At 36.7% G+C, this 72,089-nt stretch overlaps 2 protein-coding genes across 2 annotated transcripts; one reads left to right on the forward strand and one right to left on the reverse strand.

The window, feature by feature from the left end:
* The first annotated feature begins 10,548 nt into the window (after positions 1-10,548).
* Positions 10,549-11,625, forward strand: LOC129881687 (uncharacterized). The gene is made up of 2 exons (XM_055955808.1): positions 10,549-10,724; positions 11,218-11,625. Exons 1-2 carry the CDS (start codon positions 10,612-10,614, stop codon positions 11,432-11,434), a joined length of 330 nt encoding a protein of 109 aa, XP_055811783.1. The 5' UTR covers positions 10,549-10,611; the 3' UTR covers positions 11,435-11,625.
* Positions 11,626-12,592: 967 nt separating this feature from the next.
* Positions 12,593-32,562, reverse strand: LOC129882699 (WD repeat-containing protein WDS homolog). The gene is made up of 4 exons (XM_055957112.1): positions 31,659-32,562; positions 30,627-30,728; positions 24,348-24,983; positions 12,593-12,991 (listed from the first exon to the last, which is right to left on the reverse strand). Exons 1-4 carry the CDS (start codon positions 32,295-32,297, stop codon positions 12,827-12,829), a joined length of 1,542 nt encoding a protein of 513 aa, XP_055813087.1. The 5' UTR covers positions 32,298-32,562; the 3' UTR covers positions 12,593-12,826.
* Positions 32,563-72,089: the final 39,527 nt, after the last annotated feature.

Consider the following 72,089-nt stretch of genomic DNA (forward strand, 5'->3'; position numbering starts at 1 on the left):
GGAGAAAGATGGAGTAAAAACTTAAATTTTGTGTGCTAAAATGAGTAAAAGGTCTAGCTTATATTGAGCCTTCTTGATCCTTTTAAAAAATCTCCGGAACATCCTTTTTTTTGCTCCATTTTCATCCACTAATTGGTCAAGTAGGTGATGCATCTATTTGTTTATATCAAGCTACTCAAAAGGTCAAACTAGGTGATGCACCTACATGCTTTATCCTTAATTGGGCTTAACTACATTGGGCTTTGGCATATTTGGATGTTGGACGCCTTTTCTCATTTTCTTTTCTTGCACTTAGTGTGGGCCTCAAAAAAGTCCATTAACATAGGCCTAAATCTAATCCATTAGCCTTGGCCCCTTTTACGAGATCCATATAGCTCAAGTACGTGCTAGCTTAATTAAGGTGAGCAAGAAGCTCATCATTTTATTCCATTTTCTACATCTTAATCCCATTTTCTTTGCTCAACACTTCACTTTAAACTTAAGGCTCAAATACTACCTTAATATGTTGAGTTTAAATACTTCCGTCAAGGTTAACTTGGAAGTATACATGCTGAAACATGTGAGGTATTACAACACCTTCCATCTATTTTAAACCATCACTACTCCTATAAGAAACTTGGTCCCTCACCTATATGACATGGCTATGTCAAGTGCCATCCATATGAATAGGATAAGCATATGGAAAATACGGTTTGTTACACAACTTCTCACTTTTAGCTTTAGTTGTGATAATTGTTGCATGTATTGAATTTCATTTTTTCAAGCCCCGGAATTGTGTACCATTTTGAGACACAAGTTTGGAGAGATAATTAGGACCTTTTTATGGAGTCAATTATGGAATTTCTGGCGTGGGTCCCATATTTTTTTCTTTAGACTCTAAAATTGTTCGTATCCATTTTTAGTAATTTTAGCGTCTAAATAATTAAAGTAATGTTATGATTCTATTTTGATAGCGTGGTAGCATTTTGAGTCCGTACGGAAAAGGAAAAGCTCTGAGAGTTGATCTTGGAGCGCGCACGATCGGCCTAAAGGTAGGCTACGACTTTTCTCTCCTTAGATTGAACTTGATTATATGAAAACAGGATGATAAGTTGAAATTTGGGTTGGTTAGGTTTTTGATCTAGTCTAGTTGTGTGGAAATCCTAGTTTAGGCTATTTTCAGGTAATTTGAGAATTGCGAGCATGTTGAACTTGTTTAGTAATCACCCATATCTTATGGTCGTGTTTATTACTATTGTCTGATAATTGGAGCCTCTAGGCCTTGTCTTACTCTAACATCACTTCTGACGGCTTAACTTTCTCTAGAATGGTATAGAAGACTCGGGTCTGATAGCTTGCGCCTTAGATTAGGCGGTTCCTCACTTTGATAACCTTCTACCCCTTCTTCTCCTTCTTACGGCCCATACGTTGGCAATTTGAGATTTTGGGCTTCGCTTGGTGATTCAGGGACTGGGTATGGTTTGAGCTTTGAGTGCTTGAGTTATTATCTAAGAGTGGACATTTTTCCTCAGTGGTTTTACGATGACGAGTTGACATGATATCTTTTGGCAGCCACTATCATAAAAAATTCAAGGTCTGGTCATGCTTCTTTCTCAGCCTTTTCGAAGTTAATTCAGTTTGGCTACTAACTATTGCCATTTTGAGACTCATTCACGGTCGAGGTCCGGGCACAAGACTTCTTAGATAGGCTGCTTCTATTGGTTACTTAGAGACTACTATTTATTACTTCGATATTCATCCATGGTGTAAGCTCCTTTGCTAGTCGACACTCATTGGTTACTTGGAGGCTATCTACAGTTTGAGGTTTAGGCTACGTTTTCTAGCTCTGGACTCATCGCTACTTATTCCTAGTAGTTTTATCTATTCTGTGCACCTGTTAGGATTATAGGGGTCCTCTCGGGTTTATATTTAAACTTGTGCACGAGTGTACCTTCTTGTCTTATAAAGGCCTAGTTAGGTTTAGTTAGTTGTACTTAGTTTCTTGTAGTTCTTATACACTTGTGTGCATCTCCTTTACATTTTGATTGAACTCGATTATTTTCTAGATTCTATCATTTCATGTTTCTTTTATTTTTCAAGTTTAGTCAGCCTATGATACCTATAGGGTACCTGTTGTTTTGGTACTCATACTATAATCTGCATTTGTTTTCAAGATGCAGGTCTAAGCACTAGTTATCAGTGCTAATTTGATCCAGTAGCAGTCTAAATCAGAGGTGAAGGTAAGCACATGACGTTCTGGATTTACCTGTCTCTATCTGCATCTGGTTGACTAGATGTTTATTTTTGAGGTCCACTTTTGGGACTTGTATCTATTTTGTATTAGTTCTGTACTTATTAATTTTAGGTTCATAGAGGGATTATATATATATTGGGGTGCTTCCGCTCATTCTTTTGTAATTACTTTTATAGTTTGACTTGTAGTTTAGTTTCTACCCTTAATCCTATGTATGGGTCGGCTTACCTACTAATGGGTTATAGTAGGTGCCATCATGACTCGAGTAATTGGGTTGTGACTAGTTCATATTAGAGCTTCAGGTTCACCGATCTCACTTATATAGAACTAACGTCTAGTAGATTCCTACAGATCAGTACAGAGACATCCACAACTTATCTTTGGGAAGCTACAAGATGTCGTTAGGAAGCTTTCCTCTTTTGTATCGCATTTCTGCAGTGTGTATGTCATTGGTTTCATGAAATATCACTTGTTCCACTCCTTTACAATATGACTCGCACTCGTAGTACTACGTCGAGGGTGATGCAACTGAGCCATCAGATAGATCCCCAGCGATGGGTAGAGGCCAATTTTGAGGTAGCGCGAGGGCTACAGTACCAACCCATGATAGAGAGAGGACTCAGGATCCAGTGGTAGAGCCTTAGGTAGCTCCAGTTCATCCTCAGTCGGTGGGATCGGGACTAACCAAACCACCACCTGCATCAGTTATGGATCCCATGCTACAAGCAGCTATTACTCAGTTCTTGACATTGCTAGGGGATATACAGTAATCCCCAACTCCAGCTCTAGCTGTGCCAGTACCATAGGGTTAGCCAGCAGTAGAAGCTCCTGAGGTTCAGCCGCCATCAGTTTCACAGGCTAGAGATTGTCTCCATTGAGATTTTTCTGGAGTGATCGGGAAGGACACTCTTGAGTTTCTTATGACATGCCGAGAGTAGTTAGAGTCCTTGGGTCTTGTGGATTCAAAAGGAGACGACTTCAACTCTCATCAGTTTTATGGGCTAGCCAGGTAGTGGTGGCGCTCGTATTTATAGACAAGGCCAGCTCGGTCACCTCCGATATCTTGGGATGAGTTTTTAGAGTCTTTCATGTCCAGACGGAGTATCAGGGATAGGCTCTATAACCATTTCTTGAGGTTGGAACAAGGTTCTATGACTATCTATGAGTATGAGGTAAGGTTCCATGAGCTATCCTGCCATGACACCATGATATTGTCAACTGAGGAGGAGAAAGTGTGTTTTTTTATGCGTGGTTTGAGGTTCTAGTTGAGGATTGAGATAGATCCCATGGCTTTAGTAGTTCACTCATTTATAGAGGTAGTTGATCATCCCCGGACCATGGAACATATCCATCGCAAGGCCATGGGATAGAGACAATAGGGCTCGATATCAGGAAAGTTATAGCGGGCCCTGATCTAGGGGTAGGGACTCTTATGAAAGGCCCTGCTCACAGTTTCAGCAATATCAGTCTAGCCGGTCTGTTTAGGAGGCATTACATGCTTTAGAGAGTGACCAACAGCATCAGGGTATCCTAGCATAGGCAGATTTTGAGGGGAGCAGATTTAGGTTCCACAGGCCATGGTGGCGATTTCATGCGGGTCGTTCCTCTCAGGGTCTTTATGACTGCGGCGAATTAGACCAATAGTCTAGAGATTGCCCCCATTGTAAGATAGTCACTCCAGCTCCTACTGCATCCAACCTAGTATTAGTGGTACCCCCTCAGTTAGAGGCGGTTGTCAGGATTAAGATCGTTGGGAAGATAGACAAGATAATCGAGGTAGAGCATGGGAAGGCCAATTAGGTGGTAGGTCAGACGTGCATGTTATAAGAACCTATAGCCATTTCTATGCAGCTCGGTGAGGGTGGATGCTGAGGCATATGACGATATCATAACAAGTATGCTAATTTTATGCAATCAGCCCACCACAACTTTATTTGATCCAGGATCTATATTTTTATATGTATTTATTCATTATGTTTCCCGATTGGGTATGAGTTTGGAGTCTTTCACAGAGCTTGTACTTATTTCAAACTCGGTGGGTGAGTCTTTAGTAGTGGATCTGGTGTTTCAATCTTGCTTAGTGACTATATAGGGGTATTATACTCAGGCTGATCTTATCTGGCTAGACATGGTAAATATTGATGTGATTCTTGGCATGAACTGGTTATCCCCCTACTATGCGGTCTTAGATTGCTATGCTAAGACCGTTTCCTTAGCCTTGCCTAGCATTTCTGTTGTATTATGGAAGGGTGCTTCTAGTCGCACACCGATGAGGATTATCTCTTTTATTCAGACCCTGTGATCGATTGCTTCTGAGTGTTTAGATTACTTTGCCTATGTGTGAGATATTAGTAGGGATAACAGTTCAATTGATTCAGTTCTTGTGGTTTGAGAGTTTGCATATATATGTTCTACTAACCTACCAGGCCTACGCCTAGAGCGGGATATTTATTTTTTCATAAACTTGGAGTCAGGCACCCGCCCTACATCGATTCAAACTTATCGGATGGCTCCCACAGAGCTCAAGGAGCTCAGTTTTCATCTTGAGGATCTCTTGGGTAAAGGGTTCATTCGGTCAAGTGTTTCGCCTTAGGGTGCCGCAGTCTTGTTTTTGATAAGGAAGGATAGTTCTATACGAATGTGCATCCACTACATGCAACTGAAAAAGGTGACGGTGAAGAATCGTTACCCCATGCCTCATATTTATGGCCTATTTGATCAGCTTCATGGTGTCACAATATTTTCTAAGATTGACTTGAGATCCAATTACCATCAACTAAGGATTAGGGCAGCAGAAATCCCTATGACTATATTTAGAACTCGTTACGACCATTATGAGCTTGCACTAGATATCTCATATTCATGTTTATGCAGATATAATTTTAAAAAAATTCAGCATTATTTGATTCAATAACATATTAACATGAATGTAAGAATTGTCTGATTTGTGAATCATAAATTAACATGCCTTGCTATTTGTGGCATATCCTATGAAAACACAATCAACTATTTTTGTTCCTAGTTTAACCCTTTTAGGTTTAGGAACGTGCACTTGGATATCATTCCTTTTCATTTTTCATAAGGAATGGATTGTGTTCAATGAGAAACTCTATTGAGTATTTTATTAGCAGTAATAATGGCTTCCCCTCACAAGCTCTCGGATAAATCAAAACTGATCAATAAGGCATTTATCATTTTAAAGTTATATTTTTTCTTTTCACAACTCTATTAGATTATGGCGAGTAAGGGGCTGTAGTTTGATAAATAATGTCATATTTTAAATATATTTTTCAAAAGGAGATTCATATTCGCTACTCCTATCACTGCTTATCATTTTAATTGTTTTTGCTTAGCTGCATTTCAATTTCATTTTCATATTGCTTGAATGCATTAATTGCTTCATCTTTACTATCAAGTAAGTAAATATAACAATATCTAGTATTATCTTCAATAAAATTTATGACATATTTTTTTCATACCACGAGATGGTATCGACTTTATGTCACAAATATATGCGTGAATTAAGTCTTAAGAATTTGAATTCCTTTCAGCTGACTTATAAAAATGTTTAACACACTTTGCTTCCACACATATTTGACATTTTGATTCATTGCATTTGAACTTTGGCAATACTTTTAAAGTAATAATTTTTTGCAATGTTTTGAAGATGACGTGATCTAAACGGGAATGCCATAAAGAATTTGACTCAAGCTGATAAGAAGAAGCTTCAACTTTATTCAGATCAACAGATATTACATTGAGTTTGGAAAGACCATCATTCAGGTAACTTTTTTCTATATACATCTCATTTTTTTCTAATTATAATTATTTTTGGAGTAAAAAAAACACACTTAAATTCATTTTTAACGAGTAGTGCAACAGAAACTAAGTTCTTTTGAATTTCTGAAACATGGAGAACATTATTCAGAGTCATTATCTTTCTAGAAGTCGTCTTCAAACAAATCTTTTCAATTCCTTCAACTTTTTCAATAGAGGAGTTTTCCATAAAGAGAGTCTCAACCAAATCAGCCACAATATAGGAGGCAGATAACCGTTTGTTGGCACAAACATGACGAGTGGCTCCTGTATCAATTCACCGCTCCTTGGAGTTTCCAGCCAAGTTATATTCTTCAAGCATTGCACATTAGGTTCTCCACTTCCTCATTCTTTTTAATCATGTTTACTTGAGTCTTTTTCTTTTTCTTTTTGAAAAGCAATATCCACAACTTTATATTCAACCTTTCCACAATTCTGACAATTGTTTGAACTTCTTTTTAGGTGGATAGTTTTTTGGTCCAAGGGACTTCTTTTTCTTTTTTATGTTTGGCCCTTTTTCAAAAATATTTGCCCCTGATATTGTTAAATTTACTCAAGTCTTTTTTTTCGGCTTTGTTGTCTTCTTCTATCCTTAGACGAACAATCAAGTCTTTGAGAGTCATCTCTTTTCGCTTGTGTTTTAAATAATTTTTGAAGTCTCTCCATAAGGAAGGCAGTTTCTCAATAAATGTTTCTTCTTGAAATGCCTCATTTATGACCATGCCTACAATGAATAATTTAAGTCAATAACCCATTCAATAATTTTAATAATGAAACTACTGGATTTATCATATCTTCTGCCAGGAGATCATGAATAATGACTAGTAGTTCTTGGACTTGAAACATGACCCTCTTGTTGTCAATCATCTTAAAATTTCAGAAATTTTATATCCACTATCACGACCTTAGTCCATATCCTGCTCGAGACACGGTACTTGAAATCACAAGTTATCCCAAGTTAACCCATGATATAGCACACATAAGCATATCATATGAAAACTAAAGTGGAAGCTGAAGCTAAAGCATACACAAATGAATAGCTGGTTTAACATCAATCTAGATGGAGAAATAAAAAAAAATCATGAATTAAATACTAATGTCTAAAATAAGTTTCTAATGCTTAGAATGAAAGAAAATAAGTCTGGTGGGACATGGCCCCCAACTATCAATAACGAACAACTGAACTAGAACAATAATCCTAACTATCAACTAATCCACATGCCACGAATGATAAGGACTCATCAACTATTGGCACGGATTCTACAACCTGACTAATCACGAGTGTAAGAACGGACGTCTGAATCTGCATCATGAAATGATGCAATGCAAAGAAGTATACGGTTAGTACATGAAATGTACTAAGTATATAAGATGACACTAAACGTAATCATAATAGATGACAATATATGACAAGAATGAATGAGACTTCAGTAATCATAAACATAGTGAAATAATTGCAAGGACATTCTAAAATAAGTGCATAAATATAATTTGAAAATCGGCTTTCAAATACATAAATATGAGTCTATTTTGATAACCCTATATCAAACTTATGTAAATGGTTTCATGTCTGAAAATTTACAATGATAAGTAAGAGCATAGCACCAAAAAGTACTTCTACTGGGGAGTTTCCTACAACCGACAAACACCATATGAGCTTATCATATCCAACATATAATCTAGTTGGAAGGGCTATCCTATACCTTGCCAGGGTATAGAACTTATCTATCTATATAAATCCACTATCTGGATCTCAAAGGGCTAAAGGACTAGATCGATAAGACACCATACTCGTTATTTGTACGATGGCATGTAGTTAAGAGACTTAGATTTGCTAATCCCGCATCCTTTCGATGCTAAGTACTTCTCCCAAAATGATGTTCATATACTAATTTTCATAATTAGGTGAACTATCTATCTATGTATCTAAAATCAAGTATAAGACTAAGATCAAAATCATGTTCAAATCAGTGGGTACATAAGTTGGAGTTCATAACATACTAATGCCATACTTTAAACCATAAAAGTAAATGAAAGGCCATAGAAATCATGTTAAATTGATTTAATGAGATTCATAAATGGAAGGAAAATAGACAAGTGCATAATCTTATATGAGAAGTCATTGGTTTTCGGACAAAATTTGTAGGATCTTGAAAGTAAATATAATTTAGGTATGAGGGTGAAATGATAGACTCATTGAAACCTTACATACATGAGGAAATGATAGTTCAGAAGAGAAATTTGATTGAAAGCTTGGAATCCTAATTCTTAGCCCTTCTTGTGGTTGTTCTGAGTTCTCGGGGGGTGGGGGGGTTGAAAGCGTAGGAAAATATGAAACACTAAGTTCTGGGCATGATATCCCCCCTTTTTAGAATGTTGAGACGTCACGGCTTAGGCTTAGAAAGAGAGGAAAAGACCAAAAGAACCTTGACTTAAAAGTTGTTCGACAGCTTCTACGAGACCACCTACGTTCGTAGATTTGGTCCGTATAAAGCAGAAAAATTATAGTCTCTGAAGTTCATTCTATGAGGTCTTTCTATAATCCATCATCCAGTCTACGAGCTATAAAAATTAGGTTAACTATTGGGTTTCAGGACTTTATTTTGTAGGGGGGCATCTACGAACCGTATTTTGGTTTACGACCCGTAAATGGGCCCGTAAATCTCAGGCTTAAATTTCCAATTTCTAAAGTTTGGTTCACGGGAAATATCTAAGACCCGTAGTTCCTTTTACGGGCCATAAGTGACACTCGTAAAAACTCTTTCTACAAAAGTTAACTCCACACTTTCTGATTCGTATGATTTGATCTACAGTGCGGACTTTCGAGATGCTACAATCTCGAACTTCTAATCCTGCATCTTTAGTTTTGTACTTCTTCTCAAGAGCATACCATAATTCTCTAGAGGTTTTACAAACACTGATGACGTTATATAAGTCGTCTTCCAAGGCATTGAGTATGTAGTTCTCATAAAGAAAATCAGAGTGTTTCCTTGTCTCAGTCACAATAAACTTTTCATTTTCAGGAGTTTCTTCTTCTAACATAGGAACATCTTCATTGATGAAATGTTGTAGACTGAGGGTGGTCAAATCGAAGAACATCTTTTGCTGCCACCATTTGAAGTCAATACCGGTGAACTTTTCCTGGTTTTCTGCAGTAGCCATTATTGTAGCAATTGGTGTTCAACTAATTGACAAAGCAATTGGTGTTCGACTAATTGACGAAGCAATGTTTGTTGCAGCAGCGGCAACACTGTTCACAATAGAAATGTTTTGTTGTCTCACGAGTCATTTTTGTTTTCCTACTATAGAACAGAAACAACCTTTAGTAAACTGGTGAAGTTTTTATATTCTTCAAATCGAATGCAAATGGCTAAATTTATTTAGTGAAGTTTTTATGTTCTTCAAATCGAATACAAACAAATAGATTTTACTCGATGAAATTTTTTATATTCTTCAAATCGACTAGTAGATTGAGTAGAAAGCTTGAAACTTTAGTCTCAATAAGAAAGTAGTAAATCAAAAGATTTTAGTCTCCAATCCAACTTAGAACATATAAATAAAATAATAATTTAAATTTCTTAAGCTTGTTAGCTACTGTGGTATGCTCTTGAAGAAGCAATATTTTAGAATTATGTTGTATTACTTGTGTTAGAACACAGAAATAGAATTATAAATTCCTTAAGCTGGATAGCTTCTTTCTCGTATGTATCCAAACAAATGAATAATGATATATTCCTACTTATCGATATAAGAAAACCACACACACTAAATTTCTTTAACACAACAACAACAATAACTAGAAGAATCAATATTTTAGAATTATGTTGTGCAATCTGTCTTAAATCTGTCTATTCAATAATAATAACAATAACAACAACAATAATAATAATAATAATAAATCAAGATGAAAGAATGAAAACGAGCAAACTAAATTTACAATGTGTTCTTAAAAAAATTATTTCTCTGAAGTATCCAAAGTTATGAAATATATCCTTCTAGAATAGAAGGATTTACTTCACCATGATAGCGGTACATCAAATTCCGCCGAACTTCGAACTCACTCAACAATTGCAAATCACACTTGAGTTAGATGAATAAAAAACTTTAAAAATTCATTGTTGAAAAATGAGAGGAAACCCTCAATTTATAGTCAACAAAGGATAGTATGAACATGTGTTTCTTGTATCTTATAAAAAAAACAATCAATCAAAAAAATCACAAACCTTCAAAAAAATTACAACCGTTCAATGTAAAAAAATATTATTCAAATTGCATCTTTTCTTTTTGATGTCTTTTTGAAGAAAAAAAAAACTCTTTATTTTCCCAACACAACATTTTGTAGCTATGACTTTTTGGTTAGTGGCTAATAAGTGAAATGAAGTTATTTTACGAGAAAGCGTATATATTCGCCCGATAGTCTGAGATGGAATAAACCCAATAGCTTCCTCGTAAAAGATTCTTCCTTTACCTTACAAATAGCATTTTAAAACACTGAAGTGTCTCCTTAATTACTCTTCATATATTTTTCCTTTCTTCTATATATCTTGTTTTTCTTCTTCTTCATGGATGCTCAATCCAACTCAGACTTTTGTTCATCGTCAAATCTAAGAATTATTGTCCAGAAGAACCCTTCAGAATCTCAACTCTCTGAATTGGGCATAAAATCATGGCCAAAGTGAGTACAAATCGGTTATCACTTTCTTTGTTTCTGCTTCATCGCATTATTAATTTTGTTGTTGTTACCATTCATTTTTCCGTATGTTGTGTACTAGTTTTCATTTCACATTATTCTGTTGGTTGTTGTTATTGCTTTTATTTGGATTTGATGCACTTGAGCCGAAGATTTTTCGAAAATAGTCTCTCTATCTCCTCGAGGTAATGGTAAGGTTTGTGTACACTCTACCCTCCTTAAACACCACTTAGCGGGATTTCACTAGTATAATGTTGTTGTTGTTGCTGTTTTTATTTTTGTATTCCCTTTTTCAAATGCTTTTTAAGTCTAGGATATATCGAAACCTCTCCATCTTTATGAAATAGGGGGAAGGTCTGTATACACTCACCATCCCCATATCCCATTTGTGGGATTACAGTGGTATATTGTTGTTGTATATGTTTCATTAAAGAAAAGGCTGATCAATCATGATTTTTTTGTTTTGTTTTTTAAACAGATGGGGTTGTTCACCAGGAAAATACCAATTAAAATTTGATGCAGAAGAGACATGTTATCTGCTGAGAGGAAAAGTGAAAGTGCATCCAAAGAACACAAGAGAGATATGGTCAGTGGAGTTTGGAGCAGGGGATCTTGTCATTATTCCCAAAGGACTATGTTGCACTTGGGATGTTTCCCTTGCTGTTGATAAACACTACAAGTTTCATTCTTCCTAAACCCACCTTTGCTATTATTATAAACTCATAATGTAAATGCTAAGGTACTATACTTGTGTAACAAGTTGTCTGTCTTATTCAATAGTACTTATCATGAATAATTACTGGTAGTTATCTTTAAAATAATCTGGTAGTGATAAACAGTTTTGTACACTATTAATATTTACGTGATGTTAAACTCTATTATTTCTTGGTTGAAATAATTTAACTTATCACAAGAGATTCAATGCGCTTGACAAGATCTCCTTTTTAATAGTTGTATTATTATCAAGGATGAGAACTGATTCCTAAATTTTCATTCTCAAGATTCAAAATTATTTCTTCTTTTTACACTGTTGACGAATTCAACTATATCCGTAACTTGAATCTCGTTTAATTTATAAACACTTGCACTTCCATTTCCAAATGAGTCCACTCAACCAATCTCGACGTCCACTTGTGAATTGGTAAGTCGACTTTCTAATAGACTTGCTAATTCCACAGATTTGTTAGAAAAGTTCCATAATTTAATTTCCTTCGCCATCTTAGTTTTTCTATTTTCGATTTTTTATTTTCTATTTCAGAAAGTAGTAAATTTCCTTTACGTTTTGATCGTTTGGCAATTAATCTTAAATGGGTAGTCAAAGAGAGGAAATAGCTAGACATTAGTCAATTCATAATATTCCTTTCAAACTCAACCCCCATCTTTCTCTGTAATCCCAGAGGGGTGTGTGTGTGTATATATATATATATAAATGATAGTATCCTTTTCGTTTTTTTTTTCTTATTTAAAAAATAACAATAAAATTAAAACGTCTGTTTGACTGGTCAACTCCTTCATTTTTATATATATCATATCACGTATGCACATAGTCATTTGTCAGCAATGATGATTTTTTGCTTGAATTTAATATATATGATAGATAATTTTTGTTGTTTTAAATTGCTGCAAAAACACAACTCTCACCTAATCTCGACGTTTCGTGCTTGTTCTTTATCAACTTCAACCGAGAAAAAAAGAAACAAATTTATTGCATACAAACGCTGGATTATATCTAGACAATAGCCCATATAATCCTTCATAAATTTTTGTATTTTAAATCACCAGTGAGTGCAAATGCGGATTCAATATAAAAGTTGTTGAATCAAATGCACAGCAGACTTGTTGATAGTGAACACTTTAAAGAAAATGGGAAAGCAGTTTGCATTCTAGTAAAAGATTCTTACTTATTATCATCCAAAATGGCATTTTCAAATACGAGGAGCCAAAATTATTTTTCTAGCTACCCTATTGAAGGAAACGATGACAATTTACAGGGGGAATAGACATGCCAAAATTTGAAGATTTACATGGCAAATGGAAATCGCAATTGAGAAAAATCCATTTGAATACACACACCAGCTTACTCTTTACTATTTACTTTGAACATCAGGCCCCCATATGCGAATAGTTTGATCATCACTTGCTGAAGCTAGCATCTGAGGCCTTTTAGGATTCCAGCTCACACAGTTCACGGTCATTAAATGGCCACACAAGATCTCAATAGGCTTCGAACCTCGGTGATTCCATATGTACACCTGCAACAATGCAAAAGATCTCACATGATTTCCCTGGATCAATATACAAAACAAAATGAAGGAATTGACATTTGTGACTAGCGATTCGAATCACATACTTGGAAAAAATATTAGCAAGTCCATGTTTTAACAAAAATAAAAAAGCATATGCCCACTACTTGTGCAAACATGGGACAAATGAAACGAATCCAACATAATAATATATATCAGTTGTATCTCTTAATCTAGGGTAATGCTGTAATCACAATTGAGCACAGAAGAAAGTGAAAAAGGATGGCTTATGCTATTTCCCTTGTTTGGTTAGAAAATGACTCTGTGTGTGGTTACTACATAGTTTTTTCAACCTTCCCAAATAGAAAGGAAATGAAAAACTAAATCAGCAATCACCCTCTGTTCCCCTTGCTCTGATATTAACGAATCTCCATCAACAGAAAGAATTGGAGAATGATTTTAGGTGTCATACAGCTTTCCAACAGCAGCTTTCTTTCTTCCAGTTTCTCCTTTCTTTGTTAAAATGTATTAACGCCTGCAGCATGTGATCAGATTTCCCCACTATTCCCCTTCATATTTTGATAAAAACTAATAGAGCAGTTTGACAACATAAACATACTAGATAGAATAAAAGGTCATGAAGTTATTTGAGATACTACCACCATAGACACAACACCCCTTCTCTCTCTCTTTCTCTCTCTCTTTCTCCAACCAGGGTCAAAATAACTAAGTTCATGATATTAGATGCGTCATATCTTCAACTGCTCTTTAAAATCATTTGGTTTAAGGTATTAGAGCAAAATCTGGGTGTAAAACTTTGCGTTATAAATTGACGATTTGTTTCCTATTCTGGTTTCTGCATAAATCATACCAAAATATCTATGTATTATTTTGTACCAAAGTGACAAAATAAATGAGGATACACATATCAGCAATACATGTATTACATCACTCATTTTTCAAAGAAAGAAATAAATGTCTTAGATAACCTAAATGGCAATATCTTTAAACTATTAGTACTTGTTTAGTTAACCACCTCTTGTGTATCATCTCCCAGTTTCTTCTAATAATATTTGTACTTTGTAGTATGAACTTTGAAATGATAAGTTAGAAGAGGAGTCTAAAATTGTGTTTACTATATTAGTTTATCTAAGATTTTAGTATACCTCATATTAATTTTTCTCTAATAATGGTACACTATTTGAAGGCAGATAAAATTGATAATGCTCAATTATGGTATGTTCATTATATTTAATCATATAAGATAATAAACCAATATTATGTCAGATAAAGTGATCTAATAAGCTAAGCAAATCACTTGAAACAAATTGCCATCTAGAATAAAACAATGTTTTAGATTCACTTACATCCAAATTTAGATTAACCAACTAATCCAATGATTATTATCCACCATATTCCAATCCCAATATTTGTATTGGGGAAAACCACCTTGTACATGTGGCTGCTTACAAAGAAGACACCTGGCATCAAGATGAAGCCGGAAGATGATCTGGCATAGAGGATCGAGAAGAACAACTAGCAAGGATTCATCACTTGAGTACCCAATCAGTCACTGTCTGGCTAGCTTGATCTCATTTCACTGTCGGGGTCAACCAGATGGTCATTATCGGGGAAAAAGGTGAGAACTCGTGGGTATATCGAGACCATGCAAATTACATGAGAATATTAGCTGGCATGCGTAACGGTATTTTCAGGAGGAGCATTTCCAATTTCCATTAGACGTAGTTTTATGGTTCAAGTGGAGCTTTCCTATTGGCTGATGTATTACCTTTGTTGCCTATAAATAGAAGTTTTCACTTACCTGTAAAGGGTTGGATTTTTGACAATATGAAGCAATACACTGATATTCGTGTGCTCCAACCTTTCTATTATTTTACATTCTTTGCTAAGTCTTAGTTCTCAAGAAACATAAGCTTAAATGCCTCCGAATCCGGAATTGGTCACACTATGTTGTCTCCAGAACAAGAATGATACATCAAACATCTGAGCTGCATTGTGTCCTTTGCTTAGTTTACTAAATTATTGTTCTTATTAAGTTTATTTATTAACATTTTTATCTGCCAAAAACTAATTAACGAGTTGAATCAATTCGCGTATCCTTGACCTCATAACAAATTCAATTGTACTTTTCTCCCGATAAACAGTCTGGCGTCCACAGTGGGGGCAGGACAGTTGTGGTGTTGGCTTAACCCACTACTCTACTTACTAGCTTAAATCTGCTTGTGTTCTAGATATAACTTATGGCAATTGTGAACCAAAACGATGGTAATGTGGCTGAAGTTCAACTTCCTAATGCTGCCCAAGACCAGACAGGTCTTCAAGAAAAACGTTCCACAGCTTTTGATGCAGTAGAGGTCGATCTAGAAGATATAGATCTGAAAAACATGAATAAGCGAATAAGCGTGGGAGAAAGAACCATGAAGAAGTGAATCATCAAAGGAACGGACTGACATGGACGACCTGAAGGAGGCTCTACAGATTCTGACTGCTCAACACAGGTCCATAATGGACCACATGACCGCACAGGACAAAATGGTAATGGAGCTACAAATTCGAACACAATGGCTTCTCACAACGCCTGCATAAGAGGTCAAACGCCACCAGAGAAATTCAGGAATTGGTCTGGCAATTGGGGCCCATTTGGAAGAATGCAGGGCTGACAGATCGGGGGTCGGCTCCGACATTGCAATGCCGATAATGGGGTTAATCAGGCAAGAACTCATGCAGGGCCTAAAGGAGCTGCACAACCGAATGAACCATATTCCAAGAGCACCTCCGATCTTGAAGGGGGCCAGACTCTCAGAGTTACGCTCAATTGCCTTATAAGCCCAGCGCAGCATCGAAACTTATTTCGAATAGGTTCAGGTTGTCATATATCCCAAATATGATGGAACTACAGACCCACAAGAGCACATTCTGGCTTTCCTTATTGTCGTTAAGGTGAACGACTTTTCTAAAGCTAAGGTTGAATCAGTTTTGGTCAAGAAGTTTGGAGAAAATGCTATCCGGAGGAGTGCTTGTGTAGTACTCTTTATTAGCTGAAGATTCTATTGACTTATTTAATATGCTTGCAGATTGTTTTATCAAGCATATGCTGGAGCCATGAAGGATTGAAGGTGCAGCCCAGAAGAGTAGACATCTTCAAAATCAAGCAGGTTGACTCCAAGCTACTCTGGGACTTCATTACAAGATTCTAGAGAGAGGATCTTGCTGTCGATGGTTCCGGATGATTGGGATGCAGAGGCTTTTACAAAGGATTTGAACCTTGAGAGCTCGATCACCTCAGTGAAGGTAAAAGAAAATCTGACGGAGTTCGAGCCTATGAATTGGGCCGATGTTCATTGGTATGAGTCGAAGATCCGAGTTGAAGATGATTTTTGTGGATCTCACGACAAAATGCTTAAGGTACAGAAATCGGATTCAAAACCCGCAAAGAGTCGATTCTCTCCATACCCATCTGAAATGAGGCCAAGTTCGTGTTGAAACTTTCAGCCTGTGTATAGATTTTGGTTCGACAAGCAGAATGGGAGGGATCAAGGCCAAAGGGGACTGAAAAACAAACAGGTAGTTGGAGCCTCAAGCTCGATCCATACAGTAGGAGTATGGTTTTAATATCAGTCCAATTCAGTTGGTTGCGGCCATGAGAAACCTCAAAGAGGCTTGTTTCTCAAAACGTATCAGGTTTGACTGAGGATCTAGGGACCCGAACCTGGGATGTGAACTCCATGGAACACAGACATAAAACAGGGGATCATAGGCATCTCCAAGAGGAGGTCGCCCTCGGAGATGGCCATACTCCTCAGGAACGATATCTAAGAGAGTTTTTGAGCGGTCGAGCCAAGGTCAACTACAGGAAGGAGAAAGAAGGAAACAAACAACCCGGAAAGCTTTACCCACCTTGACATATGATAAACATGACAATCGGGGGAAGAGGTTTGCAGATAACAGTCTCGACGACGAAAAAGGCTAAGCTAGCGGTTAGCTTCAAGAAGAGACATCGGGAGATCCCAGATTCAGAAACAATTTCTTTTCGTGAACAGGATTTGGACAACTTGGAGTACCAGCACAAGAGTGCTTTGGTAGTTTCTTTAAGTATAGTTAATTTTATGGTTAAGCATGTGTTGATTGATCCAGGTAGTTCAGCAAATATTGTCCACATGAGGGTCTTAGAGCAAATGAAATTGGTAGACAAAGTGATCCCGTCTACAAAGCTCCTAGCTAAGATTTAACATGTCCAGCGAGATGACCCGAGCCGAGATAAGGCTACTAACGGATGCTCAAAAAATGATCAAGTAACTTAATTAGAAAAAAATAATGGAGAAATCTAATTTCCTTAGAACTAATGTCATTGATTTTTCAAAAAGGAGGGTATATTTGGGCATGAGATTAAGTCTCGAGCATAGAGATGAACTTATTAATTTCCTTGGAACTAATGTCGATTGTTTTGCTTGATTCCACCTTGAAATCACAGGTATATCCCCGTACATAGCAGTCGACAAGCTGGGGATGGACTCGAGCTTTCCCTCGGTAAGGCAAAAAAAAGGTGCTCTTTATCTGAAGAAAAGAATAGGTTCGTTGAAGAATATGTAAACCATCCAGGGAGTACAATACCCAGAGTGGTTGACTAACATGGTCGTTGTACCAAAGAAACAAAATAAATTTAGAATGTGTGTTGATTTCAAGGATTTGAACAAAGCTTGTCTAAAAGCTCGTTTCCAGTACCTAACATCGATTGACTGATTGATGCTACGACCGAGCATCAGATTATGAGTTTTCTTGATACAGATGGATCTAGAAGACCAAGAGAAAAGTTCTTTCATAACTAACTTGACACATATTGCTACAATGTGATGCCGCTTGGTTTAAAGAATGCAAGTGCAACCTATCAAAGACTTGTGAAGAAGATGTTCGAAAAGCAAAATTGGCAAGACCATGGAGGTTTACATTGATGATATGCTTATCAAGTCTTAGGATACGAGGGACCATTTGAGCCATCTCCAGGACATTTCGTAAGGGTATGTCGTCACCACGGATATGCTTATCAAATCAACCAAGATGGATGATTCCATTGATGGTTCGGTAGTGCACTTGCTACATTCAGCATGGATGCACCGGGTTATGAAGAAGTTAACTCAACAAGTCTGATTTGGGATTGGCACAGTGATTACATCAAATACTTGAGAGATGGAGAATTGCCAAAAGATTCCAAGGCTTCTCGATCTCTCAGGACAAAACCTGCAAAATATTGCCTAGTTGATAGAAGCCTTTATAGAAGATCTTATTCAGGACCATTAGCAATATGTATGGGACCAGGGAAGACTGACTATGCGATGAGAGAAGTGCACAAAGGTGTGTGGCAACCATTCCGGGGTTGATTCCCTAGTCCTTAAGATATACAGGCGGGATGGTTTTGGCCCCAAAGGGAGCAAAATTCGAAGGCATTCGTAAAGAAATGCAACAAATGCCAGAGACATGCTCAAATGGTTCATTAGTCAAGAGAACTCTTGCATCCGGCAATGCTCCGTGGCTATTCATGAAAGGAGGAATGGACATAGTCGGCCACTGCCTACTACTCCTGGACAGGTGAGGTTTTTGTTAATTATGCAGACTACTTTTCTAAGTGGGTTGAAGCAGGAGATTACAAAAAGATCCGAGAACAGAAAGTGATAAGACTTCATTTGGGACCATATAATATGTCGTTTCAAAGTACCGAAGGAAATTGCATGTGACAATGGTCCTCAGTTCATTGGATCAAAGGTTATCGGCTTTTTCGAGCGATTGCAAATTAAAAGGATCATGTCATCTCCATACCATCCGAATGCAAATGGACAAGCAGATTCCACCACCAAAACAATGATGATGAGCCTCAAAAAGAGGTTAGAATAGGTCAAAGGAAATTGGACGAAGGAGTTACCTAGGGTGCTATGGGCACATCGCAACATCGTGAAATCTAGCACCAGGGTAATGAGCACACCTTCAACTAGTCACCAGTGCCCAGATTTTCTATCTCTGCCAGCTCGTAACCTCGCTCCTGACTATTCATATTCACGGCTTATTCATAAACAAGGCTCTAACCTCCTAATCAAGGAGTGAAATTCTCTGCTCCCCTCAGAAAACTCCATTGCTTTGACCATCCTCAATGACCTGAGGATGCTTCTAGCCTTCAAAGAAGACCAATTGACCACTACTACTATAATGGAGAAAGGATAATCTACCTTCTAACCCGAGGTCCAAGTATTCCAGCCTAGAGAGAGAGTGTGCCAAAGCCCGATGAATAGACAGGGGATGGACAGCCCTTGGAGCCGTACCACCAAGAAGAATATCAAGGGAATCTCTACCATCAGGCTTCGAAGCTGAGGTTAACATCTAGCCTCTCTTTTCAGTGGAAGTTGAGCTTGTCGGATCTGCTTCCCGTGACATGAGTGATCCTTAACCCTACCCCTTCTTATTGCTATTTGTCATCAAGTGCTTAAGTGAGATCAGCAGTTTGGCAGGTCTTTGGACGCTGGCCCTTATAATCTAGTCTATTCAGACCTCTGCTAGGGCTAGAGCTAGCCGGGAAAAAAAAGACTTAGCCAAAAAGAAGTACATAATAAGAAAATGCTCCACGCTATATCTTCCGTCCTCCTTAAACTAGGCTTTCTTGCATAGTAGCCTACCTTTGGTCTCCTAGAGCTGACCCTGCCTGTGATCAAGAAGTCTGCAACAAATTTGAGTTTAGGGGTCGCCAAAGCATTGAGAGATGGAAGGAATGCTCTGTCTAACCGCAATGCTTGTCTGGCGTCTCTAGCCACATTGAGAAATTCATCCTTCGTTCTATCTTTTATTTTTGTTATGAAAGGCGGGTCTTCCTAGTGGGCTCGTCGCCACTAGGCAGTCAGTCATCTTTGATCCTGATTGGCCGACCTTTCCAATCCCGAAACAAAGAGAGTTCAGCTCTCTTTTTTCGCTCATTCAAATGAAGAAATTCCGTGAAGATGACAAGATATGCCGCTTGCTCTTTCCATTCCTTCTCTTTTGGAGTGGAGAACTCCTCTTTGTTTTGTTCCTTTCTAAGAAAAGCTTGGTACGTGTTCTGAGAGAGCCTTCATGCGAGGTGAACGGTACTTATGAAGTGGAATCCATTTGTCTTGGCTTCCAACTCATATGGGAGTTGCGTTCTAAAGGACTCAAAATATCCACAACTATTGTCAATTGGGCACAATGACTCATTGAGACTGTGGCCACACCTTGATGAAATAGTAATGATGTGGTCAACCCTGGATACATGGCTCTTCTATGGAGAAAGGACCACGCTGGTCGTCTGAGTATGTGGTGTGTAGTGGGTGCGTCTTAGTGTCTTCTTACTACGAAAAAGAAATGAGAAAATATATGATTCTCATTCTTGAAACTCCACTCGTTCTCTCATTTCTTTCGCCTAAACAATTTCATTGCCTCACTCTGCTTGCCTCCAAAAACTTATTTCGTTTGCCTACAAAACCACCTTTCTAGTCGAGCACACGAGAAGACCCTGTAGAAGTCCTCCATCCATATGTTACCAACCTAACCATCCATCCATCTATCATTGGAATCAAAAGAAACTAGTCCGTCCAACGCCTCTGACCTTGTTCCAAGAAGATCTCGAACATCGTAGAAAAAAGTCCTAACTAACCAGTCAAGTGAAAGGAGCCCGCTTACCCACTCCCCCCCCCCCCCCCCCCCCATTTCTATGAGCCTCGCCTTCTTGACTTGATATATCATGTCATGTCAAGAAGACTACCACCGATAGACATTACCTTTTGTTTTGCTTAAAAAAAGGCCTGCCTATCTCATATATATGACACAGGATGCAGACTCTTTTTAGCTATTTTTTTCCCCGGACCCTGCGCATAGCGGGAGCTTTAGTGCACCGGGCTGCCCTTTTTTTAATTTGTGGTACCCCTAAGAGACCTTTTTCCTTGTATTGTATTGTATTAAATTGAAATAAAAGCTAAAGCACTTTCTTTTAAGAATGTATCTGATTCCATCTTTCTTTCATTAGTTAAGCCACCTTTTTCAAAAAAGGATTGTAGTAATTTTGGTTTGACACTATTTGGAATGGCTCTCTAATATTGAGAAATTCTATCTAGTGGCATTCGATCACAGAATCCATTGATAGTTGCATAAATGACTAGAATTTGTTTTTCAATTGGCAGTGGTGCATATTGTGGTTGTTTTGGTACTTCTGTCAGTCTTGCAGCTCTATTGAGTAATGTCTGAGTTGCAGCATCAAGGTCTGAGCCAAATTGAGCAAGGGCGGCCACTTCGCGATATTGTGCCAACTCCAGTTTTAAACTACCGCAGACTTGTTTCATCGTTTTCAACTGAGCGGTAGGCCCAACGCGACTAAGATCATCATAGATTATTAATGTGTGCATTCCATTATCGCGACCCATTGCGCTAGAGATGAGCTTCCATGTCTGTCTTTGGACTTCGTGGAATCTTGAATTTTCTGAAGCCATACCTTAATTGAGATGTCGAGTGATGGCGACCAAGCGAGTGATGGAAAATAAAAAGTTCTTGTCAAAAATAGAATGGAATGCTAAAATTTGAGGCAAAGAAAGCCAGAATAAAGAAAGAGGGGACTTAAGAGTAAGATTGCATGATTCTGGGATTTTGATATCCGAAACTATGCCTCTGGTGGATACGAACATGTATCTTTCTATCCGGCCTCGATCAAAGTCTTCATCGAGCCTAGTGATAATAGTTTTTCCCCTTGGATGGAGAGATACACAATTTCGCCTCTAAAGACATGAGGGGAATAAAGGAGGATAAGTGATCCAAGGAGAAGGACCGGTCGATCTTAGCGGCCAAAACCTAGAGACAAATTACGACTTTCCACACAGCCAGAGCAACCTAGCGCAGACATATTTTGTAAGTAGGGAAAAACTGGACAATAATGTCATCGACTTTCAAATTCTCGAAGTCGAGTGAGAACGGGTACATATAAACATATGAATAACCCAGTCTTAAGGAATCAATCGTAAATGTTAGGGGAAAACACCTGGATTTTCTCCTTGGGCCTGTTACAATCGATTGGTAGATCTTTCTCAAGAATCAGGAAGACGTATGCATTGGTTGGCTTGTTTCATTCGCCAACTTGGTCGTATGAGGCCGGACGAGCCTTGCAATCATCTACAAACTTCCATTTATTCGGAAGTATGGTACCGACGGTAAGCTCTGAGGGGTCGGCATTTGCCCCTTTGTTTTTTGGACCGCCTTTGAAGATAGGGGATATCTAGGGGAAGTAGAGGTGAAGACATTGCAAGGATAAGAAGATTTGAACATAAGAAGGTTTGACGGTTTAAGGATTTGAAGGTAAGGAAATTCGAACTTCGAAGATATGTTAAAGATAGAAAAATTCGATGAAAAATAAGGAGAATTCCTAGAAGGCAATAAACTATAAATAGGCTATTGAGGAAAGGAGTCATGCTTGCTTCGATCGGCGCGCCATTACCGGACCGACGCTTGAACAACGCGTGGCAAATGCATTTAAAACGATGGGATGTGCATCTCTTTGAATGCTGGAAAGACATTACGTTTACTTTTCCCGCCAAATGGTTTTCAAAATGCTTTGCCTGTCGTTTACAATTTGGAACAATACCTGAAAAGCGGGGTGACTTTTTATATTGGGGAATATTACCTTGTACACGTAGTTGCTTACAAAAAAGACAATTGGCATCAAGATGAAGCCGGAAGATCTGGCATAGAGGATCAAGAAGAAGATTCATCACTTGAGTATCCAATGACTTATGGCTAGATTGATCTCATTTCATTGAAGGATCAATCGGATGGTCGTTAACGGGGAAATGGCGAGAACTCGTGGCCCAAATTCAGGAAGGAGGAATAAAGGGACTCATGTCCCAAAGACAAAAGGACGGATACATCATATATATCCATACGAGATCCTGCAAATTACATAGGAATATTAGCTAGCATGTGTAACGGTATTTTCAGGTGCAGCATTTCCAATTTCCATTAGATGTAGTTTTAGGGCTCGAGTGGAGCTTTCTTATTGCCTGATGTATTACCTTTGTTGCCTATAAATTAGTAGTTTTCAGTTATTTATAAAGGGTTGGATTTTTGACAATACGAAGTAATGATATTCTTGTGCTCCCTTCTTTCTATTATTTTACATTCTTTGCTAAGTCTTAGTTCTCAAGAAACATAAAGCTTAAACGTCTCCAATTCCGGAACCGGACACACTTTGCTACCTCCCAAACCACGCTGAAACATCAAGCATCTGAGCTTCATTTGCTTATTTTCCTACATTAATGTTTTTATTAAGCTCATCTATTAACATATCTATCTACCAAAAAACTAATCAACGAGTTAAATCGATCGGCGTATCCTTGACCTCATAACAAACTCAATTGTGTCGTTTTCCCAATAAAAACTATTATAATTTGTGTGTTAGTGGTCGGTGTATAACTTGACCCCTTTGTCTATGTGTATATTATGTTTTACTTAATACCATGCACTATCTGGAGAATCCACAGCAGTTAACAAGCAGAAAATTCAACTATTGACCTCAAGAAATTGAAACATTAAATCTAAACAAAGAAAGAAACTAAGACAACATATTTAAGAAATGACAGAATCAAGAGTAAGAGATTCGTGGCGACTGGCGAGGTAACATACAGAGATAAACTCTGCACATATCAACCTCTTTTTTGCTTTTCTATACAACCTACCCCCCCCCCACACACACACACACACAAAAAAAAAAAAAGCACCCCCACTGAAGAGGGGAAATACCCACTTTTTCCTCCTTAATGACTCGACCACGACCTCATGGTTACACTAGACCATCCCTCCTTGTCTCCTCGCACATACACATTCAAACAAATGAAAAGGTATGTATGCAGGGTCAAGCACAGATAAAAAGCAGAGAATCCTCATGACCTTTGAGAAGTAGAAAAGGAAATAAAGAAGGGGCGATAAAGAAACAGTTCACAAGATTTTGAGAATGACACTACAAAGCAAGGGAGACTGTGCAGTAACAAAATTCTGCAATATGAAAATTCACACGCATGAAAAAGTAATATGCTGATTATGCATAGACATAATGCAATTAGCTTGTGAACAATGTGTGCTTGTTGCTGCAAAAATTGCAGTGTAGTACAATAGACGTATTGTAGTCTTGCTTATAAATCTTCCAAGATCTATCTAAGCATAATAAAGTGAGAACTACTAAGCTAAAAAAGCAGTCTCCAACGAATCATTCACATTAAAGTTTGAACTTCTTGAATCTCATGCTTAATATGATTTTATTTCACTTTTTGGGGAGTGGGAGTTGGGGGCGGGCATTAATGAACGAGCATACCTTTGAATCTTCACTACCACTTGCGATAAAAGTGCTGTCCAATCCTCCAAAACAGGAGCGTATCACATACTTATGTTGTCTGTGGCCTTCAAACTTCATGGGGCTAAGCCACTCGCCTGCAATATCCCACATATGAATCTCTTGACTATTAAGGTTTACTATGAAGAATTTACCATCCCCTGATAGTGAAAGGGATGTTATTGGATGCTCCTCTGAAATCACACGTTCACCACCTGTCCCCACATTCCATATTCGGATATCTTTGTCAGAAAATATACTGATAAGTTGTTCTCCATCAGGTGTAATAGCAAGATCTAGAACCTTTGGCATTCGCGTCCCTTTCCATGACTTGATCTCATTACCTTCAGAGTCCCACATGTATATGCCTTTTTCAGGGTCCGAACTGCCACAGACGAATCGCTTAGAATCAGGAAACCACGCACATGAGCTGATAATGAAATCAGCATCGCCATATGTGTGCTTGCATGTACCTGTTTCCAAGTCCCAGAGCTTAAGCACTTCTATGTTCCCACAGGTTAGCAACATTGTATCATCAGGGCTCCAAGCTACAAATGAAACTGGCTTTTGATGGCTCCGCAGCACATGTCTCTGGGTCAGTTTCCCATCATCCAGTACCTGAAAGTAATTCACAAACCCACTCAGAAAATAGTGGTCAATCGGATCCTTGTGGCCTTTAATATAAAAGCTAATAGTTATGTTGTACACGATTGATTAATCCACATTCCCAGAAGCTTGTTGATGCCCTATATATCGAAGTGTAGAAATATAGAGAACTTATTAAGAAACCAAAAAACAAACAGGTTGCATATAATGCTAAAGGCATGATTGCTTGTAAGTTGTAAGTTTATAGGTTCTGCATATCAACATCTAAATAAATCCTTCATAAGTTGTGACAACATCTTGACCAAAATATGTGTACACAATCATCAAGGATATTTATTAACCAAATGCTTAGTTACTAACTGTCAGAAATATCAAAACCAAATGTCATGTCTCCCAAAACCTGTTGGAATGAATGTCACCACTATAACATACTATCCTAAACTAGGAATACATCTGACAAAAAGTATATGCAAAAGGTCAGGAAGTCCTCTTGGATTCGTCTTTTTTTCCCGATGAAGAAAGTCTTCATGGAATCATAAGCGCGGTTTTAACTAAGACTAGATTGATGTCTTTCCAATGTCTTTAGGGGCCATCTCTTGGGAAGAACATGGCGGTAAGCATTCTTTGACCCATTTGTATTAGCTGTTAAATTTGTCCCTGATAAACTCCATTAAAAACTAACCCGGTCGCCAATTTGTGGTAGACAGAAGAGAGAGAATAACCATTCAACACTATTCCTACCTCAGTGCCTAAATAGAGCGGCTATACGGCACAATAGGAATATAATCATGCAGTTATAAATCAAAGTTTAGCTTCAGAATGCTGGTAGCAGTTGACCACTTTAAGATTGATCCTAAGACATATCTCTGCCTTTCCAGTGGCCAAGCATGACTTCTGTCATTTCTTTCTTGAAAATTAGAAGACAATGGGACTTTCGCTCTAACACCTCCAAAAGTTCATGAAGTTGCTGGAGTAGTTGAAATTTATTGCTTGATAAAATGCTAATTCTGCAGCTTAGTTGTCACAAATCCACATATGCCACCGAGATGCAAGGTTCTAATCCTATCAAAAGTATCTCCTCCTATGTTTTTCACTTCTTCACTATTCACTCCCCTCACCTCCCCCCACCGGCCACCTCAACCCCCACCCCACCCCCATCCAAAAAAGAATTTTTATCAAAAGAAATAAGTTCTTTAGGAAGCATACAATTAAAATTATTGTCAAGCTTCGTCATTTGCATGCTCTCTAACAAAGTTCATATGGAGTATGAAAAGTAATTTGAAATCACACTCAAACATTTAGGTAGGTACCAAATTAAATTGTGGCGACTGCCTTTTACTTGGATGCTATTGAACCTACTAATCAGTATATTTGATCCTATATGAAGCATCCGACTCTGGATGGTGAACTTTCCCATCCCTCCACAAAACTCCAAGCTTTAGTTATAAGCATATGTGCACCCAAGGATGTGGCATAGCGGTTAACGATGTGGGATGAAAACAATAAGAGACCAAGGTTCAAATCCTAGCAGAGGCAAAAAAATGCTAAGTGATTTCTCCTCACCAACATAAAACATGGTGGGTATAGTACCTGGTGGTACCTGTGCTGGAAGGAGATAATATGTGCCAAGTGAAATACTCAAGTTATAAGCCTATATGTGCTGATATGCATTGCTTGGACTCTCCAAAATTGTTGCTACACCCGTGTCTGATCCTCCAAAATGCACTGCTTTTAGGATCCGACACGTACCCGGCTACATTTTTGAAGAGTCTAAGCATCATAGGTGCAGATAACTATCAACCTTGGAAGTTCATCCTACTAGATCGTTTTAAGGTTATACAAAAGATACTTCTCATTTTCGGGTGAAAAGTTGACGAGTAAATTAGTACGCAAATCTCTTTCTTCAGCTATACCTATTCAGTTACAATCTCTTCAGTTTTGTACTTAGCCATCATAAGAACATCATTCATTTTGAAGCGATAATTGATATAGATATGTAAGTCTCACCCCTTAATTATACCTATTTACTCTTCCAACTTCAATATCTTCAGTTTTGAATTTGTTAGAATAGGAATAGGTATACACAATCCTACTTAGAATAGGAATAGGTATACACAATCCTACTTAGAATAGGAATAGGAATAGGAATATAAATAGTAAATAGTATCCTACTCGGTAAAGAATTGTATTGTAGTGTCTTCAAATAGAGTCTCTATGTAATCGTGTAGATACACAATTCAATAATATTTTTCTCCTATATTTCTCACATGGTATCAGAGCCTCTACAATCTTGGTAGAGAATCAAAGAGCTTCCGCTTCTGGCGGCAGGCTATTATCCATATATGCGGCCCGTCTGGCCAATGGTTATGTTAAGAAAAGTAGGGCCAATGATATATGTATGAATCTCATATTCAAGGGAAGAAAAGTCAGCCACACAAGTCACTGTGCGTCAATTTTCAGTGACTTTCTAGGATAGTTTTGTGTCAACCCCATATCCGTCAGTGTTTGTGTAGCACCATGCCATCTCTTTGGTGACTACTTTCTTATATCTAATTAGCATAGCACTATGCATCTTTCCAGTATTTCATGATAAAATCAAGCACATTGAGATTGACTTGCATTATGCATTAAATTCAGTATTTCATGAGAAAACTGAGCATATTGAGATTGATTGTCAATTTTGTGAAGTCGAGTGATCAACTTGCAGATATATCACCAAGCCCCTCATCGGTCCCCGTATTAATTACATTTGCAACAAGCTAGGTACATAAGACTTGTATGCACTAGCTTGAGGGGGGTGTTAGAATAGGAGTAGATATGTACAATCCTACTTAGAATAGGAATAGGAATAGGAATAGTAATAGGAATAGAAATAGTAAATAATATCGTATTTGGTAAAGGATTGTGCAATAATGTAAATACACAATTCAATAATATTTTTCTCCTATATTTCTCACAGAACTTAGCCATCATAAATCATCATTCATTTTGAAGCAATAATTGATATAGATCCGCCATGAGGGATGTGGACTATGGAATAACCGAAACACCAAATTCACAGCCTTGGTCCATCAAGCTACTAAGAAATAAGGTCCTATTTTCTTAAAAACCATTAATAGCCGCAAGTTCTAAATGAGCACCATCTACCAAAAAGAAGTCCTAAATACGGCCATGTATATTCAAGATGCTGCAGTTTTGAATGCATTTTTCACCTTTAATCACCAGATTTTGGAGCGTAAACTTAGTAATTACTGATTGATCCCAAAATCCATTGAAGTTTTTCCACAGGTAGTCTTTTGATTAGATAATGAAGTTTCAATTGTCCAAACTAAAACAACAATGCATAGATGATGAAGTTCATGGTTTTATTAAGAAATGTTAATCACTACAGATGAGGATGCATAATTTTAATCGCTCATTACTACATTTGAAGACCATCAAGTTCATCAACTTTTTTAGACCACTAAGGAAATATAAGTTGGTACTGTCAACGGTAAAAAAAAATCCTCAAGCATGCAACTGTGCTAGTAAAGATCATCATTGCTGCCAGATACAAAGGGACCATTAAGTTTCAGGATTATGTTAAAATGGAACTGGAGTTCACGGGCTTCCTGAGATCATCTACCCACGCTTCATGTATCATTTCTTATTGATAATCTTTGGCCCCGAATATTTGTATTGATTGCAACATAGTTAACATCAGGTGATTTATGGTTGAAACTGTTTTGTAGCTTATAGGCATGGTCAGGATTGTACTTGTTAGGGTATTTTTCCTAGATTTTTGTCAGCGTAACTGGACATCCTGGACTCAAAGTGCCCTTCTAAGCTTCTCTTTCTTTCACTTTGTCTATATTTCTGTTAAATCAGTTTTTGGTAAATTTTTTAGCTTTCTGTTAGTTGACTTGTCTATATTTACAAGATGTTAATAATTTACAACATCTTCTTTATCTTATTTCTGCATGCTAATTTGATTACAGAATGGATTGTTTGTTTTTGTTCTTATGCAAATAATTGACTTTTAGATTGTTTCTGGTTTACTTGACTAGTCTTCTTTTATTTTGCATTCATTTTCTTTTGGGGCTTTTGGGCCCTTTTCATAATTCTTTTTTGGGTTTTTGAGATATTTGACTTTTGGGGTTGACTAATTCTTGGCATGTAGCCTCTAAATTTAGTTTGATATAGTTTGAAACTATGAATTTTTTTGTGCTGGGATGTTTCACTTTGTTTCGAAATAAGTAAAATATGCTCCCTCCGTTTCATTTTATATGATACTTTCTTCTTTTGGGTCGATTCAAAAAGATCGGCACCGAAAATATGCTCCCTCTGTTTCATTTTATATAATACTTTCTTCTTTTTGGTCGAATGTCGATCCAAAATGATCGCCACCTTTTTTACTGTGGAAACTACTCAATGATACTTCTATTATATTGGAAACTATTTAATTCTTACATTCTATTTTACACTTGATAACTCTCTCTTATACGGTTTCATTTGCTTTGTATCTTGCTATAATATTTTTCTTTCTTTGAAAACTTCTCTTTTGAGCCGAGGGTCTATTGGAAACAATCCTTGGTTTGAAAACTTCTCTTTTGAGCCAAGGGTCTATCCCAAAAAACATCTCTACCCCACCATAGGGGTAAGGTCTGCGTACATTTCACCTTCCCAAACCTCACTTGTGGGACTACACTAAGTATGTTGTTGTTGTATTAATCACTACAGACAAGAGTATATATGAAGTTTCATGTTTTATTAAAAATGAAAGGGAGCCTTGGAGTAACTGGTAAAGTTACTTCCATGTGACCCAGAGGTCACGGATTCAAGCCTTGGAAACAATCTCTGGCAAAAATGCAAGGTAAGGCTGCGTACAATAGACTCTTGTGTCGGGCCCTTCCCCAGACCCTGCGCATAGTGGGAGCTTAGTGCACCGGGCTGCCCCATGTTTTATTTAAAATGTCTAATCATTAGCTTAAGAATTGTAGCAAATGTGGGATGGAGCGTTCTAGGAACACGTCTTCAGACAACTGACCAACTTTACAGACAGATCCTACAAGAAAATTCTTCAGCCCAAGCATAAACCTAGAAACCACTTCCTTACTTTTTTCCCAAGAAAAAAATAATGCTGACTAGATCATTTCCTGGTAGTAACAGGCAAGCGAACAACCTAAAGAATTTACTCGAGTGCAATTTCTTGATAAAAAGATTCAATTGACCAAAGAAAGAAAAGTTTCTTATTCAAGCTTTTCAGAATGCATAAAGGACTCGCAATTACAACATGACTTTCTTGGTAACATTTATCAAGAAAGCAAAGCAGAATAAGTAATTTTTCTGTTTAATTTTGTTCGATTCAACAGAACCCTATTCCTCCATTTCTAATTCATCCTGCAAAAAGAAAAGAACAAATTTCTCCTGCTTATTCCATGAAAGTATTCACTCAGACAATGTAAACAGGTTAATTCAACCAAATTCCTAGCTTATGGAGTTCCAAAGCTTCAGGGCTATGATCCTTAACTAGTATCCACTCTCTCCTTGATTTAGCTTTATTTTTTGAACAGCACAACTCAGCAATTTATAGGAACAACCCAAATTAATTTAAGAGTAAACCCCTGGATTTCTCAGACTTCATAGTAATCTTAAGTGTGATCGCGTGAAACAAACCTTCCAAATGATGGCTGTGTTGTCACTTGATGATGAGGCCAGGTAGCTTCCATTGTTTGAGAACTGGACAAACCAGACTTCATTTACGTGGTTAGTCAGGATCTGCAACAGTGTTAAAAGACATTAAATACATATATCCTAGAGAGAAGCTAGGCGAATAATGATACCAAATTAGGAAGGGGGGAACTACTCATGATAACGGTGTGATAAGTCCAATCTTCATGATTTCCACTCATTAAAAGATTCTATAATAGAAAACCACTAATAGTATTTGGCAATTTCTTTGTGACTAGATCATCTGAAAGTCATTAAGTAACGTTTATAACCGAATGTAATTGCAAGGCTACTAATGTTCTATAAATTTGCCTAATCTCAGAAGCTTATTGAGACAATGATTCGTAAATCACATCAAAAGATAGTCAAATTAATGATATAATTAAATGACCTTCTCAGGATGCGCAGTTCTGCTGGGAATGTAGCTTCCTCGACTAACTTAGTCTTGGATCTTCCCACACTTATCTGAAGAACAAATAAGACCACTCGGAAAAAACCTTTGTGATGAGCTTATATGCATTCTTTCATACACTATCTTAGCCGTTTCAGGTCAAAAAAGAAAGGACCCCACAAAGAGGCAAACTAGTTCAACTCCTAGTGAACTTGGGAAATATCCCATATAATTGTCCTGCTTACCTTTTCAGTTTGGTCCAAAAGTGTGCACATCCCTGAAGGAAAGACATACTAAGTATTCAGCAACGTGAATTTTCTATAATTAGCATAAAGTAGCAGTGGAACCAGTTTTGAGCTATTGCAAGTCAACTTCCAGGGTATAACTGTAAAGCACAAATTAAGCTATTGAAGTATATGTCAATAAACATGATAATCTGACATCCTATTGAGCTAAAAAACAATGGATCAAAATGAAAGTAATCATTTAAGTAACATTAGACTTGTAAACCTTAAAAAATTAAGGCTTTACAAGGTCCTTTCAATGTTCAAGCTAGAAAGCTATAAATATCGTTAAAGATTATCAACCTGAATGGTTTTCGTAGGAAACTGACTGGCATCACAATGGTGATCTTCATAGAGCGTAACTGCATCAACTGAATTATGAAACACACATTTATCTATCTGTGACCATAGTGCCATTTCAACCAAGTACTCTAACCTTCGGTCTGGCAATGTAATGGGTGGTGGCAGTACTCTTTCAAGTTCCGTCAGCAAATTTATTCGGAAGCTATAGATGCTACCATCAGGATCTTCCTTATCCAACCCCAAGTCTTTCAAAGAGAGCAATCCAAAAGCAAGCCTATGAACCTTATCCTTCCCCACTTCTAAACCAGATATTTTTTTCTGTAAGATCTCCAAAGCTAAAGAGTCATCCCCAAGATTCAAATACTCTAAAAACCACTGTTTAAGAACAAGAAACAAAGCTGAAGCTCTTGTCTCATTTGTCAAGCCATTGAGTTTATTAAGGTTGTCAATACATGCATCCCAATTAGCATCACGAATATGGGACTCGAGGGTCCCAAATTCATCAGATTTGTAGCCAATTCCAGATTCTGATTCCAAACACACAGCAGACTTTCTGTAGCCTAAAGAATAAAGACACTGGATGATGACCCTAACAAATTCATGCTTCTTTATTAGCTTTTTCGACCCAAGAGTCTCCATGACTGTATGCAATTTGAAAACTTCAACACCAGTTACATTCTAAAGATGCCCTGCTTCTTTCCACTTCCGACCAGCTGAAAACTCCCAAGGAGAAAAAACCCAATTGTGAAGTGAACCACTAAAGTTAGCGAGAGATAAAGGGAATAAGTTAAACAAAGAAAATTCATGCCACTGAATTCTTGTCTTCTTCAATAGAAACTGGGGCTAACTTCAGTGCAGCGGTGGCTCAAAGGGAGAAGCCTTTGCTTCAGGCCTCCCAAAAATCTGAGGACCCACAGTTGTTAATTAATGGGGAGCTTTATCATTTTATTGCCTTTTATTTTCACTTAAACAATATAGAATTTATATTTTTTTAAAACAGTTAATAAAAAATCTATCTATTTTTATATTTTAGATAATATTTTAGAATTTTGAATGTAGCTACTCATATTTCTATATATCTATCGAGCCGTAAAAAAAAATCAACAAACAATAGAAATAAATCTGCTATCCGTTTTACGTCAAGCAATATGTGAAGTAACTCCTGATATAATAGTAAAAGCAAGATGTGTAGATGGATCGACTCATTAAGTTTTTATTGAAATGGGATCCTCACAAAAAAAACACTTTCCATTCCTTGGTTATTAACGAATCCCAAAAACATTCGGGTCAAAATATGGCTTAATGGATGTTGCCAAAGGGAGTGACGATGTCATACGCAAAAAGAAAGAGAAAATAGAGCTTTTGTACATTTTAGTTAATCCATGAACAAGATCTATACATTTCGATCGGAAATGAATCAAAAGAGAAAAAAAGAAATCAAAATTGATCGATGCCTCATTCAAGAATTGTTTTTGATCCAATCAGCAGAAATCAATAGAAAAGACAAATCCCTTATGATACACCAAATGCATCTTAGGTACATCAATTAGTAGGTATGAGAGGATTAATGTCGGATCCTCAAGGAAAAATGATTGATTTACCTATTCAATGCTCAATATCATTTGATTGAATAGTTGACCCAACCCCTTGTTGATTGAAGAAACCCTCCACTTCAATAGGTATTTTTTCACGAAAAGCAGACATGAGATAAGAAATCTAGTGTTTCAATAAGATTTCGAATAGCGGAAACAAAGGATGAAACATAAATCATGGATCAACTAAGACCTCTCGGGGACTTTCTTAAAAAGGAACGTCATGTAAATACTATGGAATAAGGTTTGATCCTTTTTTCCGTATTTCAAAATACGGTTAACCAACATGTTAACTATTCAATTATGATAAACTAGATCAAATTTTGTTGTTTTTTCTACAGTACCTCAATATGACATGAGCGTGAAAAGGGATTTAAGAATCAGTGTAAGACCCCGAAAGTTGGAAAGTCGGGAAAGCGAGGTATTGAGGGAAGTTGTAGAAAATTTTGTACATAATACTAACCACTGGACCCTTTCACGGGCCGTACTCAGCATCAAGACTCATGGAGAGTACCCGTGTAGGTACCAGAGTTCAAGGGAGTTAAGGAGGAAGTTACAGAGGGCTATATGGCCCGTGGAGAGTTTTACGGACTGTGAACTCGACCCCCAAAACCCTTGAGTCAGGGTGAGGGCCATGAAAGGCACCACGGGCCTTGGTGAGCACCACTAGCCATGGTGGCCTCCGTGGAGGTCACCTCTTAACACCCAATAACAAAGCTCATCACCACGGGCCGTAGTAAGCTTCACGGACTGTGGTGGGCCTTCTGTCCAGGTGCCCGACTCAATGTAAGTTAGGGGTATTTTGTTTTTTTCCTATATTTTCATTAATGAATATAGACGGTTTTAGGGGTTTATTTAATCCTAATAACTACCCTAAGCCCTTCTAATCCTCTGATTCTCACCCAAACACTCAAAACCAAAAATCTACTCTCTAAATTCTTCTCTCAAGAGCTTTCTTCTTCCTCAAGCTAATTTCAAGAAAAACTCAAGTCAAGTCTTCAATCAAGAGCAAAATTAGAGCTTCTAGATTCAAGGTATGCTGGAATTCATCCATGGAGTCTCAAGGTTCTCTTCTAAATCTCTTATAAATTCTTCTTCTAAAAGCCCTAGTTTCATGAATTTGCATTGGTCTTCTTACTTATGATATATCTAATTGATCAAATTATGCATAATTCACATCATATTGCATGATTTCAAGTTGAATTTCAATGACCCATGCTATATACTATTTTTAAGTATGTTTTTAAGGATTTATGATCATGAACTAGGAAGGATTTCCATGAATTATTTATGAATGATTATCAATACTTATGAATGACCCATGAAAAGTAATGAACGATGATGAACCATGATATGATGATTTAAACAAAGTTTAAAAGTTGTGATGGTTTTCCTTCACACATTAATGATAAAGATGATGAATGAGCTACTCTTATGATTGTTTTATGATGAGGATTGATATCTATTATTGTCTTTCCTAATGATATTAATGACTATGTTTTTCATGGAATTCCTTTGGGATAATGACTAAGCACCGAGAGGACTTTAAGGTAAGGTTCGATCTGATAGCCACGAACAACATAAAGTAGCTACCTAAGTGAATTCTAGAAGCAACCTTTACTCCCTAACTATATTGTCCGCACAAGTTTAAAGTGCCAATATGGCGTATCTAGTGGATCCACATATAACACAAACTTAGAGAAAATACCATCACGAAGTCTACCTTGGCAATATAGCCTCTCTCTTCTCGATATGGGGCACATGAGATTCCATGTTATAGCTTGCAAGGTCTTATATATTGGTTAAAGTTCCTATCCCACATCAAGGTATAAGAAAAGGTACAAAGTTCTCATGATTATATTTTGATGCATTGACCACATGATGATATATTTTAAAAGTTTTCATGGTTTTATTTTTATTTTAAGATAATGGTCATTTATCCCATGTTCATATTGACTATGTCCTATATTCATTATTCATGCATGTGTCTCACATACTTAATGCATTCCATATACTAACACATATTTTTTCCTACATTGTATCATAATGTAGGATCGGACGATCATCGCTCACCTCCCATTTGTGGCAAGAATTAAGCTTTACTTTCTATTGTTGGTGAGTCCTCATGCGTCGAGGATAAGACTTTCATCTTTATCATTCTTATGACTTTATTATGTTGTTATAGGTAAGTTAGGAACTTGTTTTATGCCCCCATCTAGTTTAGTAGAGGCATGTTGGATGTTATAGAGTGTTGTCTTTCATTTGAGTTGAGACTTTCATGTTGTGCCTTTATTTCCACGTCTATGCCTTGCTTTATTGCTTTACTTACCTTTATTGTTCATTTTGTGACTTTTATATTTATCGTTCTTATGACTTTCTTATGTTGTCATAGGTGAGATAGGAACTTATTTTATGCCCCTATCTAGTTTAGAAAGGCATGTTGGATATTATAGAGTGTTGTCTTTCATTTGAGTTGAGACTTTCATGTTGTGCCTTTATTTTCACATCTGTGCCTTACTTTATTGCTTTACTTACCTTTATCGTTCATTTTGTGACTTTCATATTTATCATTCTTATGACTTTGTTATGTTGTCATAGGTGAGATAGGAACTTATTTTATGCCTCCATCTAGTTTAGTAGAGGCATATTGGATGTTATAGAGTGTTGTCTTTCATTTGAGTTTAGACTTTCATGTTGTGCCTTTATTTCCACGTCTATGCCTTGCTTTAATACTTTACTTACCTTATGTATGCTTATAAATGATATTCTAAGAGGCTTGGTTAGGGTCCCTCGAGATTCTAATTATTGTGTCACGCCTAGGGCCTAGCTTGGGCCGTGACAAACTTGATATCAGAGTACAAGGTTTAAAGTATCCTAAGGAGTATAACATGCAGTGGTGTCTTGTTCTTCAGTGTGAAGCGCACCACATGTATGAATAAGATGCTATGAGACGTTTTAGGAAAAACTTCACTTCTTTTATGATTTCACCATGCGATAAAGTTGAACTCTAAGGCTTTCCCCTAACGCTTTCTCTTTGCGATTTCAAAAATATGCCTTTACGAAATAACCCCATCAGAAGGAATGTTGAGGAGGAGAAATAAGCTCCAAATGATTCTTTGAATGGATAATTGTCTCATGCGGAGTTCCAAGTTGATTTCCAAGTTCTTGCTCAAGCCATGGCGGCTTAAGTTAATCGAGAGGTAGTAGCTCCCGTGAACCCGAATGTGGGTATGGCATCTAGCCGAATTTGTGACTTCACCCGTATGAAGCCTCTCGAGTTTCATAGTTCTAAGGTGGATGAGGATCCACAAGAGTTCATGGAGGGTATTGGTAAGATTGTTGACATCATGGGTGTTAGCCTAGTGGAAAAAGAGGATTTGGTGGCTTATCAATTCAAAGTGGTTGCTCAAGTTTGGTATGATTAATAGAAAGATGAAAGAGGTAAAGATGATGGTCTCGTTGTTTGGGAGGAGTTCAAGGGTGCTTTTCTTGATTGGTTCTTTTGATTGGAGTTGAGGGAGTCTAAGGTGCAAGAATTCATCAATTTGAGCCAAGGTAATATGAGTGTGAGAGAGTATACCTTCAAGTTCACAAAGTTGTCAAAATATGCTCCTTTCATAGTTTCCCATCCAAGGGCTCGTATGAGCAAGTTTGTTTTGGGTGTGTTCGATTTGGTGGTCAAAGAGTGTAGAACCACTATGCTTATCAAGGAGATGGACATGTTGAGGCTTATGACATATGCCAAGCAAATTAAGGAGGAAAAGTTGAAGGATAGGTCTAGAAGGGAGTCTAAGAGGGCTTGAACCGATGGTGGTAGTTTCTCACATGGTAAGTCCGGGAATGGTGGTCGTCCTCAATTTTGTCAAAGTTATTCTGGCCAAAACTCTTCAAACACTCTTTCTCCAAAATTTGATAAAATATGGTGCCCAATCCTAAGGCACAAGGAGGATCTCAAGATGGTCAAATCATCCCTCCATGAAAGAAGTGTCGAAGAAATTAGAGGGGAGAATTCTTAGCGGGATCGGATGTGCTATAGGTGTGGAAAGCCAGGTCTTCAGGCGAAAGAGTGTAGGAGCGGTGCTATACCCTAGCCTCAGACTCAGGCTACCGATCATCTGGATCAGCGTGCTACTACTTCGGCTGGCGGATTCGCCCGATATTGTGATTGGTATGTTGAAAGTTTTTGACTTTGATTTTTATGCATTATTGCTTTTGGGTGCTACTTTATCAGTTGTTACTCCTTATCTTGCTATAAAATTCATTATTAGTCTTGAGATCTTGCTAGAACCTTTCTCGGTCTATACTCATGTTGGTGATTTAGTTGTGGCTAAAAGAGTTTAGCAATTGCCCAATTTTAATTTTTTCATAAAGTCACCTTAGTTGATCTTGTAGAGCTTCATATGACCAATTTTAACGTTATTCTCGATATAGATTGACTTTATCCATGCTATACTTCTATATATTGTAGGACCAGCGTGGTCTAGTTTTAATTTTCTAATGAACCAGCCTTAGAATAGAAAGGTAGTAATTTCGTGTTTAAAGGTCAATTTATTTCGTGCTTTAAATCTTAGAAAATAATTTCTAAGGATAGAATTTAGCATCTAGTCCAGGTTAGAGATACAAATTCTTAAGCTCTCACTCTTGAGTCAGTTTCGATTGTTAATACATTTCTAGAAGTTTTCTTCGATGATCTCCACAACCTCTGTCCCGAAAGAAAAATAGACTTTGGTATCGATCTCCTCCCTGATATCCAACCTATCTTTATTTCTCCTTATCGAATGATCCCGACAGAATTGAAAGAATTAAAGGATTAGTTAAAGGATTTGTTGGATAAGGATTTTATTAGACCAAGTATCTCTGCATGGGGTGCTCCGGTTCTCTTTGTTAGGAAGAAGGATGGTCTCTTCGTATGTGTATTGATTATCGACAATTGAACAAGGTCACAATTAAGAATAAGTATCCCATCCCAAAAATTGATGACTTGTTCGATCAACTTCAAGGAGTGAGCTACTTTTCAAAGATTGATCTTCAATTGGATTATCATCAACTCCAAGTAAACAAATGTGACATTCTGAAGACGATTTTAGAACTTGGTATGGTAACTTTGAATACTTGGTTATGTCTTTTGGACTAACGAATGCTCCTGCAGCTTTTATGGACTTGATGAACAAGGTGTTCAAGCAATATTTGGATATGTTCGTAACTATGTTCATGATGATATTCTAATCTATTCTTAGAGTGAGGAGGATTATGCCGATCATTTGAGAATTATTTTGAAAATTGTCAAGGACTGTCAGTTATTTGCTAAATTTAGCAAGCGTGAATTTCGGTTGATGTCAGTTGCTTTCCTTGGTTATATTATCTCTGGTGAAGGTATTATGGTTAATCAAAAAAAGATCGAAGTGGTTAAGAATTGTCCCAGACCATTGTCCCCTTCTGGTATTTGGAGTTTCTTAGGCTTATCTGGTTATTATAAAAGGTTTGTAGAGGTTTCTCTTCCATTACATTGTCTTTGACTACTTTGACTCAAAAGAAAGTGAAGTTCCACTGGTCTAAGGCATGTGAGAAGAGCTTTAAAGAGTTGAAAGATAGGCCTACCTTTATTCCGGTGTTGACTTTGCCGGAAGGTTCTGATGGGTTTGTTATTTATTATGATACTTCACAAGTTGGTCTTGGTTGTATTCTAATGCAGAATGGAAAAGTGATAACCTATACTTCTAGGCAACTCAAGGTTCATAAGAAGAATTACCTGACCCATGACTTGGAGTTAGCGACAACGATTTTTGCTTTGAAGTTGTGAAGACACTATCTTTATGGTGTCCATGTTGATGTATTCACCGATCACAAGAGTTTGCAATATGTATTCACTCAAAAGGATTTGAACATTCGACAAAGGAGATGACTTGAATTGTTGAAGGATTATGACATGAGTATGTTGTACCATCTGGGAAAGGCGAATGTGGTTGCCGATGTACTTAGTAGATTGTTCATGAATAGTGTTACCCATGTTGAGGATGAGAAGAAAGAGTTAGCTTGTAATGTTCATAGACTAGCCCATTTGGGTGTTCGATTTGTTGATTCCGAGGATAGTGATGTTATTGTACAAAATGGTTATGAATAATCTCTTGTGGCGGATGTTAAGGCATCAAGATAATGATCCTACATTGGTTGAGTTGAAGAAAGCGGTTGTCGAAAAAACTATTCAGGCTTTCTCCCAAGGAATATATAGTGTTTTGAGATATCAAGACCAATTGTGTGTTCCCGATGTTGATGGCTTGAGGGAAATGATATTGTCCGAAGCTCATAGTTCGCAGTATTCTATTCATTTGGGTTCCACAAAGATGTATTGAGATTTGAGGGAAGTGTATTGGTGGAATGACATGAAGAGGGATATTGCGGAGTTTGTAGGTAAATGTCCTAATTGTCAACCAGTGAAGGTTGAGCATAAAAAACTAGGAGGTTTAGCTCAAGATATTGAGATTCTTACTTGTAAATGGGAATCCTTGAATATGGACTTCATTACAGGTTTGCCTCGTACTTGTAGGAAGAATAATTTGATTTGGGTGGTAGTTGACCAAATGACTGAGTTATCTCATTTTCTTCCTATTAAGACTTCATATTAAATCGAAGACTATGCTAAATTATATATCTGAGAGCTGGTTAAGCTTTATAGTGTCCCATTGTCTATCATTTCAGATCGAGCTACTCAATTTATATCTCAATTTTGGAGATCTTTCCAAAAGGGTCTTGGTACTCAAGTAAAGCTTGGTGCATCTTTTCACCCTCAGATGGATGGTCAGGCCGAGCATACCATTCAGACCTTGGAGGACATGTTAAGAGACTGTGTCATTGATTTTAAGGGTAACTGGGATGATCATTTGCTATTGATAGAGTTTGCCTATAATAATAGTTACTATTCTAATATTCATATGGCTCCATTTAAGGCCTTATATAGTAGGAGGTATAGGTCTCCTATTTGTTGGTTCAAAGTTGGCGAATTTTCTTTGATAGGACCCGAGTTGGTACATGAGTCTATGGAGAAAGTTAGACTAATTAGAGAAAGATTAAAGACTAACCAAAGCGGATAAAAGTCCTATTCAAATGTAAGGAGAAGGGAACTTGAATTTGAGGTTAATAATTGAGTTTACTTGAAAATCTTACCTATGAAGGGTGTAATGGATTTTGGCAAGAAGGGGAAGCTAAGTCCCCACTATGTAAGTCCATACCATATCTTGATGTGGGTTGGCAAAGTGGCATATGAGTTAGATTTGCCTTCTGATTTGGTATAGGTGCATCCAGTGTTCCATGTGTCATTGTTGAGGAAGTTTTTTAGTGATCCTAGATCCATTATGCCATTTGACAATATTTATGTAAAGGTGAGTCTTTAATATGAGGAGTTTCCGATTGAGATCCTAGACCGATAAGTTAGAAAGTTGAGAAACATGGAAATAATTCCAGTTAAGGTTTTATGGAGGAACCAAGGGGTTGAGGGTGCTACATGGGAAGCCGAAGCCGATATGATGTAATGATATCCTCATCTTTTCCCTTTCATTCCTAGTTGAGGTATTGAGTTCCTTCATGATCCACTCAGCCAAAATCATGTGTTTCAGTCATACTCATTTTTTCATATGCATTCTTATTCATAAATGAGTTTTAAAGTCATGTTTTGGCTTGGTATTGAATATTCCATGTTGTTATGCTTTTTGGTATGTTTTGTACTCATGTTGGGCTATTATGTTTCTTTTCTATTTCATTCATACTAGCTTGAGTCCCATTCGAGGATGAATATTCCCAAGAGGGAGATATTGTAAGACCTCAGAAGTTGGAAATTTGGGAAAGTGAGGTGTTGAGGGAAGTTGCAAAAATTTTGCACCAGGCCATACTCAGCATCACGGATCGTGGAGAGTTCTCGTATAGGTGCCAGAGTTCAAGGGATTAAGAGAGGAGGTCTATGGAGGGCTCTACTGCCCGTGGAGAGTTTCACGTGCCGTAAAGACTCCCATGAACTCAACCCCTAAGACCCTTGATTTAGGTTGAGGACCACCCCGTGGTGCCCTCCGTGAAGGTCACCCCTTCAGATCCAAAAACAAAGCTCATTAACATGGTCACCACCATGGGCTGTAGTGAGCTTCACAGACTGTGGTGGGCCTTCCATCTAGGTACCTAACTTAATTTAAGTTAGGGGTATTTTGGTCTTTTCTTATATTTTCATTAATGAATATGGATGGTTTTAGGGGTTTATTTTAGCCTAATGACTACCCTAAGCCCCCTAACTCTCTCATTGTCACCCTAACACTCAAAACCTGAAATCCTCTCTCTAAATTCTTCTTTCAAGAGCTTTCTTCTTCCATCAGCTAATTTCAAGAGAAATTTAAGTCAAGTCTCCAATCAAGAGCAAAATTAGGGCTAATGATGTTAATGACTATGTTTTACATGAAATACCGTTGGGATATTCATTGAGCACTATGAGGACTTTAAGGTGGGGTTCCGTATGGTAGCAATAGTAGCTACCCAAGGGAATCCTAGAATCAACCTTTAGTCCCTAACTACTTTGCCCGTGTAGGTTTAAAGTGTCAATATGGCATACCTAGTGGATTCACATATAGCACAAAGTTAGATAAAGTACCATAAACGGAGTCTACCTTGGCCAAGTAGCCCTCCCTTCTCGATGTGAGGCACATCGAATTACATGTTATAGCTCGCATGGTCTTATATGTCTATTAAAGGTTCTATCCAACATCAAGCTATATGAAAAGGTATAAAGTTCTCATGGTGATGTTTTCATGCATTGACCACATGATGATATATTTTGAAGGTTTTCATGGTTTTACTTATGTTTTAAGATAATGGTTATGCATCCATGTTCATATAGAGTAAGTCCTATATTCATTATTCATGCATATTTCTCACATACTTAGTGCATTTCATGTACTAACGCATACTTTTGCCTATATTGTATCATAATATAGGATCGAATGATCATCACGGACCTCTCATTCGTAGCTAGAGTTGAGATTTACTTTCTATTGGTGAGTCTTCATGCTTTGAGGACATGACTTTCATATTTATTATTTTTATGACTTTCTTATGTTGTCATGAGTGAGGTAGAAACTTGTCTTATATCCCAATCTAGTTTAGCAGAAGAATGTTGGATATTATAGAGTCTATGTTATCTTTGATTTGTGTTGAGACTTTCATGTTGAGGCTTTATTTCCATGTCTATGCCTTACTTTATTGCTTTACTTATCTTATGTATGCTCATGAATGATATGCTAAGAAGCTTGGTTGGGGTCCCTTGGATTTATAATTGTCGTGTCATGCCTATGGCGTAGCCTGGGTTGTGACAATCAATTTCTTTTTATAAAGGCTAAAATCACTTATTTTGACTTTTTTTTACCCATATTGTAGGGTAGATCTCAAAGGATATGAAAAATCTCCTATATGCCATACATACAACTTTCATCAAATATGGATTTCCGCTGAATTCAATATGTATCTCTGAGATCGATTATAGAATTTTGTTTACTCACTTTGAATGATTTGTTTTCCTCCATTTCCTGTTAGGATTGGAAATCTTATATTTTACATATTGATATGATTGAGTATTTGGGTTTTTGAAATTGTGTAAAAGGAAGTGCTTTAAATCTTTGATATTTGATTCAAACTTATTCTAAAAAAGTCGAGCTATTTTGAATTGTATGTTGACATAGACAAAATCAAGAAAAGCCTCTTAAATTATTTTAATTTTGAACCTTGGACATATAAGAGTTGTGAATCGAAGATGATCTTTTGTCTCATAGTAGCATTCTCCAGTCCTTTCATGAAACTTTCATTATTGGGTTCACCATACACTTCACATGTATCTATCGATTCGCATGGCATCATCAAATGACACAAGACTTGGATAAGAATCTATAACGCACTTGTTGATGATCTATTACTTTGAAAACATTACGGGTTCCTCGAATAATGTGATATCTCACACTGGATAAATTATTAACCCTTCCCCCTCATACTAAGACTAAAGATTGTTCTTGTGAATTATGACCAATAAGATTAATCATACTCTGACAACTTTACGTAACGCAGAGTTTGATATTTTTGGATTAATAGTGGAAAAGTTGACTGATAAGTTACACTTATTGCCACTCTACAAGCCATACATGATATTTTCACCTCATACAGATCGTCATTCAAGTTTTTTGAATTCATCATATCCTTTTTCGCGTTCAAGAATCCCCCTTTCTTCCACTTTGGTCACTGTTTTATGTTTCAATTGAACAATGCCTATTTTTATTATTATTCTCAAAGGATAAGATTATTCTCTTTACCAAACATATGTTGATCCAATCATGATCTTATATATAAGAAGAATAAATGATCTTTCTTAATCAATCCTTTTACCCTTTATTCTTCAAGAATAAGGGAGAACATTTTCAAGTTTGAATTTATAAAGTTGGAATTCTGTTTCTTCTACTTTATATTTATATAATATGAACATTTTTTCTCTTTTTTGTAATATTATTTCTTAAGTCCCATAGGTTAGGAAACAACCTCTTTACCTCAAAGAGATATTGGTAAGATGTGTGCACATTTTATCCTCCTCAGACCCCATTTTGTGGGATTTCAATGGATTTGTTGTTGTTTATGTAAGTCCCATAGGTTTGATATTGTAGAATTTGACCATTTTTCTCATTGAGCGAAAGGTACAAAATAAATTAGATTGATAAAATTACCATGTGAAATCTTTAGGCTTTTCTCTTTCTCGATCCCTATCACATATGTATAGTGTTTGAATCAATAGAGAACATTTTCTTTTGTATGAATCAATATTATTCCATTTAAAATTCTTCTTGATACTTCCTAAGGAATCTCGAATTGGATCCCAAATTGACAGCTTAGTGTGAGCTTATGCACGCCATTATGCATTCTTTGAATAGGAATTAATTTTCTGAAATTTTATGGCTTTCGTACTTTGGTGTGTCTTCGAGATCTTTTCAATGACCTATGTTGAAGGCATATCTATCTAGTCTGATCGAATGCATAAAGCATGCGGTAGTAATGCAACCATAATAAGTATACAGAAAGACACTTCTTTTTATTATATTAGTATTTTATATTATATATATTAGATTATAATGTTATATTAGTGTCAGATCTTGACTTACTGAGTCCATTTTTTGTGATGTATTATTGGCACAAGTCCTATATTTTATCACTATAGACCGAGGAGAAAAGTTGCATGATAGTAAGAGAAGTATACCATGAAAGAAGCAAGGAGGTCATCCTTTTTCAAATATACAACATGGATTCTAATAATGTAGTTGGAATCTCACGTCGATCCGAATGAATCATCCTTTCCACAAAGATAAATCTTTTTCCTGATAGGTAAAGAGATAGCAAATTTCAAATTCTATCTCGGTAGAACATGTATTTTTATTACTATGAAATTCATAAATGAAGTAGTTAATGGTAGGATTACCATTATTCTTTTTGTAGTAACGAATCTTGTATGTGTTCCCAAGAAAAGGAATTTGTTCATTTTTTGGGGTCTCAAAGAGGAGTGAAAATGCATAAAAACTCTTGAATGAAAAACAGATTTAACTCCAGTGCCTTCAGAATTGGTAGTCAATCCTATTTTTGATAGGGGCAGTTGATAATTAAATCTAATTTTGATCATTATTTTCATATCCATAATAGTGTGAAACAAGGCCTACCTCCAAGTTTATCAAGAATAGTGGCGTTGAGTTTTTAGACCCTCTCACTTAGGATTTGTCAATTATATTTCTCGATGAGAAGGGGAAGGGATATAACTCAGTGGTAGAGTATCACCTTTGACATATTGGAGGTCATTAGTAGGATCCTGATAATCCCTAAGCCCGATGCAAGTTTTACTATTTGGATTTGCTCCCCTACCATCATTTTATGAGAATAGTGTCATGACCCAAGTTAGGTTCTAGACGTGACACGACGCTTAGGATCTCAAGGGGTCCCAAACAAGCCTCTGTAATGACCCGTTAGGTCATTTTCAGAACTAGTCCTCTCTCTTTCATAAAATATCCTTTCCGTAAATTTAAATTGAAAATTTTGGACTATTCAGAACTACGGTTGATTAGCGGAGGATAATTTTAGATAATTAATTTAATTAGTAGGATGAATTATTAATTTATTTAACGGCCTATACCACTTGTCCCATATTTATTAAATCAAGTTAGTAAGGTTTGTCACTTTTAGTACATAATTAGTTTGAAAAAAAAATAAGAGTAGAAACTTACCTGACGGACGAACATGAGAGGAAAACAAGTTCGAACTTCAAGTTTCAGGTAAAAATTTATTATCTATGCTTTTTACATATATGCCTATGTTGATTGTTGCAATGAGTGGATAATAAATAATATATTTGTTAGTGAGAAAACAATAGTGGAGAATTATTAATTGCTACAGGTATGAGATTTGTAAGTTAGGGGACAAATACATTGTTGAAGTTGAATTGAAGGTAATTATTAGAAAATAATTGGGAAGTGATGTAAAAGGAAAAGCAAATTATTGTTGGGGTTGGGTTATTTTTTTTGTTTCAGGGTTAGAGTGCAGATAGTGCATTGAGTGATAATTTTTGATATTTTTTATCATATTATAATTCAAGTTTTGAGATATTGAGTTATATAATTAACTATTAGGTGTATTGTATTATATGAATATAATTAAACTTATGATATTTGGAAGAATTGAGACATACCCTAGGCATGAAATTTGCAAAATATAAGATTCAACCTATTAATTGTCATCAGCATTAGGAACATGATTATAGATTTGGGTGAGTTATAGGTCTAAGCTAGACATATAGCAATATGAGTGTCATTGGATTTGTATTCTTATGAAGATTATGTATTTAAATAATTTTTGATCATTCAGAATTATTATGAAAGGCTCAAGTTTCAAAGTAATTATTCGATTAATTGAGACAAGTGAACTTCTAAAACTCCATTAAAGCTTGTAGAATTCCTGAATTTCCTTTTCTTGTGTGTGTTGGGGAATAATGAGAATAGTTTGTGGGTTGTGTTCTTACATGAATATGCCTAAATTAAAAGACAGGGTTAACAAAAAGGCAACGTGTGATAATCTTTTGATATGAAAGTGTGAAATGTCTTGATTATGATATGGATGTGTATTTGTTGAAATGCTTTGATAGCTTCATTGTGATTGTGAATAAGTTGAACTTGTCATTCCTTATTATTGTGTGAACATGCCAATTGCATTTTCTTCTTGAACACTTAATGCGAGTGCCGAGGTCATTTTCAGTGAGTGTGATGTCAAGGTCATTTCCGACAAGAGTGTGTTATCGAGGTCATTTTTGGTGAGAGTGTATTTTCGAGGTCATTTCTGGTGAGAGTGTGATGTCGAGGTTATTTTTGGCGAGAGTATAATACTGAAGTCATTTCCAGTGAAACTGTGGTGTCGAGGTCATTTTCAGTGAGAGTGTGTTGCCGAAGTTATTTCCAATGAGAGTATGATGTCGAGGTCATTTTCGGTATGCGTGTGTTTCTGAGGTCATTTTAGTCAAGAGTGTAATGTCGAGGTCATTTCTGATGAGAGTGTAATGTTGAGGTCTTTTTTGGTAAGTTTGTATTGCCTAGGTCATTTCTTGAGAGAGTGTGGTGACGAGGTCATTGGAGGCGATTATGACTGATAGTCAACTATTATTTGAGCATGAGCATCCTTCCATATTTATATGTAGTGTATTGAATTTTATGTATGTTCTATGTGATATTTGTGATTCTGTCTTGAGCTGAATTAATTGTGATTGTGGAATTTATATGAATTGTGTATTTTGAACTCTAGGTTGGGCTGATTTTCTATGCAGGTTGTTATTATGGAGGTTTGGTTGGGCTGAAAGAAGTTCTCGAGTTTTATTAGATTTACTTAGTTTTATTAGTTGGCTTGCTGAGTATCATGTAGTTTGGTACTCACTCGTTGCTTCTACACTTGTGTAGGTTCTGAGCCTGGACCGTGAGTGAGTCTTTTCCTTTTCATCTGAGGCTTTGAGGTGACATTGAGAGGTAGTTGATTGACGTCCGGTGATTTTCCTTGTTTCTTTACTTATGCTTTATTTTATTCGAGATACAAAGACATTTGAGACTTATATTTATCTTCCATTTTGTATTTACTAGTAGGTTGTAGATGTGACAATCATATTTTGGGGGTTATATGAGATTGTCTAAGTCTTCCTCTTTCGTTTATCTTGTCTATATAATTATTTCTTAATTTCTTTTCATATTTATTGGGTTTAGATTGACTTTTCCTGGTAAGATAGGACAAGTCCCATCATATTTGATTTTGAGTTATGACAAAATAGTATCAGAGCTCCAGGTTTATAGGTCTCACATGTATATTAGCTAAGTCTTAGTAGAGTCTCAAGGATCAGTACAGAGACGTCTGTATTTATATTTAAGAGGCTATGAAGTTTGTTAGGAAAGATCTTCAATTCTTGATCCTCTATCATGCGTTCTTGATCTGATCTAATTCTTATTGCTTCACTTCATTCTCTTATTTATAATGGTGACTCGTGCTTGGTTCTGTGTGCGTGTAAAATTTTATCACATGGTTTTGGTATTAGATCTGATTTTGAGGCGGAAATGATAGACTTATGGAAAGGCTATGCGGTCAGACTTGTAATGCACCACAATTTGGAAACAGTGAGTAAGGTTGTAGTTTAATGATGCATTTTTAGGATGTGGTATAAAAGGAGGAACAATGGTTGTGAGATTTCATGAATGACTTGCTTAGTGTATAAAGGAGATGAGGTTGTGCCAATCGAGAACAAAAATTCTATAGCGGTTTCATAGATTGGGTGTTTATTAGAAAATAGTTATAATACATCTACTACTGCGGTACCTGTGTTTACTTATTTAGGGTTATGGATTGTGTTGCTTCTACTATTGACCTGGCATACAAAAGGGTGTATATCGCTTTTGGCTGGAGACTAGAATGCTTTGGTAATGTATAACAGTTATGTAACGGGTAGGAAGGTATAGACTATCTGGGTACGATCTTTCTAGTGGGTATGATGTGTTTTAGTGGTGGATCTGCTGAACTTTCACGGTGTGGTACTAGTGGTATATAGAAATGGATACGTCGATTATTAAGTGTGAGTACTGACTACTTAAGGATTTATTAGTTGTATCACATGCTTGTATAATGTGATTCGACATTGCATTCACATTTGAGAAACAAATGGGGGTGTTACTACATATATTTAAATTGGGCATTATTTTTAAGGAATATTATATCGATGGATCTTGATATGGTATTAGTGTGTTTAAGTGTGAATTGTATTGCAAATATTGATTTGGGGACAAACAACTTCATTATAAACCAAAAGGAGTGGACTAATATTGAAATAATATGCTTATAGGTAAAGAAAGTTTTAATAAGTATATCTGTGCGAAGGCAAGTAAGTGTACCAGTGAGAAAGTACGTATGAAAATTGAGTAATTTATGAGATTAGATTGTATAAGAAAATTTTAGATATCACGTCGATGATATGGTTAACTTCGTGATGATGGAAAGGCTTGTTGATCATGGTAATAAGGGTTCGGGATGAATTATGATTAGGATACAACTATATGGTAATGGTTTTTGGTTAAAGGGATCCAGTATGTTAATGACAACTTGCAGATATCTAAGATTGTGGTTTGCTACTATTTAGTGATTAGCGTGGTCATATGGAAAGTTGTAGGAAGTGTTGAGACACCGCTCGGATATAATTGAGAGGAGTTAGGATCATAAATGTATAGAATAAGTGGGATGTAGTTTAGCCTTCGAAAGGCGGCGAGAATGAGGATGCTTAATTTGATTACAAAGTTTAAGGATTCAACTTCAGGGATGTCAAAGAGTTGGGTTTGGAAACATGTGACTTAATCCACATTGCTCTGGTTATGGGAATAGTATCTGGTGTTCATCAGTCGGGTTGAGTATGATTGGAGAGTGGAGTTTATGGACATTCGGCTCTAGTGTTGTGGTAAGTTCTATAGTGGTTTCAAGTTTGATGACTGGCACGATTTGGGTTCCTAATAAGGGACATAGTAAGATCGACGTATAAGTGTTTTATAATAAGCTAAGGTATGTGATTGCATAAAATCTTCAAGGTATGAGCCAATATTGATTGATAAAGGGATTGGTTTATATCATTTGAATAAAAAATTCAAGTTTTAATGATTGATTGTGTCAATTGTTGGGCATTTGGCAGGACTAGTGCATGATCTGAATTATAGAGTTTACTACTTTTGATTATAAAAGAGATCAATGAAATCTTCATTTGAGGATTTTGGTTTAAAGGAAAGGGTAACATACTGGGATTCTTAACTAAGAAAGAATGATGATAAATGAGTTAAGGAAAGGAGCAAGAGTCTGGTGCATTAAATAGTTCAAGCATTTAGGATTGGGTCATGAGTGTGAGTTAGGAATTTGAATGTCCTAGCAACATTGCACGATGGATATAAGTTAACAAATATGAAGATATAAGGCATCATGTGTAGAACCTTATTACAAAGTTGAGAATTGTATGAATCTTCGTCTTTAAGTTTAGATATGACAATAAAATGTGAACTGGTTTGGCACAAACTTACTAGACGTTTATCATCAACTTTTATGAAGATTGGCTTTTGATTAGAGTGACAAAAAATGATGTGTGAAAGATGCCGCATTTTTATATTGGTTTGAATTGTCTAAAATATGATAGTTGATTTATGGATGCTCTATGGTATGGACCTACAATTCTACATAGGTATAGAAGATTTTTAGGGAATTGAAACTTCTATGTTGATGGGCCTACACATATTAATGTGATACATTACATAGACACTTCATGGTAAATAGATTTTATATGCTCATAGTATACGAAATTATTGGGGTGACCGAGAATCTCTCTAAATATTGGCACGAGGTATACGATTGTTTGAATGGTAGTTGAAACTTGGTATGTGAAAGATTGTGTGGAGTTGAAATTGGGTATGATTCAATAGCTTTACCTCGATGGAAAAGTACTATCTGATTTAAAATTAGTGCTATCAGCCTTGGGTATAACCTGTATCCATCATGGAATGCTTAAATAGAAAGAGAGGAAGTCATAGTTTGAAATATTTAGAGGCTACAATGTGTTGCTAAGAAGACTTTGATACAAGTGACTGTTTGAGAGTATGGTAAATGATCGGTGTGGCTATGATGTTTTCTTAGTATTAAGAGTATTGGCTTCAGTTGAGGACTAAGGAGTATGTGGGGATTGATAAATCAAGTATGTCTATGACTGTCATATGGACTAGACTGGTTGATTGTGGGTAGCTAAAATTCAAAGAGATGGAGTCAGATGAATGGATATGTTTGATATGGGCACTATGGAAGGAGTATCTTATGTTATTCGACCTTGATTCTGTACATTCTTATGTGACCACCTACTTTGTTTCAGACATAATTTGAAATATGATTTGATGCATACACCCACATGTGTTTCCACATCCATGGCTGATTTCCTAGTAGTGGATCAGGTGTACCGATCCTGCGACTATCCTCTTGTTATGGTGGCATCCTTGGGCAGACTTAGTCATTTCAGTTATGGCAAATTTGCTATTGTTTGAGATAGTTAAAGTATACAAGTGGTTCTACATGCACAAATTTACTTATGATAATTTATAGAAGAGCCACCATGAGTACTTACAGTTTTCCGACAGTTGTAAGATTCATCTCATCATCGGAATCATGTTGCGATTAAGTGTGACTGAATGTGGGGATCATTGGAACTAGTTCTGCCGCTCTTTAGGGTTGTTTATAATTGCAACTACTGATGTAACATTTTTGATAGCATTATAGAGGTTCTGTATGCTTAGGTGTATCGCTCACTAGGAGGTTATTCGATCATTTCCTTCTTTGGATTAGATAAATCATATTCTCCGGTGATGAGTATGCAATGTCTAAAGATCAAATTTGTACAGCTTAAGCTCGTGGAAAGACTTGATTGTGAGAATGAAATCTTGATAAGATCTTTGATGGTCTATATATTATGAGTGTGGTGGTTGGTTTAGGTTCACTTTTGGTTGGAGATGGTATTGGTTCAGAATCCTCTCATGGTTATATGTTGAAAGATTGTCCTGGTGGTTGTGTTATGATTTAGTGGTTCTCAATTCTGATTGGGTTCATGGGTCAGACTGTGCCTTGATAATCACTCTTGATTTGTAGATCAACCAAAGTTGGATTCAAAAGTTTAGTTCTTAGTAGTTGATCTTGATGGAATGGTCTTAAGGAGGAGCTCACTTGGAGAGATGAATACCGACTCTGGTAACATCGGTTGTTCTTCCTTCTCCTTCTTTATGTTCGAGGACGAACATGATTTTTAGTTGTGGGTAATGTAATGACTCGTTAGGTCATTTTTAGAACTAGTGCTCTCTTTTTCATAAAATACCCTTTCCATAAATTTAAATTGGAAATTTTGGACTATTCAGAACTATGGTTAATTAGTGAACGGGTAATTTTAGATAATTAATTTAATTAGTAGGCTAAATTGTTAATTTATTAATTACCCTATACCACTTATTCCATATTTATTAAATCAAGTTAGTAGGATTTGTCACTTTTAGTACATAATTAGTTTGAAAATAAAAGAGAAACAAGAGCAGAAACTTACCTAGGTGGACGAACGGGGAAGGAAAAAAAGGTCGAACTTCAAGTTTCAGGTAAAATGTTATTATCTATGCTCTTTACATATATGCCTATGTTTCTTTTTGCAATGAGTGGATAATAAATATTAAATTTGTTAGTAAAAAAATATAGTGGCGAATTATTGATTGCTACAGATTTGAAATTAGTAGGTTAAGGGACAAATATAATGTTGAAGTTGAATTGAAAGTAAGTATTAGGTAATCAATAGAAAAAGATTGGGAAGTGATGGAAAGGGGAAAGTAAAGCACTGTTGGGGTTGATGTTTTTTTTCATTTCAGGGTTAGAGTGCAGATGTTGCATTGAGTCATAATTTTTTTATTATTTTTATCATATTATGATTCAAGTTTTGATATATTGAGTTATATAATTAAATTTTAGGCATATTGTATTATATGAATATAGTTAAACTTATAGTATTTGGAGGAATAGAGACGTACCCTAGGCTTGACATTTGAAAAATATAATATTCGACCTATTAATTGACATCAATATTTGGAACTTGTTTATAGATTTTGGTGAGTTGTGGGTCCAAACTAGACATTTAGAAATATGAGTGTCATTGAATTCGTATTCTTATAAAGATTGTGTATTTGAAGAGGTTTTAATCGTTCGGAAGCGTTTCAAAAATCTCAAGTTTCGAAGTGATTACTCTATTAATTAAGGTAACTGATCTTCTAAAACTGAGGAGTAATGAAAATGAGGTTGTGGGTTGTCTTCTTACATGAATAAGCATAAATTTAAAGACCGGGTTAACAAAAAGGTAATGTGTGATAATCTTGTGATATGAAAGTGTGTAATGCTTTAATTGTGATATGGATGTGTATTTGTTGAAATACTTTGATAGCTATATTGTGATTTTGAATATCTTGAATTTGTTATTCCTCATTATTATGTGAACATGCTAATTGCATTTTGTTCTTGAACATTTTGGTGAAATGAATATGTTGTGATAGTGAGGTCATTTTTATGCGAGTGTGATGCCGAGGTCATTTTTGATGAGAGTGTGTTACTGAGGTCAATTCCAGTGAGAGTGTGTTATCGAGGTCATTTACGGCGAGAGTATGATATCGAGATTATTTCCAATGAGAGTGTGATGCCAAGGTCATTTTTATGAGAGTGTGGTGCTGAGGTCATTTTTGACAAGAGTGTGTTGCCAGGGTCGTTTCCGGTGAGAGTGTAATACTGAGGCCATTTTCTTTGAGAGTATGATGCCGATGTTATTTTCGGTGAGAGTGTGTTGCCGATATAATTTTCAGTGAGAGTGCGATGTAGAGGTCATTTCCAGCAATAGTTTGATGCGGAGGTCATTGCCGATAAAATTGTGTTGCCAGGGTCATTTCTGTTGAGAGTGTGATATCAAGGTCATTGGCAGTGATTGTGACTGATGGTCGACTATAGTTTGTGCATGAGCATCATTATATATTTATGTGTGGTGTATTAACTTTTGTGTATGTTCTATGTGACACTTGTGATTCTGTGTTGTGGTGACTTAATTGTGATTGTGGAATTTATATGAACTATGTATTGTGAACTCTAGGTTGGGATGATTTTCTATGCAGGTGGTAATTATAGAGGTTCGGTTGGGCTGAAAGGAGTTCTCGAGTTTTATTAGATTTGCCTAGTTTTATTAGTTGGCTTATTGTGTACCATGTTGTTTGGTACTCACTCCTTGCTTCTACACTTGTGTAGGTTTTGAGCCCAGACTATGAGTGAGTCTTTTCCTTTTCATTCGAGGCTTCGAGGTGACATTGAGATGTCGTTGATTGATGTTCGGCGATCTCCCTTGTTCCTTTACTTATGCTTTATTCTATTCGAGTTATAAAGACATTTGAGACTTGTATTTATCTTCCGTTTTGTATTTACTAGTGGCTTGTACACGTGACAACTAGATTTTGGGGGCATTATGAGATTGTCTAAGTCTTCCCCTTTTATTTATCTTGTCTATATAATTATTTCCGCAATTCTTTCCGTATCTATTGGATTTAGGCTGACTTTTTCTGGTGGAATAGGACAAATGCCATCACATTTGATTTTGGGTCGTGACAGTCTTTTAGCATAACATACATCAGGTAAGTAAGAAATATCGAAAGAAAATCTTAAACGTGGAAGGTAAGTCTTAATCTAGTAATCTTGATAGAAGAGAAAGCTCAAAATATAACATCCTAATAGACGGGACTATATGACCATAGTCTAACAATGCCTCTAATAAGTTTGACGGGGGCTTAGGATAAGCCCTAACTCTCTTAAACATAAGAAACAAAAAGTCATGAAAGAAAGGAGTAATCAAGCCCAAGCTAAACCATGACTTAAAACTCATTTCATGAGCATGCATACATACGAAAATGTGAGAATGACTGAAACACGTGAATTCGAAGGAGTCAACATGAAGAAACTTAATACCTTAAGTTGGAAAATATCGCCTTCGACCTCCCATGTAGCACCCTCAACTACCTCCAAAGAACCTTCACAGATGCAACTTCTTTATTTCTGAACTTCTGGACTTAATGATCTAAAATCTCAATTGGAACCTCCACATATGATAGACTCTCTTTTACACCAACGCTGTTCAATTGTACAATAGAGGTAGGATCACCAACACACTTCTTAAACAATGAAACATGAAATACCAAATGTACCGATGAAAACTCGGAAGGCAAAACCAACTCATAAGACACCATACTGAAATGTCTCAAAATACGATATCGGCCTACCCTTTATAGGTGAGATTGTCAAGTAAACACAGTCATCAACCTCAAATTTAAGCTCTCTTCTTCTCACATCAAAATAGGACTTTTGTCGATTTTAGGCAGTCTTCAAACTTTCTCTAATGAGTCTAGCTTTCTCCATAGCCTCACAAATCAACTCGGGCCCTATCAAATCACCTCAACAACCTCAAACCATCTAATAGGAGATCTAGAACTCCTATCATACAAAGCCTCCAATAGAGCCATTTGGATACTCGAATGATAACTATTGTTGTAAGCTAACTCAATCAATGGCAAATGGTCACCCCAATTTCCTTTGAAGTCAACCACACAAGCCCTTAACTTATCTTCCAAAGTCTGAATAGTATACTCGGCTTGACCATCAGTCTGTGTGGGTAAATAGTTGTACTAAGCTTAACTTGAGTAAAAAGACCCTCTTGAAATGACCTCTAAAACTGAGAAGAAAATTGAGTACCTCAGTACAAAATGATAGACAATGGAACCCCATGAAGCTTTACCAACTCTAGAATGTAAATTCTAGCATAATTCTCGGTTGAATAAAAAGTCTTAATGGGAAGAAAATATGCCGAATTAGTCATTCGGTCCACCACAATCCAAATTGAATTATGTTGCCTATAAGTACAAGACAAATATATAATAAAGTCCAAATTTAAGTCCTCCCATTTTCAAGTAGGAATCTCAATATCTTGAGTTAAACCTCTCAATTTGTTTTGCTCAACCTTCCCTTGTTGGCAATTAGGATACTTAGCTACAAATTCTACAATATCGTTCTTCATGTTATTCCACCAATATACTTCCCTCATATTATGAAACATCTTGGTGGATCTCGGGTGAATAGAATATTGAAAACTATGTGCTTTAAACAATATGATTTCCCTCAAGACATCAACATTAGGAACACATAATAGACCTTGATATCGAAGTACACCATCCCTCCTTGGGAGAAAGACTCAATGTTTTTTTCGATAACCTTTTTCTATAACTCTGCCAAAGTCAAATTATTATCTTGATTTGTTGTAAGACCCTAGAATTTGAAAAGTTGAAAAACAAGGATCAAAACATGAAATTTCTAAAAAACTATAATTTTGACACTAGGTAATGACCACAAATGCCATCACAAGCCGTGGTGGGAACCACGCCTCATGGTGAGCCACTGTGGTAGTGACCCTGAGGTTTATTCCTGCAGGGAGAGGTCCACAACAGGACACGAAAGACTGTGGTGAGCATCACGGGGCGTGAAACCTTCCAGGATGACCCCTCCTCTGAGACCTCAGAACATGACTCCAAGGATAGGACCACGATTGGACACCACAGTTCGTATAGCTCTTCACGGACCATGGTGAGTTCTGTGGTGGCCACTCCACCAGAACCACCTGTAGGGCTTGCACCACACCCATGTTCCATGGGCCTTAATTCACTCTACGGACCGTGAAGGGGTTCCGTAGAGGGAGTTCTGGAACTCTTCCCTACAACTCCAAAAATCCAAGTTTAAGTAAATCATCAGGACACCACCAAAGGATGTGATGAGCATCAAGAACAGTCATGGATCATCTATGGTGGGTTCCAGTTCTAGTTAAATGAAGGGTATTTTAGTCATTTCCCTATTCTTTCATTAATGTATGTGGACATTTTTGGGACTAGATTCATTACAAAATTATCCTAAATACGTCTAAACCTATTCTTTTCCCTCATTAATTCCCAATCAACTTTAAGACTTCTCTCTTAAGGCTCATTCAAGGGTTTATCTTCTCCATCAAGTTTGGCTAGGGTTTCTCAAGAACAAGTCTCTTTTTTTAATTCTAAGGTCAAATTCAATCAAGTTAAGTAAGGATTGATCCATGGGTCCATTTCACCTTGGAGTCCCAAGGTTTCTACTCAAAATCTCATGAATTTCAATTGGGTTTGTAACCTTAATTTGATGAAATACATTAGGCTATTTAAATTACGTTTTAAATTATTATAGTTGACCATTATAAGTATGTTCCTACATGAATTACATGATTTTAAGTTGAATTATGATTGCCCATGCATGAAGCCTATTTTCAATGATGATATTATAAAGTATGATTATGAATACAATGACTTCAAGGTATTATCATGATTTTCATTCAAATCGACTATGTATATGAGTTTTATCATGATTTTCATTCAAATTGACTATGTATATGAGTTTTACTCTAAATTCAAATATGAATTATGATCATGAATTACAAGTATGTTCAAGATATGAATTTCATGCAAGTTATGAAGAAAGGTGACTTAGGGCCCTATGTGGTGACCTAGGACCTAATTATATAAATTATGCAAGTATGATTTGTAGTGATGAAAGGATAATACTCACATTGCAATTAATTATGCAAGTATGATTTGTAGTGATGAAAGGATAATACTCACATTGCAATTATGTTATGAAATGGGCAATTTTATGAAGTATGAAGTTTATGAACAAGCTATAATATAAGCTAAGTATGTTTATTATGTTATGTATTCCGTGGGATTTGACTTAGTACTGAGTGCACTTGAGGTGGGGGGGCCTACCAAAAGCCTTAGTAGCAACCTCAAGTCTCTTAAACTACGTGCCATAGTAGGTTGCCTTCATATTTTTGCTAGTGAATCTATATATAGCGTATGTACATGACCTGCCTATCGGGGTAGAGTCTAAGGGTTTTCCCTATCATTAACACTTAGAACTTTTGAGAGAAGAGGTTAGAGAGAAGAAGGAGAGCTAGGGTTTGAGGTTTTCAAGCATGGTCTTTAATTTTTGATGAGATAATGTTCGTTCCAGGTATGTAAGGCTAATCACAATGTTGGATTGAGTTCGTCCTTGTGCCCTACACTTCATTCAGTTAAGATTGAGTTTGAGTTTGAGTTTTAATTTTGTTTAATTGAGTTTTTGATTATCTACGTAAGTCCTTATTGAGTTCTTTATATATATGAATTATTGTGATGGTTCCCATGATTTGAGTCCTTGATTTTTTTTTGTAGATTTCCTTTCTTCCATTGTATGGGGAGACATCGAGGTTCCATGGTATAGGTCTCAAGGTCTTATTGTCGGTTATGGTTCTATTCCACATATGTATGACTTCTCATGTACTATCATGATTTCAACTATATCTTTCAAATGCATTAATCATTATGATTTTCTCATAAATTTACTTATCTTCTTCAGTTGTACTCAATTAATCATTGCATCTTATGGTTTGTATTACATGTTATGCCTCTAAACGTACTAACGCATATTGTTGCTTACATTATTTTATAATGTAGGGGTTGAGGATCACATTACCACATGTGGCTAGTAAGGCTTATTTGGCGAAGGTTTTTGGTATGTCCTTATCCATCAAGGACTAATAATGAGTTGTCTATCCTTTCTAAGATATTTATTTCCTTCATGTTGAGGGTGAGCTAGGGACATGTCTTAGCCCCCACCATTTTCATAGAGTAGAGGCATTTTGTTAGACATATATTTAGAGTCTATGTTTTGAATTCTCATACTCTCTTTATAATTCATGATCTAGACTCCTTATGTTATTTCTCGCATTTTCTTTAAATTATGTATGCTTTATGATATGTCAAGAGGCTTGATTGGAACCTTTTAGGATTTTAATCACCGTGTTACGACTAGGCCCTAGGCCGGGTTGTGACAAACTTGGTATCAGAGTAGAAGGTTTAAGATATCCTAAGGTTTCCAACATGCTGCGTCAAGTAGAGTCTTATTCATGATTGTGAGGCATGTCACAACTATGGATAGGAGGCTATAAGGCCTTTTAGGAAGTTCTCACTTCTTTCATGGTCTATGTTGTGCTATAGAGTATACCCTAAGACTTCCTTTGCCTAATGCTTTTTCTTTGCGATTCTCAGAAAATGCCTCCAAGAAGACCATATTTCCCAATGGGGAACAATTTTAACGAAGCTCAAGCTCCTTTGGATCCTCAAGATAATGGTCCCTTACCCAAGCAAGTTACTAATGTGAATTTCTGGAATGTTATTTGCCAACCAAGGGGTTGTGTCTTCTCCCACTGTTCCTACTTCGGCTACAAGGGTAAGGGATTTTGTGAGGATAACCCCTCCATAGTTTCATGGATCAAAAGTTGATGAGGATCCTCAAAAATTCATTAATGAGGTTTACAAGATAGTGAGCATTATGGGGATATTGTCGAAAGAGAAAGTAGAGTTGGCAGCTTACCAATTTAAGAGTGTTGCTCAAGTATGGTATACTCAATGGACAATAAAGAGGGTAGATGAAGGACCTATTGAATGAAAAGCCTTCAAATTTGCTTTCCTTGATCGGTTTTACCTCTCAAGCTAAGGGAAGCCAAGGTGTTAGAGTTCATCAATCTTTGACAAGGCAACACTATGCCCTCACATTCACCAAGCTATCCAAATATGCTCCTTTATTGGTTATCGATCCACATGCCTGAATGAGTCAATTCATATCTGGGATATCTAACTTGGTTGTTAAAGAATGCTATACTTCTATGCTTATCAAAAAAATGGACATATCTCGGCTGATGATTTTTGCCAAGCAAATTGAGGGAGAAAAGCTCAAAGAGATGAGAATAAGAGATTCTAAGATAGCTCGGTATGAAGGTGGGTTCTTAAATGCTAGATCCGGTGGTAGTAATGGCCGTTCTCAACAAGGCCAAAGTTCAAAAAATAATTTGTAAATGATAGGGTGCCATACCCTAAGGCTCAAAAAAGAGGTGTGAATGCTAATAGCCCTTCATTTCCTAAGTGGGCAAAATGCGAAAAGAATCCTAAAAGGAGATGTTTCATGGGAATAGGTTCTTGCTTCAGATGTTGCAAAATGGGACATAGGTAATTCGAGTGCTCTCATGTTACCAACAAGGGTAGAAAAGGTCGTCCTCAAGGTCAAGTTTCTCAAGGTGGCCAAGCTTCACAAGGTGCCCAAGCTAAACATAAGGGTGGTCAATGCAATAACCAATTTTATGCTCTTCATGGTAAGCAATAGGTGGAGTAGACTCCCAATGTTGTTACCAGTATATTACAGGTCTTTCACTACGATGTTTATGCCTTGCTTGATCCGAGTATAAATTTGTCTTTTATTACTCCTTATGTGGCTATGAGGTTTGAAGTTATCCCCAAAGTATTGATAGAAACTTTTTCCATTTATACACCTGTAGGTGAGTCAATTATGGCTAAAAGAGTCTACAGAAATTGTCCTGTGTCGGTTTTTTATAAAGTTATCCATTGTGATCTTGTTGAACTAAACATGATCGATTTCGACATTATTCTTGGTATGGATTGGTTATATGCCTCTTATGCATCCATTAATTGTAGGAGACATAGAGTCAAGTTTCAATTTCCTAATGAGCCTATTCTTGAATGGAAGAATAATGATTCAGTGGTTAAGGGTCGATTCATTTCATGCCTTAAGGCCTAAAAAATAATTTTCAAGGGTTGCATCTACCATCTAGTATAAGTTAGGGATGTTGATTCCGAAACTCCTACTCTTGAGTCAGTTTCAACTATAAATGAATTTCTAGAAGTTTTCTTAAAGATCTTTCAGGTATTTCTCTCGAAAGAGAAATAGTCTTTGGTATTGGCCTCCTACCCAATACGCAACCTATTTCTATTCCTCCTTACCGTATGGCTCTGACAAAACTTAAGGAGTTGAAAGAGCAATTGAAGGATCTGTTGAATAAGGGCTTTATAAGACCAAGCATTTTACCTTGGGGTGCTCTTGTGTTATTTGTTAGGAAGAAAGATGGGTCACTCCAAATATGTATAAATTATCTATAATTGAACAAGGTCACAATTAAGAAAAAGTATCCCATTCCAAGGATTGATGAATTGTTTGATTAACTTCAAGGGGCCAGTTACTTTTCACCGACTGACCTACGATCGAGTTATCATCAACTCCAAGTGAGGGAGTGTGACATCTGAAAGATGGAATTTATATCTCAGTATGGTCACTTTGAATTTTTTGTTATGTCTTTTGGACTAACGAATGCCCCTACAGCTTTGATGGATTTGATGAACATGGTATTTAGGCAATATTTGGATATGTTTGTGATTGTCTTTATTGATGATATTTTGATTTACTCATGGAGTGAGAAAGATCATGATGATCATTTGAGGGTAGTGTTGCAAATTCTCAAGCATTGCCAATTATATACAAAGTTTAGCAAATGTGAATTTTGGCTAAGGTCAGTTGCTTTCCTTGATCACATTGTTTTCAAAGAAGGATTTATGGTTGATCCAAAGAAACCGAGGCAGTTAAGAATTGGCCTAAACCATTGAGTCATTCTGATATTCAAAGTCTCTTGGGTTTAGCCAGTTACTATAGATGGTTTGTGAAAGATTTCTCTTATATTGCATCGCACTTGACTGCTTTGACTAAAAAGAAGGTAAAGTTCCAATGGTCCGAGGCATATGAGAAAAGCTTCCAAGAGTTGAAAGATAGATTGACCTCTGCTCCGGTGTTGACTTTACCAGAAGGGTATGATGGGTTTGTTGTGTATTGTGATGCCTCATGAGTTGATCTTGGTAGTATGTTAATGCAAAACAGTAAAGTGATAGCCTATGCTTCAAGGCAACTCAAAGTGCATGAGAAGAATTACCCAACCCATGACTTGGAGTTAGCAGCGGTGGTATTTTCTTTGAAATTATGGAGACACTATCTTTATAGTGTCCATGTAGATTCTTTCACCAATCACAAGAGTTTGCAATATGTATTCACTCAAAAGGACTTGAGTCTTCGACAAAGGAGGTGGCTTGAACTGTTGAAGGATTATGACATGAGTGTACAATACCATCTGAGTAAGGCAAATGTGGTTGTCGACGCTCTTAGTAGATTGTCCATGAACAGTGTTGCCTATATTGAGGATGAAAAAAGAGGGTTAATTCGGGATATGCATCTATTAGCCTGATTGGGAGTTTGATTGGTTGATTCCAAGGATGGTGTTGTTGTTGTACAATATGGTTCTAAATCATCTCTTACGGTGGATGTAAAGGTAAATCAAGATGGTGATCCCATTTTGGTTGAATTGAAGAAAGTGGTTACCAAAAAATCTATTGAGGCTTTCTTTCAAGGGGGAGATGGTGTGTTGATATATCAAGATCGATTGTGTATGCTGAATGTTGATGACTTGAGAAATATGATATTGGCTAAGGCTCATAGTTTGCGATATTCTGTACATCCAGGTTTCATAAAGATGTATCGAGATTTGAAAGAAGTGTATTGGTGGAATGGCATGAAGAGGGATATTGTAGAATTTCTAGCAAAGTGTCCTAATTGTCAATAAGTGAAAGTTGACCATAAAAAATTAGAAGGTTTATCTCAATGCATTGAGATTCCTACTTGGAAGTGAGAAGCCTTAAATGTGGACTTTGTTACTAGTCTGCCTCGAACTCGTAGGCAACATGATTCTATTTGGGTGATAGTTGACCGAATGACTAAGTCAGCTCATTTCCTCCCAGTTAAGACCTCATTTCAGCGGAGGACTATACTAGATTGTATATCTGAGAGTTGGTAAAGATTCATGGTATTCCATTGTCTATTATTTCTGATCGAGAACTCAGTTTACATCTCAGTTTTGGAGATCCTTCTAAAAGGGTCTTGATACCCAAGTGAAACTTAGTACGATTTTCATCCACAAATAGAGGGCCAGGCCAAACATACTATTCACACATTAAAGGGTATGTTTAGAGCATATGTGATTAATTTTAAAGGAAATTGGGATGACCATTTGCTATTAATAGAGTTGCTTATAATAACAATTATCATTCTAGCATTGAGATGGCTCCATTTGAGGCTTTGTATGGTAGGTGATGTAGATCTTCTATCAGTTGGTTTGAGGTTGGTGAAGTTGATCTGATAGGACCCGAGTTGGTATTTGAGGCTATGGAAAAAGTTAGACTCATTAGAGAAAGATTGAAAATGGCCCAAAAACGACAAAATTCCTGTTCAGACATGAGGATAAGGGAACTTGAATTTGAAGTCAATGATTGGGTTTACTTGAAAATTTCACCCATGAAGGGAGTGATACATTTTGGTAAGAAAGGGAAGCTAAGTCCCCATTATGTTGGCCCATATCTGATTTTGATGCAAATTGGTAAGGTGACTTATGAGTTGGATTTTCCTTCAGATTTAGCATCAGTGCATCTGGAGTTCCATGTGTCATTATTAAGGAACTTTATAGGTGACCTAGCTCCATTGTTCTATTGAAAACCATTGGGGTTAAAGAGATTCTTTATTATGAAGAAGTTTTGATTGAGATTTTGGACCAACAAGTTAGAAAGTTGAGAAACAAAGACATAACTTCAATAAAAGGGTTATGGAAGAATCAAGAGATTGAGGGTGCTACATGGAAGGCCAAAGCTGATATGATGTTCCGATATCCTCATCTCTTTCCTTCTATGCCTAGTTGAGGTATTTAGTTCCTTCATGATCCAATCAACCCAAATAATGTGTTTGAGTTATTTTCATGGTTTCATATGCATTCATGTTCATGAAATGAGTTTTAAAGTTATGTTTTTGCTTGAGATTAAATATTACATATTTTTATACTTTATCACTATATTTTGCATTCATGTTGGGCTGTTATGTTCCTTTCCTATTCCATTCATGCTAGCTTGAGTCTCATTTGAGGACGAATGTTTCCAAGGGAGAAATATTGTAAGGCCTCAGAATTTGGAAAGTCGGAAAATGAGAATCAAAAAATGAAATTTATGAAAAACCTGCAATTTTGGCACCAGGTGATCACCACGAAGGCCATCATGGGCCATGGTGGGCACTACACCTCGTGGTGAACCACCGTGGTGGTGACCCTTAGGTTCACTCCTACAGGGTGAGGTCTATTACAGGGCACCACAGACCATGGTGAGCACCATGGGACGAGAATCCCTCCGTGGTGACCCCTCCCCTGAGACCTCAGAACATAACTCCAAGGCTAGGACCATGATTTGCCACCAAGGGTCGTGTAGTTCTTAATGGATCATGGTGTTCACTCCTACAAACCCACATACAGGGCCTGCACTATGCCCATGTTCCACGGGACATAATTCACTCCACGTACTGTGAAGGGTTTCCTGGAGGGAATATTGAAACTCTTCCCTGCAATTCCCAAAATCCAAGTCCAAGTCAATCATCACGGATACCACCACAAGCCGTGATGAGCATCATGGACCATGATGGGTCCTCTATGGTGGGTTCTAGTTTTAGTTAAAGTCATTTCGCTATTCTTTCATTAATGTATGTGGACGTTTTTAGGACTAGATTCATTACGAAAATATCCTAAATACTTCTAAACCTATTCTTTTCCCTCATTAATTCCCAATCAACTTTAAGACCTCTCTCTGAATTCTCATTCATGGTTTCATCTTCTCCATCAAGTTTGGCTAGGGTTTCTTTAGGAACAACTCTCCTTTTTCAATTCAAATGTCAAATTCAATCAAGGTATGTAGGGATTGATCCATGAGTCCCTTTCACCCATGGAGTCCCAAGGTTTCTACTCAAAATCTCATGAATTTTAATTGGATTTGTAACCCTAATTTGATGAATTGCATTAGGCTATTTAAATTATATTTTAAATCATTATAGTTGACCATTATAAGTATGTTCCTATATGAATTACATGATTTTAAGTTGAATTGTGAGTGCCCATGCATGAAGCCTATTTTCAATGATGATATTATGAAGTATGATTTTGAATCCAATGGTTTCAAGGTATTATCACGATTTTCATTCAAATCAACTATGTATATGAGTTTTACTCTAAATTCAAATATGAATTATGATCATGAATTACAAGTATGTTCAAGATATGAATTTCATGCAAGTTATAAAGAAAACTGACTTAGGGCCCTATGTGGTGACATAGGACCTAATTATATGAAATATGCAAGTATGATTTGTAATGATGAAAGGACAATATTGATATTTTAATTATGTTATGAAATAAGCTATTTTATGAAGTATGAAGTTTATGAGCAAGCTATGATATAAGCTAAGTATGTTTATTATGTTATTTATTCCGTGGAATTTGACTTAGCAAGGAGTGGACTTGAGGTGGGGGTCCTTCCAAAAGCCTTAGTAGCAACCTCAAGTCTTTTAAACTACGTGCCACCATAGGTTGACTTCATGGCTTAGCTAGTGGACCCATATATAGTATATGTACACGACCCGCCTAGTGGGGTAGAGTCTATCTTGGTAAGTAGATTTCCCTTTCGTCTGTTGTATAAGGAAAAATCAAGATTCTATTTTTGTAATGACCCAAAATGACTATTTTACCCCTCTCTTTAGTTGCCTCAAGTCATTTCTGATTAGTATGGGGTGTTGATTTTTAGAAAATTCTATGAAAAGTGAAGTCTTTGGGAATTTTGATTTTTCATGAGCTTTAAGTGTTTAAAAGTAGTATTTGAGGCTAATCGGAGTTACGAGTCTTAGAATGGAATTCCATCAATTCTAACAGCTTCGAAATGTCAAAATTGGTGTAGAAGAGTTTACAAAATCAGTTTTGGAGTCATAACCAAGAGTTGAGGTCTTGAGTTGAGAATTTGAGGAAGTTTAGGCCAAGATTTAACTTTGGTTAACTTTTAGAGTTTTGATACTCGGAATGGAATTTTGACTACTCCGTTGGATTCAAAAGATGGTTTTTGGTCTAAAAAAGTGCTGGCTAAAATTTTAGAGGTCCCAAGCCCATTTTGGTAGTTTGAAGGCCTAAGTTGGTTTAGTTGTGACTTTTTGAGTTTCGGGTTAAGGAGAACTCAAATTTGAATTCTGATGGTTCCATCAGCTCCAGAATGGCTAAATTAGACTAGTAGCATTTTTTTCATGACTATCGAGGCAATCGATATGAGTTTGAGTCAATTTGACGCTTTTGACTTTGAAAGTTAGCCTATGGTTGTCTTTGATCAACATTCTTGAAAAATGTGCTTGGGTGAAAATTTTGGCAGCGCGGTTAGTTTTGAAATGTCAATTTTGTTCTAGAACGACCCTTCATTCACTTTATGAGGCTTCTAGTCTAATCTCGGGGTCTCGTTGTGGAATATGGCTTAAAATGATACTTGGGTGTGGGATCCACTTTTTATTAATATGACCTCGTATGATAATTTTAAATGCGCCATTGAGTCCAAAACATCGAATTTAGTAGGTAAGCATATGTGATTTATTTTTATCGAATTCCAAACGAATCCCGAGCACCTCGTCGGAGATTTTGGACTTTTCCAAAATCAAATATTGCAGCAAAAATATGCTGCAAAGGCAAACCCATTTTTGGGTTTTTCACTCAACTTTAAAACCTCATAACTTGAGTTCTAGAGCTCCATTTTGGGTTATTCGAAGTCCAATGTGTTTAGGAAGTTCGTGGCTATGCATTGGGGTGGGGACTGCTGGGTACTCTTCATTTGAGGTAAGATTCGCGTTATAACATCTGCCCTTCCTATTTTCGAAATTAATTTTTGAAGAATTTTGAAATTTTATTTCTTGGTCTATATAAACCCGATTTTGACGATTCAAGGATCTAAGTTCAAGAGAATTTCGTGGGAAATCTGTTGATGAGCTCAGAATCTACAGAGGAGGCTTTGTTTTAAGTAAAACTTCGAATTTAGCAGATGGTTGTTACATTTTTGAGTTAGAATTGTATTGATCTTTGAGTTGGTTCTTGCTGGTTTTGACTCCAATTGCAGTGATTCTTTGGGCTAAATTGTGGAGTTTTCTGCAAGGATCATCGTGGAGCTATTGGTTTGGGTTAGGAGTTCATCATTTGTGGTAATTTGCTACTCCTAAAATGCTATTTTTTCCCATTATCTTAGCTAGAACTCGGGTTTTGTTGCATGATCGTGTTGGAGCTGTGATTATGTGTTAATTATGTTCATGTTTGGAACATAATCTGAGGATAGTAATTAGAATCTATTTTGGGATCAATTCCAGAATTTTGAATGTGGATCCCATAATTCCCGTTTTAGAAACCCGAAATTGGTCCGTCTCTAAAAATTATAAAATTAGTATCTAAAAGACCGTATTGACATTGTTCTTCTATTTTTGATAACGTGGCAACATTCCGAGACTATTCAGAAGGGAAAGGCTCTGACACTATGATTTGGAGCTCGCGTGTTCAACCTACAGGTAGGCTACAATTTTCCTTTCTTTAGATTGAGATGGAATATGTGAAAGCATGTTGAAATAGTTAGAATTTGGGTTGGGTAGCTTAATGGTATATCTTAGGTGTTAGAAATCATGCATTAGACTTGTTATAGGGTTTTTTGGGTCTTTGGAAGTATACGTGTCTTATCGTTATTTGTTAGTATTATAAATAGTTGAATGAGAATGTTGCTGATATTGTAGAGTATGTTGGCCTTAGTATAGGTTGTAAACCTACTTTAGTTTCCCTGGCGTCGCTCCAATGGACTTAGATCCTTGTAGAATGGAGTAGGGCACTAGTTTCTGGTAGTTGGCCCTAGCTAAGCGATACCCTTGCTCTTAATAACACCCTTATCCATAAATAGGTATAACCATGACTCCAAGATGCATCGACAATACTAGACTTTGTGATCGTTTGACTTTGGCTCCTATTTAAGATCTGGTGGCATATTAGTACTATTGTTGTCTAGTTGAAAAAGAGAATATTTGGCACCATGGGATAAATTATCTGTGAGTATTTCGGTACCCAGTATCGGTCTCCATTCTGAATTATCGAGGAGTATCCGGGTACCCAGCCCCGACCTCTGCTGGCTTGCTAGTATGACGAGCATCCGGGTACCCAATCTTGACCTCAATCATATCAATGTGTTATAGTGAGCATCCGGGTACCCAGTCCTGACCTCGACCGCACTGATGTATTATGGCAAGCATTTGAGTACCCAGTCTCGGTTTTGGCCACGTTGGATATTCGGGCGAGCATCTGGTTCCCAATACCAACCTCGACCCCTAAGGTACCCCTAGTTCATTGACTCTTGGAGATTTTGGGTTTGGAAATGATACAGGACTATGGTTCCTGACATCACAGATTTTTGGTTCCCAGCCTTGGTACTTGTAGCTATTCTATGTACTCGGCGAGCTTATAGGGGTTCATCCGAGTTTTTAATTAACTTGCACACGAGCATTTTGGCTGGACTTATGGGGGTCCAATTGGGTATAGTTAGCTGTAGTTCTCATAGATATTACACTTTTCCCTTGTGATGCTTATGTTGACTCCTATTTAGGCTTATTCCTCTTTGTCATATTGTTTTCACCTTTTCTGCTCAGTCGGCCTATGATGGCTACTGGTTACCTGTTGTCTTGGTACTCATACTACACTCTGCATCTACTTTTGTGATACACCAGTTACCATCACGAATAGATCGAGCCTATTGTAGTCAGATTCAAAGACTAGGGTGAGCACTTGGCGTTTCTAGATCACTTCTGTCTCCTTCAGTATGGATGGCCCATCTTTTATTTTTTGAGAATAGCCAGTTGTTGTATATATATGTACAGTCTACTTTTGGGACTTGTACTCATGTTTTATTTTATAGCATCTCTATACTTGTGGCTTCCATATTTTGGGAGGGATCTTTAGTTATTTATATCATGATTTGGTTTACTTTCGCTTATTCATTCTGCTTAATTTTATAATTTGCCATTCTTATTTAGTTTTTGTCCTCAAACCCATTACTTGACGTTCCGGGTTTACAAGTTGGCTTACCTACTGATGGGTTATAGTAGGTGCCATCATGACCTAAGGAAAATTGGGTCATGATAATTTTATAGCTCACATGGTCTTATTTTTGGTTATGGTTCTAACCCATTTATGTATGACTTCTTATGTACAATTATGATTTCAACTATGTCTTTTAAATGCTTTGATCGTTACAGTTTTCTCATGACTTTACTTATCCTTTTCATCATGTACTCAATTGATCATTACATCTTATGATTCATATTATTCCCTCATACTTAGTACATTCAAATGTAAAAGGGCAGCCCAGTGCACTAAAGCTTCCGCTATGCGTAGGGTCCGGGGAAGGGCCCGACCACAAGGATCTATTGTACGTAGCCTTACCTTGCATTTCTGCCAAAAGCTGTTTCCAGGCTTGAACTCTTGACCTCCTGGTCACATGGCAGCAACTTTACCAGTTACTCCAAGGCTCCCCTTCAAATGTATTAACGCATATTGTTACCTATATTATTTCATGGTTGAGGATCACATTCTTACGTGTGGAGTAGGGCTTATTTGGAAAAGGTTCTTGGTGAGTCCTCATACATCGATGTCTAGTGATGAGTTGTCTATCCTTTCTAAGATATTTATTCCTTTCACATTGAGGATGAGCTAGGGACTTGTCTTATCCCCCGCCATTTTCATGTAATAGAGGCGTTTTGTTGGACATATGTTTAGAGTCTATGTTGTCAAATTCTCATACTCTTTATGATTCATGATCTAGACTCTTTCTTATGTTATTTTCATATTTTCTTTACCTTATGTATGCTTTATGATATGTCAAGAGGCTTAGTTGGAGTCTTTCGGGGTTTTAATTATCGTGTTACGACTAGGACTTAGGTCATTTCATGATATTTGTCTTCACATCCACCACAAGAGATGATTTAGAAGCATTTTACACGACCACCCCACGATTCTCAAAATACATCAAATGAACACCTATTTTTCTCTCTCTAAATTTCTCTCTAGGAACTTCAATGGCTATTACTGCTGAGATGGTATCTGAGCCACCGAAAGTGGCTCTCCAACCATCAGACAATGCTCGAGGGGCACTTGAAGAACACTAAAATAACCCAACAACAATCTTCCTTAGAATCATCCTACACAATTGCATAATTGAATAACAATAGTGCGTGCAGTGGGATAATTTTGAATGAATAGTGGTGTAGGATTCAAAAAATCATTTCCCAAGTTAATTTAGACACAATATAGTGATTTCAATTAGTGGATAGGAATTACCACACCTTAATCTTAATACAAATAAAGTTTTAAGTCATTTCATCGCGCCAAACTCCAGTTCTAGTAGTGTCGATTTGGAGGAAATCGCAAATGAAGAACTAGAGAAGAACGCACAAATTTGAGTTGATAGAGGGGATATACGATCATAGTTGAGTACATGTGTGGATAGAGGAGGTCAAGAGTTATCTGGGTACATAAACTCAAGGCAAGAAGTGGAGGATTCCAGTAGTGGTGATTTTCAAAACTTTGGCAAATGGAATTTTGGGACAAAACTAATATCAAACCATCCCCATAGGTGAGCTCCATATCCCTATGCCTAATTCTTCAATTTCTAATGATCACAGGGATTTAAATTTGCAACTTAGGACTTTAAATGTTGGAGATCTGTGCCAAAAAGAAGGAACCAATCTGGTGGTTGACATATAAAATTCCCAAGGTAAAATGGTTCTTAAGAATCAAGGAGATGGTTAGGAAATAACAATTCACATTTAAAAAAAGTAAGAGAGCACAAAGGAGGAAATGGAGTGTTCTGCATATGTTAATCAATTGGGAGAGAAATCTCAGGTGATTGTCAACCATGTAAAGAAACCCCAATCCAATAAGAAGTCAAATGGGAATGGTAATTTGGCCAAAACTCCAACTGACAATCCCTAAAGCTCATATAATTTGGGTGTTAAGACATTAAAAAAAAATTAGTACTACTAATATCTCAGATTCTGAAATGGAAGGAGAGAAAGAAGGTGAGACTTAAATGGAGGTCCACTCAGGTAAGTCTTCTAAATATCAATCTCATAATAGTCAATTATTTAAAAATGCCAATATGTCTATGATTAATGTGTTATCTAATAAAAAGGATGAACCTGTTGCTAATGTTGATAAGGACATAGATTTGACTTTGAGAAAACATCAGCAGGATATACCTCAATCTGAATCCAATAGGAATAACATTCCCAACAAAACTACACCAATGACCCTACTAATCATAATAGAAAACCTTATATCCCCAATAGCAGTCCTCTTTAAGTTTTCAACAATTTCAAATCCTTCCAACAAAACAATAGTATACCTGCTAAGGTGGAACCAAATAAAAACATTGTTGCCACTGATTCAACACCAAAACAATCTCCTCAACCTAAATAAATAGTTGTTAGCATTTCTGAACCCCCTCTACCAAATATTCCCCACTATATAGTCACAAAACTTAGAGCCTAAAAAGCCCCAAAAGAATTCCCATAAGTATAAGCCTACCCAAAATCACTGCCAAACAAGGATATCCTGCTATAGTTTTCAAAAAGGAGGATTTTATGATGAAATTGACTGAGATAGGTAAATTTACTCTCATTGATAGATTAATTAACACCATTCCAAAAATGGAGGTCATAAGGAAACAATTTATTCTCCAAACTGGATTGAGAGGAGGGCTAAAGTTGACTCACTATAATCCTAAACAATTTATATTGATTTGAATAATGAGTATAACCATTCTACTGTTCTATCTAAAGCTAAAATGTATATAGAAGGACTGTTGATGAGGTTTTTTGTGTGGACTCCCACTTTTAAATCTGATAAAGAAACACCCCTGATTCTTGTGTGAGTTATGTTGAGAGAAGTTCCTTGGCATTGTTATTGTCCTAAGGTTCTTACCTCCTTGCTGCCATCCATTGGTAAAGTATTATTTCTAGACCTGGCAACTTACAAAAAAACTAGAGGAAGTATTGCCAAGGTCAAGATGCAGATTGATCTCACAAAAGAAAGGCCTTATCATGTTTGAATTGGCTATGATAAAGATGAAAATAGAGATGGAAGATGGCTATCTATCCACTATGAATGGGTTCCTGGACACTGTAATTATTGTAGACATTAGGGTCATAACTTTAATGCTTACAGTCAAGAGAAAATATGAAAAGATTAAAAAAAAGAACAAGAAGAGAGAAAGAAAAATAAAGTCAGTGAAGCGCAAGTAGTCAAAAACAATAAATATCAGCCTTCCACTCAACAACAACACAACAAAGGTAAAGAGACGGAGATTCAGGATTAAGAGTAATGGAAAACTCAAAGGACAAAAGCTTGGTAGAACCAACAGACCCAACAAACTTAGCAGGGCACCAATGAACAAAGCAAAAATCAACGTTACAGGCCTAGATCACCATAGAGTACCAAATAAGCTAATCAACAAAATACCAACCAATAACATACAAGTATGATTTCTTATAATCAAACTCCCAAGAATTGTAATATTGATCCTGGAGTCCAGTATCAACACCCATTCCCCATAATTATGTTAAGCAAGTAGGTACCACAAAGAATGATAATGCTCAGAAGGAATCCAAAAATCCTCAACCCAATAATGTTGGTGAAATAACCACAAAGGCACAAAATAAGGATCAATTAGATCCCAATGTCCTAAATAAAAGAACCCCAGGTATTGACTCAATGCTCCATCAATCCTACCCTAATATTATTTCTATTTTATCTAATGATAAAGTTACTGGAGTGATGGATGGGGGT

The sequence above is a fragment of the Solanum dulcamara genome, chromosome 3 (assembly GCF_947179165.1).
Source record: "Solanum dulcamara chromosome 3, daSolDulc1.2, whole genome shotgun sequence".
NCBI lineage: Eukaryota > Viridiplantae > Streptophyta > Magnoliopsida > Solanales > Solanaceae > Solanum > Solanum dulcamara.

Bases quoted from the DNA above. Each gene is read 5' to 3' on its own strand.
- LOC129882699 (XM_055957112.1), bottom strand. From the start codon at position 32,297: ATGGAGACTCTTGGGTCGAAAAAGCTAATAAAGAAGCATGAATTTGTT. The intron at 30,729-31,658 runs GTTGATAATCTT...ACACTGTTGCAG, and splicing joins TTCCTACGAAAACCATTCAG to ATCCTGACTAACCACGTAAA. The intron at 12,992-24,347 runs GTATGCTCGTTC...GCATTGTTGCAG, and splicing joins GTGGTAGTGAAGATTCAAAG to GTGTACATATGGAATCACCG.
- LOC129881687 (XM_055955808.1), top strand. From the start codon at position 10,612: ATGGATGCTCAATCCAACTCAGACTTTTGTTCATCGTCAAATCTAAGA. The intron at 10,725-11,217 runs GTGAGTACAAAT...TTTTTTAAACAG, and splicing joins GGCATAAAATCATGGCCAAA to ATGGGGTTGTTCACCAGGAA.